Raw genomic sequence first — 72,089 nt, 5'->3', positions numbered from 1 at the left:
ACTCTCAAATTTGAAAAGCTGAAATTCAGCAGCTTGAGCCCTTTTAAAACTAATTTTAAGATAAGTATCAATAGGCTCATACTCTATATTTTGTAATCATCAAAAAGGGGGAGATTGAGGATGATAGTGATATTTTGATGATTAATATAATAATCAAGAGTATGTTACAAGTTAATTCGATACTTCATTTATAAGTCTGTTACTCTCAGTATATTTGTATAATTATATAAAGATGCATTTCATTGTTTATATGGATGAATCTAACCTTGAGTTGCAGCAAAGTGTGGTTTGAGTCGACCCCAAGGTTGATTGGGTCGACCCCGGCACATCAAGAAAGCATCTGGCACACTTCTGCAAAAATGGCACGGATGAACAGTAGTTGGGTCGACCCAAGGAAAGCATGAGTCGACCCAAACCTCAAGCCTCTCAAGCCTCAAGAAAACAGTTCTCTGGAAACACTGAGAGGGTCGACCCAAGAGGAAGTTGAGTCGACCCAAGCTTGAGTCGACCCAAACACTGAGAGGGTCGACCCAAAGGCAGTGACAGAATACATTGACAGAATAGGTTCTCTGGAAACCCTGAGAGGGTCGACCCAAGTAGAAGTTGAGTCGACCCGACTGAACCTTGAGTCGACCCAAAGAAATGTTGAGTCGACCCAAGTGAAGGAAGGCTGAATTGCAAGTTTCTATGGTTCTGAGAGAGTCGACCCAAGGAAAGGTTGAGTCGACCTAAGTGAAAGTTGGGTCGACCCAAGGAAAGGTTGAGTCGACCCAAGCACGGGCAGAAGCATAACGGCTAGTTCTGCAAAAGTACTTTTTGTCCTTCCAACAGTGAGTAACGGCTAGTTTTTGAATTCTAACCATTGGGGCTTGTCCAATGGATGAAGGAAACTATTTAAAGTGGCACTATTCATCAGAGAAAACATCCTTTTGCAAAATATCAAAGAGTACACAAGAAAGACAAAGTGCCCTAATCTTCTTCATCCAAGTGCTTCATTCAAGAGTCAAAAAAAAGTGGTTGAGCAGATTCCAAGAGTCATTAAGAGCTCCATCCACCCTTGAAGAGTGAAGCATCCTTGACAAAGAAGAGAGAAGTCACATCAAGCGATAACTATTCTCTAAACTCTTCTTTATAGATTATATTGTTATATTTGCTCATTTAGGAGCTTAAATCTTCTTACTTCGTTTATTAAACTCCTTGTAAAGGTTAGTTGGTAAACCCGCAAAACCAACGGTGTAGGTTGATTGGTGAACCCGTAAAACCAATTGTAAAGGTTCGTTGGTGAGCCCGGAAAACCAACATAGGTTCGTTGGTGAGCCCGTAAAACCAACATAGGTTTTTGGTGAACCCGAAAAACCAAAGTGTAAAGGTTTTTGGATTGTGAGCCCGGAAAACAATCCAACTGTAATCCGCGGGATTATAGTGAATTCCCAAGGGGTCGTAGATGCTTAGGAGAGCACCGAACCACTATACATCTTGTTGTTTGTATTGTGCTTTGTTTAATTCCACTAACTCATCAATTGACATAAGTAAGATAGTTAAAATTAAGAGAAACCAATTCACCCCCCCCCCCTCCTGGCTTGTCACCTTGGGCAACAACTTCCTACTTAAAGCATCTGCAATAATGTTAGCTTTTCCGGGTGATAATTAATCGTTAGATCATAGTCCTTTAATAATTCTAGTCATCTTCTTTGCCTCAAATTCAGTTCCTTTCAAACTCTTGTGATCTGTAAACACCTCGCATCGTACTCCATAAAGATAATGTCTCCAAATCTTGAGAGCAAAAATCATAGCCGCTAACTCCAAATCATGAGTAGGATAATTTTGCTCATAAGATTTTAATTGTCTGAAGGCATAGGCTACTACCTGACCATACTGCATCAAAACACAGCTGAGTCCCTTCCTTGAAGCATCATTATAAATTGTGAATCCATCGTCACCTGTAGGTATAGTAAGAATAGGTGTTGTAACTAATCGCCTCTTTAATTCCTAAAAACCTCGTTCACAATCTTCAGTCCATTCATACTTAACTCCTTTTTGAGTTAGGCGAGTCAAAGGTATAGCTATCGAGGAAAATCCTTCCATTAAATCGTCTGTAATAGCCTGCCATTCCCAGAAAGCTACGAACCTCAGAAACATTAGTTGGCCTGTTCCATTGCACTACAGCTTCCACTTTTGTTGGATCCACAGAAATCCCATCTCTAGATATGACATGCCCCAAAAACGATATTTTATTCAACCAAAACTCACACTTCTTTAATTTAGCATAGAGCTTCTCCTTCCTTAAGAGTTGAAGTACGCTTCGCAAATGTTCCTCATGTTCTTCTTTTCCTTTTGAATAAATTAAAATATCATCAATAAATACCACCACAAATTGATCTAGGAAGGATTTAAATATTATGTTCATTAAGTCCATAAAGGCTGCTGGGGCATTCATCAATCCGAGAGGCATCACCAAGAATTCATAATGTCCATAATGAGTTCTGAATGCAGTCTTGGGTACATCTTCTGCTTTGATCTTTAGCTGATGATATCCTGTGCGGAGATCAATCTTAGAGAAGACATGTGCACCTTGCAACTGGTCAAATAAATCATCTATTCGGGGCAAAGGGTACTTGTTCTTTATAGTGACTTTATTCAATTCTCTATAGTCAATGCAGAGTCTCATGCTTCCATCTTTCTTTTTCACAAAGAGCACTGGAGCACCCCAAGGTGACACATTGGGTCGTATAAAACCTTGTCCAGTAAATCTTGCAACTGATCTTTCAATTCTTTCAATTCAGCTGGGGCCATTCGATAAGGAGCTTTAGAAATCGGACCTGAACCAGTACAAGATCAATAGTGAATTCAATTTTTCTGTCCGATGGCAATCCTGATAACTCATCAGAAAAGATGTCCGAAAATTCATTCACTATAGGAATATCCTCTATCTTTAGTTCATCTTGTTGTATATCAATTACTGAGGCCAGATAACCTGTGCATCCTTTCCTTAACATTCGTCCAGCTTGCAAAGCCGAGATAATATGAGGAAATGTAGTTACCTGGTTCCCACAGAAACTAAATTTTGGTTCCCCCAGAATTTGGAAGTTTACACTCTTGCCATGATAGTCTACTGAAGCATGATAGGTAGCAATCCAATTCATCCCTAGAATGACATCAAAATCCCGCATATCAAGTACAATAAAATCCACAGGCAGTTCCTATCTATTATTTCAATTTTACATAACTTGCATATAACATCAGTGCTCAACATACTGCCTACTGTTATCTTCACATAGAACTTAGTGGTCATAGTTTCACACAATATTCATGTGTTTTGACAAAGTTTGAGGACATGAATGAATGTGTGGCACTAGGATCAAATAAGACATTAGCATAAATATCTGAAAGTGCATCCTAGGTTCTTCGGTGTTTAGCATGCTGAATTTTTTTTTTTTTTTGAAAACCATGGCTGAACCTGATCGGGTTGCCTACGTACCCCTTCACAAGGGGGATCAAGCCATATGTAGTTCCTTTTAAGTTTCAAAAATACAGCGGAAAAATGAACCAAACAATTTAATTCATGCATGCTTACAAGATCAAATCTAGAAATCAGTATATTAAGAACACATAGGATTATGCCGGAATCGTTTAAACAATTATGCTAAAACTTTTATGCATAATTAACTATTAAATCTGAAACTTAAGAACTCTATTCCAATTAATCTTCGAATATCCATCGAATGGATTCTGGAGATATCTCCGTGAGGTGCCCCAAAAGAGGGTAAAACCTCGGGGAATCCGACCTAGACCTTGACACCATAATAAATGATTAATGCTAGATTAATACCTTTTATGATGGATAAAAGTTGTGGATCTGATTCTTGACTTCGCAGCCACGCACACGAATGGCCTCTACGAGAAGTACACGCGAAGCCCTGAAGGATCTTCTTCCGCAATAATGCTAGCAGCTGCAGAACACTTGAAAGCTGAAATCTGCTCGCCGGGATTCAATCAACTCTTGATCAATCATCTTGAAGCAAATGGAGATGAGGTTTATAAGAAAAGTAAAAGACTCAGATCTGATCTTGAATCTTCTAGATATTCACCCTGAAAACCCTATCTAAAATGGAGAAGAAGAGGAGGAGGAGGCGTGTGAGGAAGAAGGCTGCAATGGATATTTTCAGTGCCCATGTTTGACCCCTTTTAATGGCCTCCGAATTTTCATTCAAAATTCGAAATTTATCTTCAGAAAACCTCCTTTAGTTGGTGCATGCAAAGGAATAGGAACAACCCGAATCAGATCTCAACCAAATCTGATTTAAATTCAAATTTTAAACACATGTGCAAGAGGGGAGGAATTTGAAATCCATGCAGCAGAATTTTCCTTCCTCTTCTCGCATATTTTTCATTTGAAATTCGAATTTAAATAATTCAGAGGTTCACAAGACTGCTAAGGAAGTTATTTGATGGATGAAATTATTTAATATATTGCTTAATGTTTGAATTCAAATTCAAACAACAAACAATATCGCCATATGTCAAGCAATGGGTCCATGCGCCATGCAATAATTTTGGTTTATTTAAAATTCATGAAATCCAATTCCATGTCACCACTAATTGCCACATCATCTAAGCCTAATCCTCTTGGGTTGCACCTAATCAAATTTGGTCAAATCCGGATTAAAACAAAGCAATTTGGTTGAACCCAATCTAATCAGGTCAGACCCTGATTGAGTTCAAATTGAATCCAATTCAATTTTTGGCTCATCCAAACTCAATCAAATTGAATTAATTACTTTGTGTTGGACCTAATCCAATTAGGTCAATCCCCAAGCACAAATTAATTTAACATTAATTTGATCAGCTTAAGTCCTTTTTGGTTCCGACCTAATTCAATCAGGTCAAAACCTTGATTGAGCCCAAAGTTGAATCCAATTCAATTTGGCTCAACCTTAGCACAATTACTCAATCAAATTAAGTTTATTAGTAATTTAATTACTAATTAATTCTTCAATAATTATTTTAATTATTTTATAAGATAATTTGCCAATCAAATTGACTAAATTATCCCTGAATGGTTCTTAATCATCAATCAGCCATTTAATCAACCTAGAAACTTCTATGCATGTGACCTCATAGGTTCGAACCTAAGCCGGTAGTATAGGAACGACTTCCTACACTAATCGATGTAACCATCTAGCAATGGTATCCGACGTCCGGATAGGCCGAATATATGCGAACCAAATATTCCAAAATCCTAGACTATGGTTACTGTATAATTCAATCCCTTTGACTCCTAATGCCAGGATGACTTAGAGCTCACTGTCAATCCTATAATTAGTATATCCATTATGTGATTAACTTTAGATATCTCGTGACTCCTCACTAGAATTACCTTGGCCAAAGTTTTGCTAAATTAATCGCAAGACATTATCTCCTATTTTCAGAATGGGTCAATTCCTTCTTGACTCACAACTGACTACGCAAGTACTTGACTGCACCCAGTGACCTTCCGTCACTGAATTAGAAATTCAGGTAGTCCGGTACCAAAGTACAATGAGTTGCTTGCTAGTCACAGATTGCAGTCTCAGGTCAGAGGGCCAAACTTATATCCATATCTACTTGGAACATCTCTTGACAGTAGAGCATTCCGGAATTGGTCACGTTCAGTGAAATGTACTCCTACACTTCACCTGTGTGGCATACTAGTGTCTCCACACTCCTTGGTTAAGAGGACAACCAACGTATATGTCACACAACGACCTAATCTCGATAATGTTGTCGTCCTAGTAACAATATATCATTTGGTCGCGAACAAGTTTAAGGACTCAAAGATAAATCCTTCTTTATCATAACATAAGTTCTAAGGACTTCATCATATAAGAGTTCATTTGAAGATGAAATGATGAATAATGCCAAATAACACTTTATTAATTTGTCAATTCATTTACAAAATTCAATCATCAATATGTTGACGATTGACATTTAGGATACAAAGCCCAACAACTCCCACTTAGCCTAATGCCAATCGGCACATTATTTAATACCCAACTTCGACTTGTGTTCGTCGAACTCTTTGATGCCGAGGACTTTGGTAAATGGGTCAGCCAGATTTTCTTTTGTGTCAATCTTCTGAAGATCAATATCACCTCGATCGACGATCTCTCGAAGCAGGTGGTAGCGACGTAGAATATGTTTGGTCCGTTGATGTGCTTTGGGTTCTCTTGCTTGAGCTATGGCCCCAGTATTGTCACAAAATATAGGCACTAGACCATCAATGGAGGGTGTTACTCCAAGCTCGGTGATGAACTTCCGCAACCAACAGCTTTCTTGGCGGCATCAAATACTGCGATATATTCTGCTTCACATGTAGAATCTGCTACTGTATGCTGCTTGGAACTCTTCCAACAGATGGCCCCACCCTTAAGAGTGAAGATATATCCTGACACGCTCTTGTTATCATCTTGATCTGACTGAAAACTTGAATCAGTATATTCCTCAAGTTTTAAGTCAGAATCACCATAGACAAGCCACTGATCTTTAGTATTTCTCAAATACCTAAGGATGATTTTTACAACCTTCCAATGGTTGCTACTTGGATTAGACTGGTATATGCTCACTACTCCTAGTGAGTATGCCACATCTGGTCTAGTACATGTCATGGCATATATTATAGATCCTACTGCCGAAGCATATGAAAATCTATCCATACTCTCTCTTTCTTGAGGGGTTGTCGGACAATCCCTTTTAGAGAGGTTAATTCCATGACCCATCGGAAGATAACCTTTCTTGGAATTAATCATACTGAACCTTTTCAGTATAGTATCAATGTATGTGGATTGGGATAATCCAAGCAATCTTCTAGATCTATCTCTATAGATCTTCATCCCTAGGATGTAAGATGCTTCTTCCAAATCCTTCATGGTAAATTGAGATGATAGCCATACCTTTATTCCTTGTAATGCAGGAATGTCATTCCCGATTAAAAGAATGTCATCCACATACAAAATAAGGAATATAATAACTGAACCATTTGTCCATTTATAAATACAAGGTTTCTCTTCATTCTTAATGAAGCCATATATTTTGATTACCTTATCAAAACGTATATTCCAACTCCGTGAAGCTTGCTTTAATCCATAAATGGATTTTTGAAGCTTGCACACTTTAGACTCATCTGCACATGTAAAACCTTCAAGTTGTATCATATACACTTTCTCTTCTAAATCTCCATTTAGAAATGCAGTCTTTACATCCATTTGCCAGATTTTATAGTTTAAATGTGCTGCTACCGCAAGCACAATCCGAATGAACTTGAGCATTGCCACAGGAGAAAACGTCTCGTCATAGTCAATACCATAACGTTGACGATATTCCTTGGCAACCAAATGGATTTTATAGGTCTCTACCTTTCCGTCTGCGGCCCGTTTTCTTTTAAATATCCACTTACACCTTATAGGTTTAATTCCTTCGGGTGGGTCAACTAATGTCCATACATCATTGACCTTCATGGATTTCATTTCAGATTGCATGGCTCCAAGCCATTTATCAGAGTCATACATCTGCATTGCATCCATATATGTGATCGGATCCTCATCGTTTTCGTCAAGTTCGATAGGATCCCCGTTCCGGACTAAGAAATCGTAGTATTTGTCCGGCTGACGTGGTACTCTACCCGATCGCCTTAGTGGTGCATCTAATATAGGTTCTGGATCTGATCTAATCAAATCCGACTCAACTGGTTCAGTAGATGGTATTGGGTCTTCTATATGTTGAACTTCTCTAAGCTCAACATTAGAGCTTTTTGTTCCTTCACCAAGGAATTCCTTTTCTAAGAAAATTGCCCTATTGCTTACGAACAACTTTTGTTCTTCAGCAAAGTAGAAGTAATATCCTTTAGTTTCTTTAGGATAACCAACAAAGAAATATTTGTCAGACTTAGGTTCAAGTTTGTCTGTCTTCAAATGTTTGACGTACGCCGGACACCCTCAAATCCTAAGGTGAGAGAGCATCGGCTTACATCCAGTCCACATCTCATGTGGTGTTTTATTCACAGATTTACTTGGAACCTTATTAAGTATATAACAGGCTGACTCAAGTGCATATCCCCAAAAGGATATGGGCAGATCAGCAAACCCCATCATGGCTCAAACCATGTCTAACAGAGTTCGATTTCTTCTTTTAGACACACCATTATATTGTGGTGTACCAGAAGAAGTCCATTGGGAGAGAATCCTATTTTCTCCTAGATATGTCAAAAATTCACTAGAGAGGTATTCACCTCCTCGATCTGATCAAAGAGTTTTAATACTCTTTACAGTTTATTTTTCTACTTCATTACGATATAATTTGAACATTTCAAATGATTTAGATTTATGTCTCATTAAATAGACATAACCATACCTAGAAAAGTCGTCTGTAAACGTAATGAAATATGAATACCCATCTCTAGCATTTGTACTCATTGGCCCATGATGAGAGCACAAAAGTGCGACCTACATGTCACTAAAATTAGTGTTATTGCCAACCGATAATAATAAATTTACTAGACTAATATTATATTTGGGTTTGACACAGATTATCATAAATTAGAGATAAATGCACATTGAGTACAAATTTGATTTCAGAAGGATCCCTTCCCAGATTCGACCCGGTTGAAGATCGAGTCGGGTCCGAGTCGGGTTCGGGTCCGAGTCGGGCTCGGGTCCAATTTTTCTGTTCTTTTGGGAAAGAATTTTGGGCAAATCTAATTTGGCCATATCATAACTATGAGGTGCTGGGTGACCCATAACTTGAAAGACTTGCACTTGACCTCCAGTCAGAACAGATGATCTGTGACGAACTCAGTCCGTCCGTCTACAAGCCAAATTACATATCACACTATTTTTTTTAGATGACTGATTGGACGGAACTTGGTGTCTCCCAGTTCCCATCTCAGAACATCTTCCATCTTCGTCGATCCCACAGCATCTCGTGGCCTCGCATCCAAGCACCCGTGCCAGCTCCCGTCGGATCCCCAGCATCACGCATCAATCTTCCTCTTCCGCTTCATCATCGGCATCCTCCGCGTCTCCCTCTTCCTCCCGCAATGCCCCAGCCACGGACCACTTTCTGGATCAGCGCCACCATCCCGTGATCCACGTCTCAACATCTTCCACGGCGCCCTCCAAGTCACCCCAGCTCATTCCGCGGCCAGCCCCTCTCCACCGTGTCCGTGATCAACGCTCACAGCAGCCTCCTCCGCCTCAGCCCGCGGTAGCCTTCATTGTCATCCATCGCACCATCCCGCGATCCGCCCAACCGATTCAAGGAGCGTCCTCAGCTGTCCAAGTCCGGATCCACCTCCTGCGATGCAGTCTGAAAATGCCTCTTCTCAGCCCCCGCCTCCTTCATTCCGTGATCGATCCCGGAGCTCCAGCGATCCCGCCAATGCATCCTCCGCGTCCGGACATCCCGCGATAGCATACCCCGGCTCCTCCAGTGATCCAAGCCATCCGGATTCGAGGCGTACTCAGCGGCTGCCCTCCCCCTCTACCGCGTCCGCCCTCTCCTTCCGCCCATAATCCAGCCATCCACGCAAGCTCGAGCGATCTATAAGAAGAGGGGAGGAAGGGGAGGAACGGGGAGAGCTGGGCAGTGGTGGTGGCCGGCTGGTCCAAGGAGGAGGGGGAGGAGAGCTCGATTTGGGTGGTGGCCGGCGGGTCCAAGGAGGACGAGGTGAGCTCGGTTGAGAATGAAAACAGAGCATTGCTCTGTTCTTGGGGGGAAGAAAAGAATAAAAAAATATATTTTATGTTCTAACGGAAGGGAGAAGCTTTTTGTTTTATTTTTTATGGTATTTGTAAAAGAGAAGAAACATTAGGTTTCCAATCTCTGTTGCCCAGATAGACAACCCAAGAGGGGGGGTGAATTGGGTTTTAAAATAATTTGGCTATTAAAACTTTTGTGGATAACTAATTAATGCTTTTGCGAGATGATTAATTAGTTTCTATGTGCGGTGAATGAAATGCGAGAGATAGAGAGAGACAAACAATCACAAACACAATGTTTTATAGTGGTTCGGAGCTAACCCTTGCTCCTACGTCCACTCCCCAAGTCTCACTTGGAAATTCACTATAATTCCTTGGATTACAGCCGGTTGTTTTTCAAGCTCACAACCAAACTTGTTGTTTTACGAGCTCACAACGAACTCGGTCGGTTTTCCCAGGCTCACCGACTAGAACCAACCCGATTGTTTTTCCGGGATCACAATCGAACCCTTACACGTTGGTTTTACACTCGGCTCACCAACCAACCTCAATACCCTTGATTCAATCCTCCGATTGAACCAAGCAAAGACAAGATGGAAGTAAAAAGGAGTAACAGAAAAACAGAGCTTCTCAAAAGCAGATAAATAACAATATAAACAAAAGAGAAGTTAGAAGCCCTCAAACACGTTTGAGTTGGAGTAGAGTAGGGCTTCTTGAACTTCGGGTCTCCTCTTGAATGTCTGGTCGACTTGAATGCAGGAGGAGATCTCTTTCAATGTTGGGAAGAAGTAGGTGGATGCAGTTAATGTTGCTCTTCCCTCTTTTCCGTTGAAAATCAGGTTGCAGAGATTGAAAGCTTGATTACTTTGAGTGGAATAGTTGTTCTCTTCCTTGCTACAGTCTTCTGTGGCTATTTAAGCCATCCCCCACGGAAACTAGCCGTTAGAGACCTTTTTCTGCCCGTTCTGCACACTCTGCACAGCCTGACAATATGTCCGTTGGTGGGTTGGAGTCGACTCGCGCGATCAGGAGTTGACTCGGCTGTAGCGGGAGTCGACTCATGCTTTTCTGGAGTCGACTCGGCAACTGTTCCAGATTTGAATTAAAGTCGCCTCTTCGATTGGGAGTCGACTCGACTTGACCCGGAGTCGACTCGCCAACTTCTGGAGCTGACTTGGCATTTTCGGAGTCGGCTCATCCCATGGAGTCCGTGGATCTATTTTTGAACTTGGTCCACTCGAGTCGACTCAACAATCCTGGGAGTCGACTCGGCGCTCAGAGCCCGAACTCTCGATCTACTGTCTTTTGGCTCGTCCAGTCTTGGAGTCGACTCGAACTGTTCCGGAGTCAACTCGGCTCTCAGTTTCCGAAACTTAGTCTTCTGTGTTTTTAGTGAAGCGCTGCCTTGGAGTCGACTCGAGCTGTCTGGGAGTCGACTCGAATCTCAGAGACAGCAAATTGGTCTTCTGTCTTCTTTGGGGTCGCGGTGTCTCGGAGTTGACTCGTGCAATGCGGGAGTCGACTCGAAACTCAGAGTCCGAAAAACGCTCTCTGACTTTTGCCTTGTGTACTGCTGAGAGTCGACTCTCACTATCTTTGGAGTCGACCTGCCAACCATCGGAGTCGACTCGCGTTCCACAGGAGTCGACTCGAATCTCAGGGTCGAAAACCGCTCTCTGACTTTGCTGCCTGTAACTCCTTGGAGTCGACTCATACTTCTCTGGAGTCGACTCGGTAAACATCGGAGTCGACTCGCGCACTTCAGGAGTCGACTCGCTGACAGATTTTGAGTTGATGCTTTCTGTTTGTCTGTCCGTTCTCAGTTGGAGTCGACTCGTAATGGTCAGGAGTCGACTCGAGCCCGTGCCAGTGATCCTGATACGCTTGGAGTCGACTCGTAATACTCTGGAGTCGACTCGAGTCTCAGACTTTGGTTCAAACTGACTTCTTAACTTATCCAAAATATTATGAACCAAGTCTTGAGACACTTAGACAAGATTTTCACTGAAACACTCAATTGAATTCATTAGTAAACAACATATATACTCTAATGCTTTGAGCTCATCAAAATCAAATAGGGTTTTAATCAATCACTCCACAATCTCTCCCTTTTTGATGATGACAAAACTTTGAGTATATGTAAAGTGAATTGCTCAATAAACAAGGAAATAAAATCCATAAATGAATTCATATGTCTGGTAATTTAATATATCCAAGCTTGAAAGGTGTGAAACAATAAATTTTGGAGTTAAAGCTCCCCCTTTCATTTAGAATTATATAAGCCTTCATATCATGCAATCAATTGTTTGGCTTATATATATTTAATGATTTGGCTTTCTTAAAAATTCAGATTCTCCCCCTCAACATATACATTCTACTATGTTTTGATTCTCTGAATTTTCTTTTAGTATATTGAAGTTTTTGAATTTTAAATTTTGGTATTTAGAGGAAAAATCTGTCAATTTGTTCTTGAGTTGGATTCAGCTAATCTCCGAATATCCCTTGAATAGATTCTGGAGATTACTCCATTAGGAGCCCCAAAAGAGAGATAATGAGCCTCGAGGTACCAAATCCACTAAGAACAAATTATGTTTTAATTTTTGATTCTCATTTTGATTTCTTTTATGTTGATTCCATTTACATATCTATTCAATATTTCTCCCCCTTTTTGTCATCGTATCAAAAAAAAGGAGGTAAGTAGAACACACAATCAATCATAGATCAAATTGCACAGAAATGAAGATAAGATGTCTACTCATTGTATTGATGTGTATGTGAATACATTTGAGAATACAATAAGTAAAGCAAAACAGTACATGTCAAAATAAAACACAAAAGCAGCTACGATCTCCTCGAGGATGTAGCTCCTCCTCTCGAGGATGTGGCTCCCCCTTTCGAGGATGTATCTCCTCCTCTCGAGGATGTATCTCCTCCTCTCGAGGATGTGGCTCTCCGAGGCATGCGCTCAACCAGTGCTTGGACCGCATTGGTGACGTTCTCGAGCTGTCGGATAACGGCCTGAATGGCCCTGCTCTGTGTCGTATCGAGCTCGAGGACCGACTTCTGCAGTGCGTCCAGCTTGTCGATGAGCACATTCGACAAGCGCTCGGCCCCCTGGGTAGTGGTGCTCATGTCCTTCCGGATGTCATCGCGCATCTTCCGAGTGATGCCCGTGACCTCACTCATACTGGAGAACTGAGCCTGAATCAAACTCCTCACGTTGTAGATCTCTTCCCGTACATGGGCCGTCATGTCAGTCACGGCTGTCAAGGAAGGGACCAACTCAGAAGATGTGGGTGCAGGAGTGGGAGCTGGCACTGAACCTCGGAGCTCCCGAAGTAGCTCATCTCGCAGGTCTCTAACAATCTCCTGCCGCAACTCCAGGAGCTGTTCAGGAGCAATCCGGACCTCCATAGGTGGTGGAGCTGAGGAGGAAGGTCCGGCTGAGGTGGTAGGAGCAGAAGTGGAGGGAAAGTCAGGATAGTCAGAATCTGGCTCAGGGCTAGGAGAGTGTCTGGAGGTATGTGTGGAGGTGGATGACTTCCTAACCCATGTTCCCTCTACCTTCCGAAACCCCATCCTGTGTAGGGTCCCCGGACGCATGCGATCAGTCCATCGCAACGCCTTAGAGGGTTCCCCCTCAGGAATGGGAATCTCGTACTCCCTAAACAACAGAGTGAACATCATACCGTAGGGGAGGGTGAGCCTAGGTCTATCTAGGGGCTCACATAGATATCTATAAATGAGTTTGGAGAAGTTGATTGGGGTGTCCTGAAGAATATAAAACATAAGGGCGAGGTCCCTCTCAGACACAAAATCGAAGCGGCCAGTCTTCGGGAAAATGGACCTAGACAAAATACTCAGGAGGATCCGCACCTCAACAGGAAGTGAGCTAGCGGATACCTCGTCTAAAGGGGACTGAGGAGGATATCCTAGTATGGCCGTAAGGGCCTCAGTCCTGTCCTCGGGGTGTGTGGGAGCCACCCCCACTTGTGGAAGGTGGAGGATGTGGGCAATAAGATCCTCCGTAACGAACAGAGGGACACCGGCTACCGTGCCCTCGATACCCCCATCTCCCCGATGGACAGTACCGTAAAACTCTCTAACTAATCCAGGGTAAGTGGGGAGATCTAATGTAAGGAAATACTCTAAGCCCTGGACACGCAATCTCTCACCTATGGTAAAGCCCTCCCGGGAGAGATAGTCGAAATCGACGTATCTCCCGGTGGAGACCGCCTTCCCGGCGCACGGCCTCGCGGGAACCGCCCTCGGCGGGGAACGAGCCGGAGGTTGTGACCTCGCGGGATCGTGCCGAGCCTTGGAGCGCCTCTCGGGACCGGCCTCGGGTTGGGGCCTCTTCCGGACGACGGCTTTACGAGGCATAGTGACCTAGAATGGGAGGAAAAGCCCTAATGGACGGTGAAAAGTCGACGGAAAAAGCTTGGGGACGACCGGGGACGACCTAGGAGTCGGCTCTAGGGCTTGTGAACAGTGGCGGCGGAGAATAGAAATGTTTTGAAAACGATGGAGCTAGGGTTAAAAAGTCGGATCCCGACTGCGAGTCGACTCCTCTGAGTCGCGAGTCGACTCGACCTCGAGTCGACTCCAAAGTATGCGCGAGTCGACTCTCCTTATGCGCCTATTGACCCCGACTCTTCTTATGCGCGAGTCGACTCCCGACTGTATGCGAGTCGACTCCACCTCTGCTGCCATCGACCTCGAGTCGACTCCCGACTAAGCGCGAGTCGACTCCCCTTACGAGCCGACTCTGAAACTTACTCGAGTCGTCTCGAACTTTGGCACGCACCTAAAAATCATGCTATGTTCGTGTCGAATGAGGGAAAATCACTAAATTATGATCTGATTTGATGATCATTGAAAAGAAACTCTATTTTAACCACAATCTAATCATCAAAATCAATGAATCTAGTGGAAACTACCACTAGGATGGATCAATCACTCCTAATCCCCTCCTAAGCACACTAAATCTCTCTTCACTTAGGGGTTTTGTAAAAATGTCAGCTAATTGATCATCAGTACAAACAAATTGGAGTGTCACATCACCATTCAGTACATGATCTCTTATGAAGTGATGTCTTATCTCAATATGTTTAGTTCTTGAATGCTGAATTGGATTTTTAGTTAGATTAATGGCACTTGTATTATCACAATTAATGGGTATTTTATCTTGTTTAATGCCATAATCTTCTAATTGTTGTTTGATCCATAAGATTTGAGCACAACAACTCCCGACTGCAACATATTCAGCTTCAGCAGTAGATAATGCAACCGAGTTTTGTTTCTTGCTAAACCATGATATTAAGTTTTCTCCTAGGAATTGACATGACCCGCTGGTGCTTTTTCTATCAAGTTTACATCCAGCAATGTCTGAATCTGTATAACCTATTAAGTTCAGGCTAGATTCTTTAAAATACCATAACCCTATATTCTTTGTTCCTATTAGGTATTTAAAGATTCTCTTTACTGCAATTAGATGTGATTCCTTAGGATTAGCCTGATATCTAGCACACATGCAAACACTAAACATGATATCAGGTCTACTTGCAGTAAGATACAATAAAGATCCTATCATACCTCTATATAGTTTCTGATCTACAGATTTACCTGATTCATCTTGGTCTAATTTGCATGATGAGCTCATGGGGGTGCTGATTGATTTGTTTCCCTCCATATCAAACTTCTTGAGCATCTCCTTGATGTATTTGGCTTGATTGATGAAGATGCCTCCTTCAGATTGTTTGATTTGAAGTCCAAGAAAGTAATTCAGCTCTCCCATCATGCTCATCTCAAATTCACTCTGCATCAAGTTAGCAAATTCTTCGCAGAGACGATTGTTTGTAGCACCGAAAATAATATCATCAACATAAATCTGTACTAACAACATATCTTTGCTTTTCTTCTTTAGAAACAATGTAGTATCTACATTACCCCTAGAGAACTCATGTTCTAATAGAAATTTGCTAAGCCTCTCATACCATGCTCTAGGTGCTTGTTTTAAACCATAAAGTGCTTTGTTCAATTTATAAACATGATTAGAGTATTGATGATTTTCAAAACCAGGAGGTTGTTCTACATATACCTCCTCATTAATATACCCATTTAAAAATGCACTTTTTACATCCATTTGAAATAACTTAAAGTCCTTAGAGCATGCAAAAGCTAGTAAAAGTCTAATTGCTTCAAGTCTAGCTACCGGAGCAAAGGTTTCATCAAAATCTATACCTTCTTCTTGATTATAACCCTTGGCTACTAATCTAGCCTTATTCCTTATTACAGTACCATTTTCATCAAGTTTATTTTTATAAATCCATTTGGTACCTATAATTGAATATTCAGTAGGTCTTTCAACTAGATTCCATACTTTGTTTCTAGTAAATTGGTTTAATTCTTCTTGCATTGCATTTATCCAATTTACATCTTTTTCAGCTTCTTCATGTGTTTGGGCTCAAAATGAGAAACAAAGGCTAGATGATTATTTAAGTTCCTAAGGGATTCCCTAGTCCTAATAGGTTGAGATGGATCATCTAGAATTAATTCCTTAGGATGCCCGTGAGCATACCTCCAAGCTTTAGTTAGTCCATGATCCACAATAGCCTCTTGGCTTGATGATGCACCTTCAATTAATTTTTGATTATCATCTTGTAATGTCATCTCATCTATCTTTTCTTCAAGAATTTCAGCATCATCAAAATTAACTCTCTTGCTAGAAGAGATGTCACTAGAATCATCAAATACAACATGTATAGATTCTTCTATAACTAGGGTTCTTTTATTAAAGACTCTATAGGCTTTGCTAGTTGTAGAGTACCCCAAGAATATAGCCTCATCAGATTTTGAGTCAAATTTTTCTAGATTATCTTTCCCATTATTATGAACAAAACACCTACATCCAAAAACATGAAAGTAGTTTACCTTTGGTTTTCTGTTTTTCCAAAGTTCATAAGGTGTTTTCTTTATAATGGGTCTCAATAAAACTCTATTTAATATATGACAAGAAGTATTAATGGCTTCTCCCCAAAAGTACTTAGGGAGGTTACTTTCACATAACATAGTTCTAGCCATTTCCTCTAGAGTTCTATTTTTTCTCTCCACAACTCCATTTTGTTGTGGTGTCCTAGGTGCAGAAAAATTGTGAGTTATTCCCTTTTTACTACAAAACTCATCAAATAAATGATTTTCAAATTCGGTACCATGGTCACTTCTAATAGCTATTACTGTAGTATCTCTAGCATTGGTTACTTCCTTATGAAACTTTTTAAATACTGAAAAAGCTTGATCTTTATGTGCTAAGAACATAACCCAAGTGTATCTAAAATAATCATCTACAATGACTAGACCATATTTATTTCTACCTAGGCTTGTTGTTCTAGTTGGTCTGAATAGGTCCATGTATAATAATTCTAGAGGTCTAGAGGTAGAGACACATTTTATGGATTTAAAGGAGTTCCTAGATTGTTTGCCATATTGACAAGCTTCACATATTTTATTCTTTTCAAATCTTAGTTTTGGCAAACCTATCACAGAATCTCTTTTAACTAGTTTAGATATTGTGTCCATGCTTGCATGACCTAACTTACGGTGCCATAACCAACTAGCATCATTGTCCTTAGTTTCATTAACAACTAAGCATGGGTTGTGTTTGGCAAGATCCTCAAGATCTATAACATACACATTCCCACGTCTTATTCCTTTAAAAACTAAACTATTATCATTTGGATTTGTTATGATGCATAGTGATGGTTTAAACATAACATTATAGCCTCTATCACATAATTGACTAATGCTTAATAAATTATGCTTAAGACCATCAACATATCGAACATTATCAATAAAAGTAGAAGGGGTAATTTGAACTTTACCTATACCAATGATGTGACCTTGGTTATTGTCTCCAAAAGTCACAGCACCTCCCTTCTTAGCTTCAAGGGTGAAGAATTGATCCTTGTCACCCGTCATGTGTCTTGAGCAGCCACTATCCAAGTACCAGCAATTTTTGTTGACCTTGGCTGCAAGACACTCCTACACAAGCAAATCATGTAATCTTAGGTACCCAAGTTTTCTTGGGTCCTTCATGGTTAGTCATGTTGGTTCCTTTTGGAACCCATACCCTTTTAATTTTTTCTTTTATTTTTTCTTTTCTATAATTACACACATTTGCCTTATGTCCTAATTTTCCACAACAAAAACAGGTTATTTTCTTAGTTTTACTTTCTCCTGCTTTAACAAAGAAGTTACTAAGAAGTTTTTGCTTATTTTTAGGTTTATATCCTAAACCTGCTCTATTGAATACTGCATGTTGACTATTAAGTATCATATTTAATTTTTCAGAACTATAAGTAAATTTCTCAATCAAAGGTTTGTATTTTCCAAGTTCTTTAGTTAGAGTTTGTTTTTCCGTTTTTAGAGTATTCAAGTCTTTTATGAGATTTTCGTTTAAGATTTGTTTATTGTTTTTAAGTTCTGAAATTTCCTTAGTTAGTTTTTCATTATCTTTACTTAAGGTGTTATTTTTTTAATTAAGAGTTGGTTGCTTGTCTTAAGTTCTAGATTTTCTTTGGTGATACAGTCCTTATCCTTAACTAGTTTATCATATTTATGTATGTAAGTTTGATTAGCTAGTTTTAGCTCTTTATTCTTAATGTTTATAGCCTTATATTCAATCATTAGTTTATTAAATGCATCATAAAGTTCATCAAAAGTAAAATCTAGATGCGTTTCGGATGTTACCTCATTTTCGTTGGCCATGAAGCAGAAATTGGCCTTTTCTTCTTGTTCCTCATCCGATGATGAAGATGATGCGTCGGAGTCCGATAAGGTGGTGACAAGGGCTTTCTTCTTCTTGTACTTGCTGCCCTTCTTAAGTAAGGGACACTCAGCTCTGATGTGTCCCGGCTTCTTGCACTCATAGCATCCAATCCCCTCATTTTTCCTTTCCTTACCTTTATCCTTGCGATAGAAATTTGAGGGGCCTCTCCTTTGATGATAGGACTTCTTGTGGTTGATGAATTTTCTGAACTTGCGCACAAGAAGAGCCTCATCATCATCTCCCTCATGATCTTCTTCTTCACTGCTGCTACTGCAGGACAAATCTTTGTTAGATGATGTGGATTTAAGAGCTATTACCTTTTTCTTATGTGAGGACTCTTCTTCGCTGTGTTGCTTCATGGTTAGCTCGTGAGTCATTAGGGATCCAAGGAGCTCTTCAAGTGGAAGCTTGTTCAAGTCCTTAGCTTCTTGGATTGCCGTCACCTTGGCTTCCCATGACCTTGGTAGACATCGAAGAATCTTCCTGACAAGCTCACTGTTAGTACAGTTTTTGCCAAGGCTTTTTAGGCCATTGACAATGTCAGTGAATCTAGTGAACATGCAAGTGATTGTTTCATTAGAATCCATTTTAAATAGTTTATACTTATGAACCAATATATTTATTTTGGATTCTTTGATTTGATTCGTGCCCTCATGGGTCACTTCAAGTCTATCCCAAATCTCTTTTGCAGAATTGCAAGTAGAGACTCTATTGAATTCATTCCTATCTAGTGCACAGTAAAGCACATTCATTGCTTTAGAATTGAGTTGTGCCTTTCTCATGTCGTGTTCATCCCAATCCTTTTCGAGTTTGGGTATAGTGACCCCCTCTACATAAATGGATGGGATGTATGGCCCATTTGCTACAATGGTCCACATCTCATAGTCTTGGGCTTGGATGAATATTCTCATCCTAGCCTTCCAATATGAGTAGTCAGATCCATTAAAGAATGGGGGTCTTTAGGTGGACTGACCCTCAATGTGGGAAGATCAAAATGGGGTTGTCATTTTGATCTTTGACTCTTAGGGTAGAAGAGTTTAGGCTCTGATACCACTTGTTGCCCAGATAGACAACCCAAGAGGGGGGGGTGAATTGGGTTTTAAAATAATTTGGCTATTAAAACTTTTGTGGATAACTAATTAATGCTTTTGCGAGATGATTAATTAGTTTCTATGTGCGGTGAATGAAATGCGAGAGATAGAGAGAGACAAACAATCACAAACACAATGTTTTATAGTGGTTCGGAGCTAACCCTTACTCCTACGTCCACACCCCAAGTCTCACTTGGGAATTCACTATAACCCCTTGGATTACAGCCGGTTGTTTTCCAAGCTCACAACCAAACTTGTTGTTTTACGAGCTCACAACGAACTCGGTCGGTTTTCCCAGGCTCACCGACTAGAACCAACCCGATTGTTTTCTCGGGATCACAATCGAACCCTTACACGTTGGTTTTACACTCGACTCACCAACCAACCTCAATACCCTTGATTCAATCCCCCGATTGAACCAAGCAAAGACAAGATGGAAGTAAAAAGGAGTAACAGAAAAACAGAGCTTCTCAAAAGCAGATAAATAACAATATAAACAAAAGAGAAGTTAGAAGCCCTCAAACACGTTTGAGTTGGAGTAGAGTAGGGCTTCTTGAACTTCGGGTCTCCTCTTGAATGTCTGGTCGACTTGAATGCAGGAGGAGATCTCTTTCAATGTTGGGAAGAAGTAGGTGGATGCAGTTAATGTTGCTCTTCACTCTTTTCCGTTGAAAACCAGGTTGCAGAGATTGAAAGCTTGATTACTTTGAGTGGAATAGTTGTTCTCTTCCTTGCTACAGTCTTCTGTGGCTATTTAAGCCATCCCCCACGGAAACTAGCCGTTAGAGACCTTTTTCTGCCCGTTCTGCACACTCTGCACAGCCTGACAATATGTCCGTTGGTGGGTTGGAGTCGACTCGCGCGATCAGGAGTCGACTCGGCTGTAGCGGGAGTCGACTCATGCTTTTCTGAAGTCGACTCGGCAACTGTTCCGGATTTGAATTAAAGTCGCCTCTTCGACGGGGAGTCGACTCGACTTGACCCGGAGTCGACTCGCCAACTTCTGGAGCTGACTTGGCATTTTCGGAGTCGGCTCATCCCATGGAGTCCGTGGATCTATTTTTGAACTTGGTCCACTCGAGTCGACTCGACAATCCTGGGAGTCGACTCGGCGCTCAGAGCCCGAACTCTCGATCTACTGTCTTTTGGCTCGTCCAGTCTTGGAGTCGACTCGAACTGTTCCGGAGTCGACTCGGCTCTCAGTTTCCGAAACTTAGTCTTCTGTGTTTTTAGTGAAGCGCTGCCTTGGAGTCGACTCGAGCTGTCTGGGAGTCGACTCGAATCTCAGAGACAGCAAATTGGTCTTCTGTCTTCTTTGGGGTCGCGGTGTCTCGGAGTCGACTCGTGCAATGCGGGAGTCGACTCGAATCTTAGAGTCCGAAAAACGCTCTCTGACTTTTGCCTTGTGTACTGCTGAGAGTCGACTCTCACTATCTTTGGAGTCGACCTGCCAACCATCGGAGTCGACTCGCATTCTACAGGAGTCGACTCGAATCTCAGGGTCGAAAACCGCTCTCTGACTTTTCTGCCTGTAACTCCTTGGAGTCGACTCATACTTCTCCGGAGTCGACTCGGTAAACATCGGAGTCGACTCGCGCACTTCAGGAGTCGACTCGCTGACAGATTTTGAGTTGATGCTTTCTGTTTGTCTGTCCGTTCTCAGTTGGAGTCGACTCGTAATGGTCAGGAGTCGACTCGAGCCCGTGCCAGTGATCCTGATACGCTTAGAGTCGACTCGTAATACTCTGGAGTCGACTCGAGTCTCAGACTTTGGTTCAAACTGACTTCTTAACTTATCCAAAATATTATGAACCAAGTCTTGAGACACTTAGACAAGATTTTCACTGAAACACTCAATTGAATTCATTAGTAAACAACATATATACTCTAATGCTTTGAGCTCATCAAAATCAAATAGGGTTTTAATCAATCACTCCACAATATCCACTTTTATTTGTAATGAATTTTTTTTTTATCAAATCTATCATTTCTTTTTCATGCAATTCTTGTTCTAGGTTCAAGTTAATTTCTTTTTTTTTAATGCAATCTTTTAATTCTTCTTTGATGCAATACATTAAATTTTCTTTTATGCAATTTATGTTCTAGGCTTTTGATCTTCTTAGCACTTGTTTTCATCCATTTTAATTTATGCCAAAATTTTTCTTTGAATAGTTAAACATTTCATGAATTTATAAATGCTCTTCAATTTCTAAGTACTTGTCTTTTTATTATTTTTAAATAAAGAAGATTCTATGGTAGACCAGAAAATCAGTCAATATCCTCAAAATAATATTTTTCTTCTATCATTCAAAAGTCTATTTCGAATCAGAGTAAACGTTTTAATTTTTATGCAACTCCAATCACCTTCCTGTGGATCGACCTCTTACAACCACTATTCTTCGAGTAGAAAAGATAAGAGTAAAATTAAATTAAACTTTGTTTGTCGGTTCTAACAACGATCTATTTAGCATATTTTTAGTTAGACAGAAATTGGATGAACAGAATTTTGGCGCCGTTGTCGGGGAGGCAATTCGAGAAGCAAGAACGATCACGAAGATCAAATCAAATTTTGGATGCTCGGAGGGAACGCACTCCGGTAGTAAGTTTTATTTTTATTTTTATTAATTTTTTTTATTTTGATAATTTCTAGTTAATAATTTTATTAAATTCTAAAATTTGAAATTCGAAATTTAAATTTTTTTAAAAAATAAAATAAAAAAAAGTTCAAAAAAAAATTTGAAAAAAAAAATTTGAAAAAAATTCTAAAATTTAAAAATTTGAATTCAAAATTTGAATTCTGAAATTCAAAATTTGAAATTTAAAAAAAAAATTAAAAAAATTATTATTTTTGCTAGTAATTGATAGGGTGTAATCCCCCGAGGTTATCATACCTCTTTTGGGGCTTGATAGAGACGCAACCAGCCCATCTAAAGATCCTTTGCATGGAATTGAAGGTCCTATGACTAGGGCCAAGACTAAGAGGATGAAACAAGCTTTGAAAAGCCTGATGATCAAAGGAAAAGAAGACCAACGTGAGGATGATAGTGTTATTTTGATGATTAACAAGTAATTATCTAGAGTATGTTATAAGTTAAATTGATACTTCATTTATAAGTTCATTACTCTCAGTATATTTGTGTGATTGATAATAGATACATGCTTTGTTCATTTGAATGAATCTAACCTTGAGAATGCAGCAAAGTGTGGTTTGAGTCGACCCAAAGATTGTTTGAGTCGACCCCGGCACATCAAGAAATCATTTGGCACACTCCTGCAAAAATGGCACAGATGAACAGTTGGTTGGGTCGACCCAAGGTAAGCATGAGTCGACCCAAACTTCAAGAACCTCAAACCGTGAAGGAAATATGTTCTCTGGATTTACTGAGAGGGTCGACCCAAACAGTGGTTGAGTCGACCCAAGCTTGAGCCGACCCAAACTCTGAGAGGGTCGACTCAAAGGCAAGACAGAAAGACAGACAGAAAATGGTTCTCTGAAATTACTGAGAGGGTCGACCCAAGAAGAAGTTGAGTCGACCCAAGTGAACTTTGAGTCGACCCAAAGAAAGGATGGGTCGACCCAAGTGAAGGAAGGCTGAAATCAAAGTTTCTGTGTTCTCTGAGAGGGTCGACCCAAGGAATGTTTGAGTCGACCCAAGGCAAAGTTGGGTCGACCCAAGGACAGGTTGAGCCGACCCAAACACGGGCTGAACAGTAACGGCTAGTTCTGCAGATGTACTTTTTGTCCTTCCCAAGGTCAGTAACGGCTAGTTTTTGAATTCTAACCATTGGGGCTTGACCAAAGAAGGTGGGAAGCTATTTAAAGGGGCACTATTCATCAGAGAGAATAACTTTTGAAAGGAATATCAAAGAGTACTCAAGAACACAAAAGTGCCCTAATCTTCTTCATCAAGAGCTTCATTCAAGAATCAAAGAAAGGGATTGAGCAGATTCAAAGAGGCATCAAGAGCTCCATCCCTCCTTGAAGAGTGAAGCATCCTTGACAAAGAAGAGCAAAGCCACTTCAAAGCGATAAATACTTTCTAACTCTTCTTTGTAGTTTATATTGTTTCATATGCTCATTTAGGAGTTTGAATCTTTTCTTTTTGTTTGTCAAACACTTTGTAAAGGTTCGTTGGTTAGCCCGCAAAACCAACAAAGGTTTTTGGTGAACCCGGAAAACCAAAGTGTAAAGGTTTGTTGGTGAGCCCACAAAACCAACAAAGGTTTTTGGTGAACCCGAAAAACCAAAGTGTATAGGTTTGTTGGTGAGCCCGTAAAACCAACAAAGGTTTTTGGATTGTGAGCCCGGAAAACAATCCAACTGTAATCCGCGGAATTATAGTGAATTCCCAAGGGGACGCTTGGGGAGTGGACGTAGGTGCTAAGGAGAGCACCGAACCACTATATATTGTTGTGTTTGTGTTGTGCTTGTGCTTACGTTTATTCTTGCATCATCTTCTATCTTTGCACTAGTTTAAATCATTCAAATAGTTTAAGGAAGCATCCACCGCACTTAATTAAGAAAACGTTTAAAGCACCAAAATTTAGAAGAAACCAATTCACCCCCCCCCCCTCTTGGCTTGTCACCTTGGGCAACAAGTGGTATCAGAGCAAGGTGCTCTAATAGTACTCATTGATCTCACAATCAAGAGTTAAAGATCATGACAACCCAAGTGGGATGTGCAATGAGTGAGGGGCAAACCACAAATAGACCACCTCTATTTAATGGCACAAACTACACATATTGGAAAGCTAGAATGAGGATATTCATTCAAGCTTCGGACTATGAACTGTGGCAAATCATCACTAGAGGACCTCACACACCCACACTTAACATAGAGGGCACTATCATACCCAAACCAGAAATGGATTGGAATGAAAATGATAGAAGATTAGCACAGTTAAATGCAAAAGCTGTAAATATACTTTACTGCTCTTTAGATGTAAGTGAATTTAATAGAATATCCACTTGCACCACTGCCAAAGAAATTTGGGATAGACTTGAGGTCACACATGAAGGGACCAATCAAGTTAAGGAGTCTAAGATAAACATATTAGTACACAAGTATGAACTGTTTAAAATGGAATCTACTGAGTCAATAACTGATATGTTTACTCGTTTCACTGACATTATAAATGGGCTTAAGAGTTTAGGAAAGTCTTATTCTAACTCTGATTTGGTGCGAAAAATTCTCAGGTCTCTACCAAGGAATTGGGAGGCCAAGGTAACCGCTATTCAAGAAGCAAAGGACCTCAACATACTGCAGTTAGAGGAGCTTCTAGGATCTCTCATGACCCATGAGTTGACAATGAGGCAAAACTCAGAAGATGAGGTCAAAAGAAGAAAGCCCATTGCCCTAAAGACTACCACCCCTAAACAACTAACTGAATCGGAAGATTCAGATGATGATGAAGAAATCGATGAAGAAGGGATGGCTGTGCTTGGGAGAAGGTTCAGAAAATTCATGAGAGGTAAGAATAGGTATCATAAAAAGAAACCCTTTCTTAAAGGTAATTCAAGCAAAGAAAAGGGTAAGGACAAGGAAAAGGAAAAAGAGACTCCCATTTGCTATGAGTGTAACAAACCCGGGCATTATAAGATAGATTGCCCAGATTTGAAATGGATGGCAAAAAGTTGAAAAAGAAGAATTTCATGGCCGATTGGAGTGAAAGTGAGGAATCAAGTTCGGAGGAGGAAGATCATCAAGAGACGGCCCAAATGTGTCATATGGCCAATGACGATGAGGTAGATTCTGAACTTGACTGTGATTTTACTGTGGATGAATTACATGATGCATTCTTAGAACTCATGGAAGAACATAAGAAAGTAATTAATAAAAATAAAGCTCTAAAAGAAGAAAATCAATCTCTCATTAAAGATAAGTTAAAATTGTCTCATAACTGTGAAACATTAAGTAGGAAACTTGCAAATGAAACCAAGAATCTAATTGCTGAAAATATCAAGCTAAAAGAAGATGCTGAAAAATATAAAACTTTGGTAGATAAATTTACTCTTAGTTCTACCAAATTAAATTTGATTCTTGATAGCCAAAAAGCTGTATATGATAAGGCCGGTTTAGGATATAGAACAAATAGGAAACAAAAATTATTAAAGAATATTTTTGTAAAAGCTAAAAGTGAAAATATTACTTGTTATTGTTGCAATAAGTTAGGACATAGAGCATATGAATGTAACTTTAGAAAATCTAATCAAAACAAATTAAGTAATAATCAAAAGATTAAATTCAAGAAAGTTTGGGTTCCAAAAGGAACATGGAGCACTAACCCTAAAGGACCCAACTTAGTTTGGGTACCTAAAGTTTCTTCTTGATCTTGATTGCAGGTGTGTCTTGCAGCTGATAAAATGGAAAAACGATGGTATCTAGATAGCGGCTGCTCAAGACACATGACCGGTGACGAAGATCAATTTGTCACCTTGGAACCAAAGAAAGGTGGAGTAGTAACCTATGGAGACAATGGTAAAGGGTATATCATTGGAAAGGGTAAAATTTTCATTGCTCCATCTATTTTTATAGAAAATGTCTTATTAGTTAAGGGTTTGAAACATAACCTTCTTAGCATAAGTCAATTTTGTGATAAAGGGTTTAAAGTTACATTTGAAGCATCTGTATGCATAATCACTAATCCTAAAGATAATAGTATTGTACTTGTAGGACAAAGGCAAAGAAATATTTACTTAGTAGATCTTCATGAGTTAGGCAAGAAAAATGGTTTATGCTTAATTACTAATGAATAAAAGAAAATTGAAACTAGTTGGCTTTGGCATCGAAGATTAGGACATGCTAGTATGGAATTAATATCAAAACTAGTTAAGAAGGAATTAATAAAGGATGTGCCAAAACTGATCTTTGAAAAGGACAAAATATGTGGACCATGTTCATTGGAAAAACAAACTAAGTCATCTTTCAAATCAAAGAATGTAGTATCAACAACTAGACCATTTGAACTCATACACATGGATTTATTTGGACCTACTAGAACTACAAGTCTAGGAGAAAAGAAATATGGACTAGTTATTGTTGATGACTTTTCGAGGTATACATTGGTTTCATTTTTGGCACATAAGAATGAAGCATTTTCAGAATTTTTGAAACTATATAATAATATCATAAATGAAAAGAAACTCACCTTAGTAGCAATTCGAAGTGATCATGGTACGGAATTTGAAAATCAACACTTTGAAGAATTTTGCACTAAAAATGGAATATCACATCAATTTTCAGCACCTAGAACGCCTCAACAAAATGGGGTTGTTGAAAGGAAAAATAGGACATTGGCAGAAATGGCACGCACAATGTTGTGTGAGTCAAGTCTTCCAAAGTACTTTTGGGCTGAAGCTATAAACACCTCTTGCCATATTCTGAATCGAGTTTTAATACGACCAATAACTAAGAAAACTCCTTATGAACTTTGGAAGAATAAGAAACCAACTGCTAAATATCTTAAAGTTTTTGGATGTAGATGTTTTATCTTAAACAATGGCAAGGAGGATCTAAGTAAATTTGATGCCAAGTCAGATGAAGGTATCTTCTTAGGATACTCCACATCTAGCAGGGCATACAGAGTATTCAATAAAAGAACCTTAGTAGTGGAAGAGTCAGTCAATATTATATTTGATGAGTCTGATAGTGAGTCTACTAGGAAAAAAATTTTGTTGATGATGATACAGAAATTATCGAATTTGAAAAGTTGAATATTGATGACGTGCCAAATCAAGATAAGGGAGATGATTACGTGCCACCACAACCCCAAGACGTGCCAAAAGAATGGAGGTATGCACATGGACATCCTAAAGACTTAATCATTGGTGATCCATCTCAAGGGGTAAGAACTCGATCATCTCTTAGAAATTTAAATGATTATCTTGCTTTTGTTTCACAATTAGAACCTAAGACTTATGAAGAAGCTGAAAAAGATACTAATTGGATAAATGCCATGCAAGAAGAATTAAATCAATTCAAAAGAAGTAATGTATGGACATTAACTGAAAGACCAAAGCATAATTCAGTAATTGGAACAAAATGGATATTTAGAAATAAATTAGATGAAAATGGATTAGTTATAAGAAATAAGGCTAGACTTGTAGCTAAGGGATACAATCAAGAAGAAGGAATAGATTTTGATGAAACATTTGCTCCCGTAGCTAGATTAGAGGCTATTAGATTACTTCTAGCATTTGCATGTTTCATGGATTTCAAATTATATCAAATGGATGTGAAGAGTGCATTCTTAAATGGTATTATTGAGGAGGAAGTATATGTAGAACAACCTCTAGGATTTGAGAATCATGAATTGCCAAATCATGTGTTTAAACTGCATAAGGCATTATATGGATTAAAGCAAGCACCTAGGGCTTGGTATGATCGTTTAAGTAAATTTCTGCTTGATAATGACTTTAGTAGAGGAAATGTAGATAAAACTCTATTTCTCAAAAGAAAGGACAAGAATCTGTTAGTGGTACAAATATATGTAGATGACATAATCTTTGGTGCCACTAATGATACTCTGTGCAAAGAATTTGCTGATTTAATGCATGGAGAATTTGAAATGAGTCTAATGGGAGAACTAAGCTTCTTTCTAGGTTTACAAATCAAACAAACTAAAGAAGGCATTTTCATTCATCAAACTAAGTATACAAAGGAAATACTAAAGAAGTTTGGGAATGAAATGTTGGGAACCCGCCCATGCCGCTGATATTTCAAAAATTTTTCAGATGGCAGCGGAATCGGCATGCACGGGTTCGACGTTCATCGCATGAACGTTGTTTCGAGACCTTTCGTAATTAGGTAAGAATTAAAACTTTTAAAACTATTAGGAAGATCAAATCTTCACCTTGCACGGGTAGATGATCACCGCAAATCTGAATTCGTGGTTTTGGAAGAGGGTTCGCTTGAAGCCGTTCAAACGTCCGGCCTCTACGGGTATCCACACGAAGCAGGATCCGATCCAAGCTCTCTATCTCACCGGGGTGCTAGTTCCCTTGCAAAGATAGCTTTGATGGCTGATGTCCTCTCTTTCAATCAACTCTTGATTGCACTTGAGAGGAGGAAGAAGAAGGATCTTGAAGAAGAAGAAGAAGATCAAATCCCTTCGCAGCCTTCTTCTCTTCACACGCGCTGAAGCCAAGGAAGAAGACCAAGAGGAGGGAGACGCCTCCTCTTCTTTTCTTTTGCTGATGGCGGCTGAACCAAGGGTGGAGAGGGAGAGGGTGGCCACGGCTTGGAGGAAGAGGGCTCTTCTACCTTGGGGCCGGCCCTAGTCCTCCTTTTATAAGGAGTGGAGCTCCTAACAATTAGGAGCTCCAAGACAATCTTCCAAAGAGGGAAGGGGGGCGCCGGCCCCTCTCTTCATGCCACACACAAGGAGAGGAGGAGGGGCGTGATCCCTCCTTCTTGTGTTGCCCTAATCCTCTTCCAAAGAGGATTGGGTGCCTCTCTTATGGTTAAGTCCTAATCTAATTAGGATTGACCATATTGGGTTCAATCTACGCTAGTCCTAATCCAATTAGGACTTGAATGAACCATGACTCAATTGAACTCTTCAATCCTAATCCAATTAGGAGTCATGTTGATTCATTAGATTATTAATTAATTTAGACTTAAGGAATCCTAATCCAATTAGGATTTGTTTAATTTTAGTCCTAATCCAATTAGGACTCCATTTGAATCCGAAGTCCTAATCCAATTAGGATTTTTAGGAATCCTACTCCAAGTAGGAATCCAATTCAAAATTCCTAATCTCATTAGGATTGTAGGAATCCTATTCCAAATAGGAATTCCAGTCCTACTCCAACTAGGATTCCTAGTCCTAATCCAATTAGGACTCTAGGAATCCTACCCGAAGTAGGATTTGTGTTTAAGTCCAATTAATTAATTCCCTTTGTTCCTTCTTCAACTTCTTATCAATCAAATTGATTTCTTGTGATTCCTAATCACGATTTCAACCATCGGATCGGTCAATACTTCTAGTGTGTGTGACCCCATAGGTTCTATTCTGACTGGTAGTGAGATATATTGTGATCTCTATCACTATATCATTGAAAACTCCTTTCAATGGGTTGGAACGATTCCAACTCAACTCATTAGGGTTTATCGATCATCAAGATAATCCCTATGAGTCCCACCATCCACCAGTGACACCTAGCAGCATGTAGTGGCTACCCAGCAGAATGGAATGATGAACCTCTAGGTGCAGTTAACATGTGATACAGTCCTACTATCGTGGATCCCTACAGGACGGAGGTCATGGACAACTCGTCAAACCCCATCGTCTGTCATATGTCAAGATTTGTTCGACTTGAGTTCGATAGTGGAAAACTCTTTTTCACTTTATATTACTGCCCTGGCCAAGGTCTTAGAACTCAGTCTAACAAATCACATAGGATCACTCCTTTTCTATCAAGGTCGATAGATTCCTTATAGGTGCATACCCTACTCCTACAGTGAACCTACTGCAGCCAATCTACACTGCATGGACCCATATGGCTAGAGACCATGTATGTGTGCAGTCAAACTACAATAACCTCACTGTGAGTAGCCGAAGCACCGCAGGTCAAAGGACCAGTCACACTACTGCAACATCAAGCAAGTCACTGACGAGTGGATAGACATCCAAGTGACTTCTTGTCTTGGTCACGCTCAGTACCCTTGTTCTCTAACAAGCACCTGCACTATCACTTCAGTGTCCCTACACTGTGGACTCAAGTCTCGTCCATCTAGAAGGAAAGTGATCTGTGCACTGATCGGATCGATCACCGTCCTCGTGATGATCCATTGATCAGGAGCATTTAGAAATTAATCACCAATGATACATGGCTCAAATTCTCAACTCTTGAGAATATGTATCATCATCTTATTAATTTCTTGGACGATTCATAGACACATAAACAATATGAATGAAAAGATGCCTTTTATTTATTCAATAATAAATAGTCAAGTACAAAATTATGTCCCTAGAATCAACAATGTGTCAGCCAAATTGGCTTCTAGGGCATACATCTAACATGAAAATCATAAGGGAGTAGGTACTCCAATGAATCCTACTAGTAAGCTAGACAAAGATGAAAAAGGGAAGAGCATTGATATTAAGCTCTATAGAGGACTAATTGGATCTTTGCTCTACCTTACTGCTAGTAGATCCGACATCGTATTTAGTGTAGGGATATGTGCTAGATACCAATCGGATCCTAAGGAGTCACATTTAAGTGCTGTTAAGAGAATCCTTAGATATTTAAGAGGAACTACCACTATTGGATTATGGTACTCGAGAGACTCTTGTCTAGATTTGCTTGCATATTCAGATGCTGATTTTGCCGGATGCAAATTAGATAGGAAGAGCACAAGTGGCACATGTCAATTCTTAGGAAATAACTTAGTATCATGGTTTAGTAAAAAGCAGAATTCAGTGGCACTGTCCACAGCTGAAGCTGAATATATAGCTGCTGGTAGTTGTTGTGCTCAAGTATTATGGCTTAAACAACAACTAGAGGACTATGGAGTTAAACTAGATAATATTCCTATTAAGTGTGATAATACTAGTGCTATCAATCTTACTAAAAATCCAGTTCAGCACTCTAAAGCCAAACACATAGAAATAAGGTACCATTTTATTAGGGATCATGTGCAAAATGGAAATGTATGTATTGAGCATATATGCACTGAAAAACAATTAGCCGACATATTTACAAAACCATTGAGTGAAGATAGATTCTGCATGCTAAGGAGGGAATTAGGCATATGTGATCCTTTTTATTGAAGAGATATAAAAGGGAGCTAGTAGTCTCATGATACTTTCCTCTAATTTCAAAAATCCCATGAAACATGAATCAAATTTGTTATCTATAGATTTCCTACTCATGTATCATTGTCCCAGAGAGAATTTATAAGGATTGGAAGCAAGGAAAATTTTTAGAAGCAAAAAGGAAGAGAAAAGAAAATTTCTGCACTTGGGTCGACCCAACCCAGAACATGGGTCGACCCAACGTTGAGTCGACCCAAGAAAAATCTTGAGTCGACCCAACGTCGGGACCCCACTGTTATAAGGGGGCCCGAGAGCATTTCTAGGGCACTATTTGGCCTTTGTCTTCTTCCGAAAAACCTACTCCCCACTCTCCAATCTCCACTAAACTCCTCCAAACAGTAGATTTCCTAAAGATCTTGGAGAAATGGGACCCAAACGAGCCGTGGCCAAGAGATCCGGAAGAGTGACTCGGATCCAACGCGAGGAAAGGCAACCTACCGAGCCATCTCCCATGTCTCCACGACGTGAGGCACGTGCGGAGGCCCCTCCTCCTCCTTCCCCCTCAGTGATTCTTGCTAGATTTGCGGGGAGGCCGGTTACAACGGGGAGAAGGATCCATTCCGAGTTTTTCAATCAAGAAGGGTTTCGGATTTGGGAATGGATCCAAAGACAAGGTTGGGAGTATCATTGCTCCCTAGATGTGGTAATCTACCCCGGCTTGGTACAAGAGTTCTATGCCTTCCTCAAGACTGGATTGGGAGGGCTTGTTTCAGAAGTTAGAGGGGTTCGAATCAGAGTATCCGAGGAGAGCTTGAGTGAGCTACTTCATCTACCCTGCATAGGAGCCACTCCGGAAAGGCCAGAAAACAAAATGAGAGCTCTACAATTGATTATGGAAAATGAGAACTTCGATTTCTCCACAAAGGTAATAGCTAGTTCTCTTTCCGCAGAAATGAGATTACTGCTCAATATGATCAATAGGATTTTGTTTCCAAAGACCGGGAGATTCGATCTCATCACTGAGCGAGATCTAGCAGTGATGGAGTGTATGATTCGAGGGATGCCCCTAAATCTTCCGGCTATGATATTGAGACAGATGAGGAAGGTAATGTGCAGCAACAGGGTATCACTATCTTATGGTATGATACTCACCTTGATATTTAGACAGCACGGTTTACCTCTCGAGGAGGAGGCATCCAAGAGTCTGCATCACACTGACACGTACACTGCACGGACACTTATACGCATGGAATATGAGAAAGTGAACGGGCAGTGGATTCACACAGGTGCAGGCATTCAGGGTGAGGCACCAGAGGGAGATGCACCAGAGGATGAGGATGAGGAGCATATGGATCATCCTACTGCACCCTCCGAGGCTGGACCATCGTCATCCGTTCCTTCGACAGATACGGATGACTTCTGGAGCAGGATGACTGAGCTCATGTCAGCTCAGGCGAGGACTATCACTGACGGGCTGACGAGCCGATTGGACGCCCGGTTGGATGTCATGTCTGCTGAGATCAGTGATCTGAGGCAGCAGATTGGAGCACTCCGGAGAGAGAGAGAGACACATGGACCATCTGTGCCACAGGCTGCTGAGTCAGAGATATCGGCACAGAGTCATCCAGCTCGTCGTGCTCCACGCCAGACACAGTCTCACCAGGCTCGACCTCCCCTCGCCACGTATACTAGGAGGATGAGGACTAGATCCCAGCCATTGGATTCTCCCTAGGTTGATCTTAGCATCTATGTTTAGAGCCTAGGCTAGATATCTAGTTCTCACATGTATCTTGCTTTTCTCATATGTATCTTGCTTTCTCTCATGTATCTTTAAATCTTGATTAAGGAACATTGTATCTGTTTTTGTTTTTAATGTATGAAAATGTTCCTATTTTGATCAATGAAGATTGAAGTTTATGGTATATTGCATCTTTCCCATGTATCTTTTTGATGATAACAAAAAGGGGGAGAAGAAAAGAAAGAGTATTTAATTTGAGAAGTAAAGAAAGAGTATTAATTTTGGGAGAAGTAAAGATATTGTTTAGAGAGTAAACAAAGTAACAAAAAGGAGAGAAGTAAAGATGTCTTAAGAGTAAGTAAAGCAAGCTAAAGAAAGGATTATGTAAAGAAAGAGAAATAAGAACTTATGCAAGAAAAGAGAAATAAATGGGCAAACAAATTGAAAATCATATAAGAAAGCTTATACATCTAAGGGGGAGCAATTTGTAACAATGAAATTGATTAAATCAAAAATTTCTATCAAATTTCAGAATTTGGCACATATAAATTCAGAATTTGGCACGCACCTCTTGTTGGAAATTATGTCCTAAATCCAATCAATTGTTGATTGTAAATGTATTTGAATCAATTATAAATAACATGGTATTTATTCATCACCAGAACATCTTCACAAACTCCGATGTGATGAAGTCCTTAGGACTGCTTTGTGTAATGAAATATGATTTTGTCACACAGGTCCTTAAATGTTCATGACCGTATGATATACTATTAATAGGACGATAGTATTATCGGGCGTAGGTCATTGTGTATCATATTTGTTGGTTGTCTTCCAAACCAAAGAGTATAGAGATACTAGTATGGTATACAGGTGAATGGTAGTGTACGTTCACTGAACGTGACCAATTGACGGACTCTCTCTTGTCAAGAGTTGTTCCGAGTGGATATGGGTATATGTATCCTTTAGACCTGAGATTGCAACCGGTGGCTTGCAAGCAACTCACTGTACTTTGGTGCCGGACTACCTGAATTTCTAATCCAGCGACGAAAGGTTTCTGGGTCCAGTCAAGTACTTGTGGTAGTCAGTTGCAGATCAAGATGGGATTGACCTCCCTTAGAAATAAGGGTGAATGCCTTGTGTTTTCAATTAAGTAGTACCCTGGCCAGGGAAAGTCAAATCACTATCACTTGACTTATTGAATTGAAACATATTTCCGGATGGATCGTTTCAGGGTAGACAGACTCTAAACCCATCCTGGGCATTTTCTGGTCAAGAGGATGAATTATGCAGTAACCATAGTCCATAGGTTCTAGAATGTTGCTTTGCATCTATTCGGCCTATCCGGTCGCGCGTGCCTATCAAAGCACTCATCATATGAGCCCCCGGGTGGAGAGCCACGCTTCGTCACACGATCACGCGTGAGAGTTCCCGAGAATCGGATAGTCTCCACTAATCCTTTGCTTTGACACCATATATCACAAAGCCCTCAGATCCCGAGGATTGTGTAATTCAAATCAATATGCATAAATCACAATTTCTTGTGATTTGAAGATTGAGATCATATCTCAACCATAAAAGAGATCAGATCTCTTACCTTTAGAAGGGGGTTCCTTCAAGGATGCTTCGCAGCCACACAAGCGTCCGGCCTCGATGACTCGTCCACGCGAAGCTCCGGAATGATCAGCTTCCCGGGGAGTGCTAGCTCGCAGGGAGGCAGAAGGTTGGCTGAAAGGGAGAAGGAAGAAGATGGACCTTCACAGCTCAAGAACTCCTTCTTGGGCTTTCACCTTCAGAACTACTCTCTCCTCTCACTCTCTTTCTCTGGTGCTCTCCATGTATAGGGAAGAAGGAAGAGGGGTGGCCTATTTATAGGCCAAGAAGAAGGTGAGGTGTCCCTATGAGGTGTCCTGTGAGGTGTCCTGCCAGGACACATGTCACACATGCAAGGAAGAGAGATGTCCTGCTCCGCCACGTGTCACGCATGCAAAGGGGTGAGGTGGCCTGGAGGGCGATGTCATGGATGACCTCATGAGGCAGATGAGGTCATGGATGACATCAGGAGGAGTGTGAGGTGTCCAGGCCCGCCACATGTCACACATGCAAGCAAAAGAGGTGTCCTGCTCCACCACGTGTCACGCATGCAAGCAAAAGAGGTGTCCTGCTCCGCCACGTGTCACGCATGCAAAGGGGTGAGGTGGCCGGGATGTGGGTCCCACCTAAGCAGGACATGGGTCCCACATACAGTATGTGGGTCCCACCTAGGCAGGACGTGGGTCCCACATACAGTATGTGGGTCCCACATAGGGAAGGAAGTCCTAGTCATACTAGGATCATAATTGATTTTAATCCAATTTGACTCAAGCCAAATCTGATTTGGTTGGGGCAAATTAGACATTTTCACCAAACCAATTTTGGTGTCAATTACGGTTTTACCAACTTCAAATCATATTTGAATTTGGTCAAGCCCAATCTCTATTACTCAATCAAATTGAGTCTAATCAGTGATCTAATCACCAATTAACTTCTCCAAGCAACAATTGCTTAGGGCAATCAGTCAATCACATTGACTATTTTACCTCTAGACGATTCTCAATCGTCAATCAGCCATTTGATCAATCCAGAAACTTCTAAGCGTGTGACCTCACAGGTTCGAACCTAAGCCGGTAGTACAAGAACACTTCCTGCACTAATCGAAGTAACCATCTAGCAATGGGACCCGACGACCGGATAGGCCGAATAGATGCAAAGCAACATTCTAGAACCTATGGACTATGGTTACTGCATAATTCATCCTCTTGACCAGAAAATGCCCAGGATGGGTTTAGAGTCTGTCTACCCTGAAACGATCCATCCGGAAATATGTTTCAATTCAATAAGTCAAGTGATAGTGATTTGACTTTTCCTGGCCAGGGTACTACTTAATTGAAAACACAAGGCATTCACCCTTATTTCTAAGGGAGGTCAATCCCATCTTGATCTGCAACTGACTACCACAAGTACTTGACTGGACCCAGAAACCTTTCGTCGCTGGATTAGAAATTCAGGTAGTCCGGCACCAAAGTACAGTGAGTTGCTTGCAAGCCACCGGTTGCAATCTCAGGTCTAAAGGATACATATACCCATATCCACTCGGAACAACTCTTGACAAGAGAGAGTCCGTCAATTGGTCACGTTCAGTGAACGTACACTACCATTCACCTGTATACCATACTAGTATCTCTATACTCTTTGGTTTGGAAGACAACCAACAAATATGATACACAATGACCTACGCCCGATAATACTATCGTCCTATTAATAGTATATCATACGGTCATGAACATTTAAGGACCTGTGTGACAAAATCATATTTCATTACACAAAGCAGTCCTAAGGACTTCATCACATCGGAGTTTGTGAAGATGTTCTGGTGATGAATAAATACCATGTTATTTATAATTGATTCAAATACATTTACAATCAACAATTGATTGGATTTAGGACATAATTTCCAACAACTCCCACTTGAACTAAAGCCAATCAGTACAGTATCGTATACCCATCTTCAAGTAATGATGGTCAAACTCCTTTACACTGAGGGCCTTAGTGAAGGGGTCGGCTAAGTTATCCTTCCCGTCAATCTTTTGAAGATCAACGTCACCTCGTTCTACTATCTCACGAACCAGGTGATATCTGTGCAGAATGTGCTTGGTGCGCTGGTGAGCTCTTGGTTCCTTGGCCTGAGCGATGGCACCAGTGCTATCCGAATAGACAAGGACTGGTCCACTAAGGGAGGGTGCAACTCCGAGCTCAGCAATGAACTTCCGCAGCCACACAGCTTCCTTTGCCGCATCCGATGCCGCAATGTACTCCGCCTCGCACACAGAGTCCGCTATAGTAGTCTGCTTGGAACTCTTCCAACAGACAGCCCCACCACACAGGGTAAAAACATAACCAGACACAGACTTGCTATCATCACGGTCTGATTGAAAACTTGAATCGGTATAACCGACAAGTCTCAACTCAGTATCTCCATAAACAAGCCACTTATCCTTAGTATTTCTCAAATACTTGAGGATAGTCTTTACAACTTTCCAGTGGCTTTCTCCTGGGTCAGATTGGTACCTACTCACTACTCCTAGTGAATACGCCACATCTGGTCTAGTACAAGTCATAGCATACATAATAGATCCCACAGCAGAGGCATATGAAATTCTACTCATACGCTCTCTTTCTTGGGGAGTTGTGGGGCAATCTCCTTTAGAAAGAGTAATTCCATGACCTATCGGAAGATAGCCTTTCTTGGAATTTTCCATGCTGAAATGTTTCAGCACAGTATTTATGTACATGGATTGGGACAGACCGAGCAACCTCCTAGATCTATCTCTATAGATCTTCATCCCAAGGATGTAGGATGCTTCTCCCAAATCCTTCATGGAGAATTGTGATGAAAGCCATATTTTTACTCCCTGTAGTGCAGCAATGTCATTCCCTATTAGGAGAATATCATCCACATACAGTACAAGAAATAAGACTACCGTACCATTAGCCCATTTGTATATGCAAGGTTCCTCTTCGTTCTTAACGAAGCCATAAGTTTTGATAACCCTGAAACGAATGTTCCAACTCCGAGATGCCTGCTTTAGTCCATATATGGACTTTTGCAGCCTACACACCTTAGACTCATCTGCAGAAATAAAACCTTCAGGCTGTATCATATACACCTGTTCCTTTAAATCTCCATTTAGAAAAGCGGTTTTAACATCCATCTGCCAGATCTCAAAGTTCAGATGGGCCGCAATCGCAAGCATGATCCGAATGGATTTCAGCATTGCCACAGGCGAAAACGTTTCGTCATAGTCAATACCATAACGCTGACGAAATCCCTGGGCAACCAGACGAGCTTTATAGGTTTCCACCTTTCCGTCTGCGCCTCTTTTCCGTTTGAAAATCCACTTACACCCTATGGGTTTAAATCCTTCGGGTGGGTCAACCAATGTCCATACATCATTGACCTTCATGGACTTCATTTCAGATTCCATGGCTCCAAGCCATTTATCAGAGTCAGACCTTTGCATAGCATCCATATAGGTGACGGGATCCTCATCGTTCTCATCGAGAGCAATGGGATCATCGTCCCGGACAAGAAAACCATAGTATCTATCCGGTTGATGCGGTACTCTACCGGATCGCCTAACGGGTGCAACCTTAATGGGTTCTGAGTTTGATCCAATCAAATCAGACTCTAACGGTTCAGTTCTAGTTGTCTGATCCTCTACCTGTTGAACTTCATCAAGCTCAACCTTAGAGCTGTTCGTTCTTTCACCAAGAAATTTCTTCTCCAAGAAGACAGCTCTATTGCTGACGAACAACCTTTGTTCATTAACCTGGTAGAAATAATACCCTTTGGTTTTTTTTGGGTAGCCGACAAAAAGACATTCTTCCGACCTAGCTTCCAGTTTATCTGCTTTCAAACGACGGACGTAGGCTGGAGACCCCCAAACTTTAAGGTGAGAGAGTACAGGCTTTTGACCGGTCCATATCTCATATGGAGTTTTAGTCACAGATTTACTGGGAACTCTATTAAGAATATAACAAGCGGTCTCAAGTGCATAACCCCAAAATGATAAGGGCAAAACTGTAAACCCCATCATGGATCGGACCATGTCCAACAGAGTCCGATTCCTCCTTTCAGACACACCATTATGCTGCGGTGTTCCGGGAGGGGTCCACTGAGAGAGAATCCCATTCTCCTCCAGATATGTCAAGAAATCACTGGAGAGGTATTCACCACCTCGATCAGATCGAAGTATCTTAATACACTGTCCAGTTTGTTTCTCTACTTCATTACGGTATAATTTGAACATTTCAAATGATTCATACTTGTGTTTCATAAGAAACACATACCCATACCGAGATAGGTCGTCGGTAAATGTAATGAAATAGCTGTATCCACCTCTTGCACTAGTGCTCATAGGTCCACATACATCCGAATGTACAAGACCTAATACAGCACCAGCTCGTATACCTTTTCCAGTAAAAGGCGACTTGGTCATTTTTCCAAGAAGACAAGACTCACAGGTAGGTAATGATTCACAATCATTAATATTTAAAATATCCAGTGAGGCCAACCTGTTGATCCTGTTCTTGTTAATATGACCTAGCCTACAATGCCAAAGGTAGATATCAGAGACATCATCAGATCTAGGGCGTTTACTTGTAGTGTACATTACACTAACAGGTTGTGACAATACATAAATGCCATTGTTTAATCGTCCATTGATTACTGTAACACCATTCATAATGATATCACAATAATCCTTCTTTATACAAATTTCATAACCGTTTAAGGCCAAATGACCAACGGAAATGACATTCATTAAGAAACTAGGACAATAGTGACATTCACCAAGGGCAATTATGTGAGAATTTGAAACAATTTGAATATTACCTAATGCAAGAACTGGAACAGTTCTTCCATCTCCAACATTTAGGAATTTCTCATTGTTACCGAAATTCTCAATGACTTGCAGTCCTTTCAACGTATTACAGATATTAAAAGGACTTCCGGTATCCAATACCCAAGTCATCATATCACATACAGAGAAATTATAAGGTGTTATCATATAACCACCTTGACCAGCAACTCTTTGCTGATTTCTCTCATTAGCACTCGAGTTAGCCTGATTCTTAATCAAAAGTCTAGTCGGCTCATCACTATCCAATAGTGATAGGGGGAACTTATAAGAGGACATTTCTGCATAAAGGATAAAACCATGGCCTTATTAGTAAATGAATCAATTAATCTAAAGACATGGATTTTAGTCTAAAGATCCTTCCACTATTTTATACGAATCAGGAGCCTCTACCTCTAATCCGAAGAATTACTCTTAATTCTTTAGTGGGCACTAGAATCCAATAGGCTATACCTGGGCCCGACTTTGGTCGGTATCAACCCAAATACACCTAAAGGTAAGTTCATAACAAATTGCTTCAACTAAACAACTTCTAGTGATCATTCTGCCCCAGGAAGCACTTCAGCAGGCGTATATCGACACTACTAAAAGTCCCGGTCAGGTCCAACCATTAACATGTAGCAATCAATGCAAACTATCTAATAGATGGTCAAGCCCGACTTTGGCCGGTATCCAACCGGACCACCCATTCCAATAGTTGCAACCGACTCATCATTATTGTATGACAATTCCAATGGCCGATACGCACCAGTGCGCGCACGCGCCTCCAATGTATATAGACGTATTGGACTCATTATCACACAACTAATGGGAGGCTATGACGTGGTCATCTCCATTAACCATATCATTTTATGGACCTAATAATTTAGAGAATTTTTATAATAAAAAGCTGACTCAATCCAAATCCTCCCACTGACTTCATAAGTCAGGTATCATAGGAAATAGATTCAAGTCAGCGCACCTAAATCAGTCCAACTGATTTTCTTACAGGCATGGGTCAATTAGAGTCAATCAGAGATCTGATCAAAAGAGATTCATCAAGATGGCCAGGTAAGTGAGATCAGCGGAAGGGTATGCCATTAACTTGACTGGACCGAAACCCAGCAAGTAGCTCCCAATTAAAAACCTACTGATTACAGTTGCCTTTGACACCAGCTGGTTTATCAATTTCAATTCGATCAATATCATAACTCAAGCTCAACCACGAAGCCTAAATCAACATCCATTTGGTCTAATCAAAGACATGGACTTGATCAACTACAACTATTGCAAAGATCAAGAGCAATCTTGACCCAATCTAAGAAACAACTTTAATTAGATTAGATCAACTACTCTACCAAGTTTGATTTCAACCATTGAGTCCAAATCATTTGGATTTGATTTAGCTAACCCATTACCCCATGAATTATGCAATGTCTTAGACATTCAAATCACATTTAAAGTCTAGGATCTATATCATTACTCAATTCATAATTAAGTATATTACATTATTCATGTCTTATCTTTGTTTTGCATGCTCCGTAACTTTAAATCGTTAAAACACTTTTAAGATTCAAGTTAATCATGCAAACAAACATGTTCATTCATCATATGAATAACATAATGAAATAATACAATTAGTTTACATCATATGTAAAAGATCACATCTTGCATAGATATTTGATATTACAAAGAACCTGGACGGGCTCTGATACCACTGATGGTGTGCGTGCAGAGGGCTAAGCATGAATTTCAGAAAATTTTTATGCGGAAAGAACGGGTTAAACATTTTAACCAAAAACATGCTTGATATTTTAGATATTTTAACTCTGGTACCAGTCGAAGACAGTCTTCAACTGCACATCACATGTGGCGCAGGCTCAGTCCCAATACATAGGGTGACACCCGCGCGTGCCTATCAAAGCACTCATCACCTCTCGCACCCCGATACATAAGCTGAAACTCATATTTTATCTCAAATTTTTGAAGTTTCATCACTAATGAATTATAAATGAAAGGGGGAGCAATTCAAAGAGTCAAATTGGCAACATTTAAATGATAAAGGGGGAGATTTCACTCGTATATATGAAAAGCTGAAATTCAGCAATTTAATCCCTTTTACAAACTGATTTTAAAGACAAGTATCAACAGGCTTATACTCTTTATTTTGTAATCATCAAAAAGGGGGAGATTGAGGATGATAGTGTTATTTTGATGATTAACAAGTAATTATCTAGAGTATGTTATAAGTTAAATTGATACTTCATTTATAAGTTCATTACTCTCAGTATATTTGTGTGATTGATAATAGATACATGCTTTGTTCATTTGAATGAATCTAACCTTGAGAATGCAGCAAAGTGTGGATTGAGTCGACCCAAAGATTGTTTGAGTCGACCCCGGTACATCAAGAAATCATTTGGCACACTCCTGCAAAAATGGCACAGATGAACAGTTGGTTGGGTCGACCCAAGGTAAGCATGAGTCGACCCAAACTTCAAGAACCTCAAATCGTGAAGAAAATATGTTCTCTGGATTTACTGAGAGGGTCGACCCAAACAGTGGTTGAGTCGACCCAAGCTTGAGTCGACCCAAACTCTGAGAGGGTCGACCCAAAGGCAAGACAGAAAGACAGACAAAAAATGGTTCTCTGAAATTACTGAGAGGGTCGACCCAAGAAGAAGTTGAGTCGACCGAAGTGAACTTTGAGTCGACCCAAAGAAAGGATGGGTCGACCCAAGTGAAGGAAGGCTGAAATCAAAGTTTCTGTGTTCTCTGAGAGGGTCGACCCAAGGAATGTTTGAGTCGACCCAAGGCAAAGTTGGGTCGACCCAAGGACAGGTTGAGCCGACCCAAACACGGGCTGAACAGTAACGGCTAGTTCTGCAGATGTACTTTTTGTCCTTCCCAAGGTCAGTAACGGCTAGTTTTTGAATTCTAACCATTGGGGCTTGACCAAAGAAGGTGGGAAGCTATTTAAAGGGGCACTATTCATCAGAGAGAATAACTTTTGAAAGGAATATCAAAGAGTACTCAAGAACACAAAAGTGCCCTAATCTTCTTCATCAAGAGCTTCATTCAAGAATCAAAGAAAGGGATTGAGCAGATTCAAAGAGGCATCAAGAGCTCCATCCCCCCTTGAAGAGTGAAGCATCCTTGACAAAGAAGAGCAAAGCCACTTCAAAGCGATAAATACTTTTTAACTCTTCTTTGTAGTTTATATTGTTTCATATGCTCATTTAGGAGTTTGAATCTTTTCTTTTTGTTTGTCAAACACTTTGTAAAGGTTCGTTGGTTAGCCCGCAAAACCAACAAAGATTTTTGGTGAACCCGGAAAACCAAAGTGTAAAGGTTCGTTGGTGAGCCCGCAAAACCAACAAAGGTTTTTGGTGAACCCGGAAAACCAAAGTGTATAGGTTCGTTGGTGAGCCCGTAAAACCAACAAAGGTTTTTGGATTGTGAGCCCGGAAAACAATCCAACTGTAATCCGCGGGATTATAGTGAATTCCCAAGGGGACGCTTGGGGAGTGGACGTAGGTGCTAAGGAGAGCACCGAACCACTATATATTGTTGTGTTTGTGTTGTGCTTGTGCTTACGTTTATTCTTGCATCATCTTCTATCTTTGCACTAGTTTAAATCATTCAAATAGTTTAAGGAAACATCCACCGCACTTAATTAAGAAAATGTTTAAAGCACCAAAATTTAGAAGAAACCAATTCACCCCCCCCCCCCTCTTGGCTTGTCACCTTGGGCAACACAACGTGAGATAGAGGCTGCACCTAATTGGGTCACTTTCATATAATTGGGTGAAGATGCTTCGAGTCCAACCTGAAGACAATACTTTGGAAAGTCCAAATCACATGACAAGAAGCATTCATGGGAAGGCCAACTTTCCTATTGTATTTGGATTTTCGTGCATATTTTTGGGGTTATTTTTTAGATGATATTTTGTATTCCCCAAGTCACATTCAGACTTTCTTGTAGTTCCCAAAGTCACTATAATTACTTTGGGATCTTTTTCCTAAGTTCTGGTTACTTTTCTAGGAGTAGGTGTAACATGCATTTTTTCAAGCCTTAGTAAACGCAGCCTTGGTAAATGCATGACAAGTAGTGCTATGCAATTTCCTAGGAGTTGCTTCTCTTTGAAGCCATTTCAGCCTTAAAATAGCACCTGATTGTACTTGAGAGGGGGAGGACGTTTGAATGAAATTTGAGAGTTTCTCTTATGTGAGAGCTTCACTTTTGTTCTTGGATTAGAACTTGATAGTGTTGGTTCTACCGGCAGGTCATGGTTAGGGTCACACTTCTTTTGATAACTTTGGTTCTACCGGCAGGTCGCGGATAGGGTCAAGTTTCTCTTTCTCTACCTGTTTTCAGGACGGTCTGAAGTGTGCTCTTATCATTTGGTATCAGAGCCCGGTTCCTGAAATCAGGTGTTATCTATCCTTTGTGTGTTTATCTTGTTTAATTCAAAAAAAAAAAGTGTTCCGCTATTGTTTATCTCTATATCCTTAGTGACATCTTCGTTTAATCGATTTGTGTCATCTTCCTTTGTTCTTTTCTGTTCTGCTATTTCAAAAAAAAAAAAAAAGAAGAAAGAAAGAAAAGAAAGAAGAAAGGAAGAAAGAAGAAGAAGAAAAGAAAAAAAAAAGAAAAATTCGGAGCAGATTTTGCTTCTAATTTCCTTGTTGGTTCTTTAACGCTTCCATTGAATTGTTCTTGTTGCCCAAGGTGACAACCCAAGAGGGGGGGTGAATTGGGTCTTTTAAAAACATTTCAACTACTTCTAATCTTTTAGAGTTAATTAAGCTAAGTTGTATGGATGCTTAGTGGAATTTAAACTTAGCAAGAGTATGATTCTAATCTAATCAACTATTAAGCAGCGGACTCAATAAAAGATTAGTCTATGTTTGCCCAAGTATGTGATTTAATTGAATGAGACTTGATTAAGTAAATTGAATATGCTTGCAACTAAAGGATGCACGGAGAAGAGTTAAGCAAGCATAGTATCTAAGTAAGTAAGTGAGTGAGGAAGTCAGACAACAAAGATCATCACAAACACAACAAAAGTATAGTGGTTCGGTGCATCCCAGCACCTACATCCACTCCCCAAGACCTCTTGAGAATTTCACTATAATCCCTCAGATTACAGCCGGTTGTTTTACAAGCTCACAACCCAACTTGTTGTTTTGCAAGATCACAACGAACTCGGTCAGTTTTCACAGGCTCACCGACTAGAACCTATCAATTGTTTTCACGGGCTCACAATCCAACCCAGTTGGTTTTCCCAAAGGCTCACCAACCACAACCTTACAACGATTGTTTTTCGGGTTCACAATCAACCCAGTTGGTTTTCCCCCAAAGGCTCACCAACCACAACCTTACAACGTTGGTTTTTCCTTTGGCTCACCAACAAACCTTAACACCGTTGGTTTTTTCTTTGGCTCACCAACAAACCTTAACCCCTTGATTCAATCCCTTGATTGAATCAAGTTACAAGATATTAGACAAAGAATTTAAAGCAAATACAAGCTTCTTAACTAAGCAAATATAGCAAATATAAACAAATGGAGTAAAGAGAAGCTCTCAAACGAATTTTGAAGATGAAAGAACTCAGCTTCTTCTTTACTTGACCCTCTTCTGATTTGGCACGAGGTAGAGGATCATTGAGGCAGCACACGGATGGAGAGGAAGCTTTGGGATTCACTTAGATGCTCTTCTTCTCTCTATTTTGCTTTGGATGGCCCTTTTGTGCTTATGGGAGATTTTCCTTGTAATCTCTTCGAAATCTCTTTCCTAAATGTTCTCTCCCACTTCCATACCCTCTCCCCTTGCTCTCCCCTTTATTTTATAGCTTTAGAGGGAGTGAGAACAAAAATCTAGCCGTTAGAGACAAAAATAGAGCCGTTGGAATCAAGAAAAAACTAGCCGTTATGCCTCCCAGCGTGCTGGAGTCGACTCGGCTGAAGTAGGAGTCGACTCGGCTGAAAATCAACTCTCTGTTTTTGGCTGTTTGCAGTCCTGGAGTCGATCTGCAGTCTCGGAGTCGACCTCGGAGTTGACTCGAGCAGGAGTCGACCTCGGAGTTGACTCGAGCACTGTAGCACTGAAAATCAACTCTCTATTTTTTGTCTGTTTTCAGTCGGAGTCGACTCGTAAAGTTCTGGAGTCGACTCGAGCACTGTTCCTTGAAACTCCAGAGTGCCAGAGTCGACTCTGAACTTCCAGGAGTCGACTCGAGGACTATTCTTTTGAATCTTTCTTTCAATTTGCTCCTCCAACTTAAATTCTTTGAACTTGAAACTTGGGCCAATAAATTGTAGCTTTCTTCTAACTTTTCTTGAGAGCTTTTGAGGCCTTCTTGTATTTTTCCAACTTGCTATGTTCCTTGCAAAACAAATTATCTTTCTTCTTGCAACACAAACATTAGTATTTATACTTCAAGGTTTTGTGATCATCAAAATCAATCTTTAAATCAATCTTTGGGTCATCAGTCTCCCCCTTTTTGATGATGACAAAATTTGGAGTATATGCAATATAAAATATATTGTGTTCTAGAAGTAGTGCATAGCTAAGTTGCATGAAGTAGAAAATATATATATTTAAAACATACTTCATGATAATGCTTTAGATTTAATCAGCTTAACACAATCAACATATTTCAATTTAAGCTGATTTGTATTCAATTCAAAACATAAAGCATTATGAGCATATACTTAGATATTTCTCCCCCTTTTTGACAACATCAAAAAGGTTGCAAGATAATGAAACATTAAGCACAAAGATAAGAATACTCCAATATGTCTTTTTCTTTTTGTACTCTGATTTGTATGTCAAATTATCGCAAGAATATGAATCATATAACTCAAGGCAATAATGTTAGAAAAAGATTAATGAGCATAGATCAGAGCCAATTATAATGAGAACACATCGAATGTGGTTTCAAAGATAATTTTCAAATCAAGTGTAGGTGGAAACTTTCTCAAGTTAATTCAAGAAGTACCAAGAATGATATTCAAAGAAAGCACGAATGAAAATCTAATCATTCTTTAATAATAAGTATGAAAGCTTGTTCATTTAAGATCTTTTGCCCAATATATTAAGTATTTTAGCAACATGAGAGCAATTGAACTAATTTTCTTTTTGGAGTATAATAGCAATATATTAAGTATGATTTCAAAGTTCTTTTATTTCTTTACAAATAAGTACATTTTGATACATATAATAGTGAATTGGCACAAAATTGAAGTTCTAAAGAGCAAGCCGATAAGAACTCATTAGTGAATTCCAAAATAGATTTTCTAAGAGATACTCAATGAAATTCAACATTATTCTCCCCCTTTTTCATTAAGCTAGAGGCTCTTAAGATCAACTGTTTGAATTGCAATTTGGTTCATGATTTATGCATAAGATATATTAACCAAATAACAAGCCTCAAGGTGTATCATAAAGATTTGTATATTTAAATTTCAGATGATACTTATTGGAGAGTATTAGGATCACTTCTCATTCAGTGTTCTTTCTCTCTCCTTTAGTTATGGATTTATGCGATTAAGTTCCATATGATCTCTCCCTCTAAAATTTTCTTTCTCCCCCTTAATTATTCATTCCATTTAAGAGTTTAAAATTTGAAGATAGTGTCCAATAAAATTGTCAAACTCGAAAATATATGTTCAATATATTCTATTTCCATAAAGCTCAAATTTTGAGATAAAACAACCTTTATACAACTCATCTCAAGGTACAAGCTTATTATGTATTCATGAAGTCATGCAACACAATGAGGTTCATCAAAATCAATCCATAAAGCATTCAAAATATTCATCAAATGGACGTGACATTTTGGATAAGATACAGAATGCATTTAGATTGAATATCTAAAGCTACCCCTCAAAAGATGCATTCTTCTTTAATTATTCTATAATATTAAGAATGTAGAGTGATCTAGAATTATTCAAAATTTATAGCAATCACTCTTTTTAATCTTTCAAGAACAAGTTATGCTTCCTCTTAATCTTTGAAAAAATGTACTGAAATATTAATCAGAAAATGATTCATTTGAAGCTCAAATTCTTTCAAAAGCATTTACATTTTCTTTCTTTTAAGAATCATTTGAGTGAGCTGAAATGTTTCTAGACTTAAGATCATTCACTCTCTTAATAATATATATATATATATATATATATTGATGGAAGTCTTTAATAATGTAGGAGAGAAAAACATATAGATGATCATTGAAGTATATATATTTATAGAACTCAATTTCTTAATCATAGTTTTTCAGAAATATATACATGAAGCACAATAAATCTTTTTAATATCAAAATAAAATCATATATTTAAAAATATTTGTTTACAATTAAGATCATTGAAAGATACATCATTTAGACCAATATTAGTACACTTTAAGGATAAGAAAAGATATGTTTCGGATGCGTATCGAGACAATCAACCAAGGCGTCAAAATTAATTCTGTTTTTCTTATATTAAAATTTTCATTTAGAAATCATATTGAGTTATTCTCCTGAATGACGTGATCATTGAAGCATATAACTAAGGTTACAAAGATGTAACGATATAAGTATTTTTAAGTTAAGTTTAAGCTTTTATACAAAATCAGATTTTGAATTTTCATAAGAATTTCCAAGAAGGCTTTCACAACTATAATTTGAGATATGTATCTTCTACATTGTAGCTCATCTTAAATCACTAAGATTGAAAACACATATTTCAATAATATTCGAGCACTTTCAGAATCTTTGTATTCAATATTGAGTTTCGATACAAAATAAAGGATATTTTAACAAGTATTAGGACATTATGTATCAAAGTTAGGCAAGTAGAAAGATAGAACAAGATCAATTCATTTTGCCTAAATAGAAATATCCTTCTCTTCTTCTTTTTGTAAATCTATTTAACTTTCAAAGATAATCGTGAATGATAAAACTGAAATTTCTTTTTAATATTACTTAAAAAAAACTTTATGTAGTATTTTAAACATTCAAGCATTGGAACACAAGTTAGTTTGAGGCAAGGGTGAAGCAAGGACTTGTGAGCAAAGTTAAGACATATTCCAAGTTAAGACATATTTCAACCAACTTATCCAAGCATGGAGCATTACAAAATATTGAGAACCCATAATTCAAAACATCATGCCACATGCAAAATATATTATGTGTTAAGTCATGCATTAAAATATTAAGAACAAACATGTCAAGGATCAAAATCAATTCTTTTCGAATTAACTCCCCCTATTTAAATATAATCTTCCACTAATTTCATCCTTAAGGTGTGTTTCCAAGTGATTAATACTTGACTTGATTCTTCTTATATACTTTCATTTACTTTGTCATTCATTTCCTCCTTTTTTTTGAATTTCTTTTCTTAACCAATTAACGAACATTTTGATATTGTTTTTTGTTTTTACTTTCTTATGCTCTATACTCTATTTGCTCCCTATCCGGTGGAGTTGGAAGGGGCACGAGGTACTACCACTAGCCTCCCTCTTGTGCCGTCCCTAATATACCCTACACCGAATAGTTGGGTCAAATAGTGCCGGGTACTACCACTAGCCTCCCCATTGGCACCATCCCTATGATGAGCAATACAGAAAATTTAAAAGGTTCACTTCAAACTCTCCCTATTTAAGTGTAATTAATTACGGATTTTATCCCTTCCAAATGTGCCGAATATATTATGCTTGTTTTGCTTTTCCTTAAGATTGGAGTATTTGCCTTTGCTTAGATTTTACATCTCTTGAATAATATCTATTTTCTTTTCTTTATCTCTCTCTCTTTTTGTTATTCTCAAGTAATTTATATGAAAGAGCAGAATAAAGAAATAATCTTATTTATCATATAGATATATATCATGCAAACAACATTTTCATTGTGCTCAAGGATTCATAATTTCTCACAAGTTATTTTAAATCAAAATTTTAAGCATAAACTTGTGTATTTCATGGTTATGACATAGACAAAGATATATTTTAGTTTGGGCAAACCATGAAACAATTTCTAAAAGTATAAGTCAATCAATATATATATATAGACATTGTGGAGTGATTGATTAAAACCCTATTTGATTTTGATGAGCTCAAAGCATTTGAGTATATTTCTTGTTTACTAATGAATTCAATTAAGTGTTTCAGTGAAAATCTTGTCTAAGTGTCTCAAGACTTGGTTCATAATTTTTGGATAAGTTAAGAAGTCAGCTTGAACCAAAGTCTGAGACTCGAGTCGACTCCAGAGTATCACGAGTCGACTCCAAGCGTATCAAGTTCACTGGCACGAGCTCGAGTCGACTCCGGATCAGTACGAGTCGACTCCGACTGAGAACAGACAGACGAACAGAAAGCTTCAACTCAGAACCTGTCAACGAGTCGACTCCCGAAGTGTGCGAGTCGACTCCGATGTTCACCGAGTCGACTCCAGGGTAGTAAGAGTCGACTCCAAGAGGAATACAAAGAAAAAGTCAGAGAGCAGTTTTCGGGTCTGAGATTCGAGTCGACTCCAGTGTAACGCGAGTCGACTCCGATGGTTGGCAGGTCGACTCCAAAGACAGCAAGAGTCGACTCTCAGCAGTACACAAAGAAAAAGTCAGAGGGCAGATTCTGGACTCTGAGATTCGAGTCGACTCCCGCATTACGCGAGTCGACTCCGAGACTCCGCGACCACAAAGAAGACAGAAGACCAAGTTACTGCCTCTGAGATTCGAGTCGACTCCCAGACAGCTAGAGTCGACTCCAAGGCAGCTTCACATCAAAAGGGCAGAAGACCAAGTTTCGGAAACTGAGAGCCGAGTCGACTCCGAGGAAGCTCGAGTCGACTCCAAGACTGGACGAGCCAAAAGACAGAAGATAGGGAGTTCGGGCTCTGAGCGCCGAGTCGACTCCCAGGACAGTCGAGTCGACTCGAGTGGACCAAATTCAAAAATACGTCCACGGACTTCATGGGATGAGCCGACTCCGAGAAAGCCAAGTCAGCTCCAGAAGTTGGCGAGTCGACTCTAGGTCAAGACGAGTCGACTCCCAGTCTCGAAGGCAACTTTAATTCAAATCTAGAACAGTTGCCGAGTCGACTCCGGAAAAGTATGAGTCGACTCCCTCTACAGCCGAGTCGACTCCTGATCGCGCGAGTCGACTCTAACCCACCAACGGACACATTGTCAGGCTGCGCAGAGTGTGCAGAACGGGCAGAAAAAGCTCTCTAACGGCTAGTTTCCGTGGGGGTTGGTTTAAATAGCCACAGAGGACTGTAGCAAGGTAGAGAACAACCATTCCACTCCAAGTAATCAAGCTTTCAATCTCTGCAACTTGTTCTTCAACGAAAAAGAGGGAAGAGCAGCATTAACTGCATCCACCTACTTCTTCCCAACATTGAAAGAGCCTTCTCCTGCATTCAAGTCGACTACACATTCAAGAGGAGACCCGAAGTTCAAGAAGCCCTTCCTCTTCTCCAACTTAAAAGCGTTTGAGGGCTCTTAACTTCGTTATTGTTCATATTGCCATTTATCTGCTTTTGAGAAGCTGTATTTTTCTGTTTGTCTCTTTTATCTACACCTTTGTCTTTGCTTGGTTCAATCGGGGCATTGAATCAAGAGTATTGAGGTTGGTTGGTGAGCCGAGTGTAAAACCAACGTGTAAGGGTTCGATTGTGATCCCGGAAAAACAATCGGGGTTGGTTCTAGTCGGTGAGCCTGGGAAAACCGACCGAATTCGTTGTGAGCTCGTAAAACAACAAGTTTGGTTGTGAGCTTGGAAAACAACCGGCTGTAATCCAAGGGGTTATAGTGAATTCCCAAGAGAGACTTGGGGAGTGGACGTAGGAGCAAGGGTTAGCTCCGAACCACTATAAAAGCTTTGTGTTTGTGATTGCTTGTCTCTTACCATTACTCTCATTTCATACACATCACAGCAACTAATTAATCATCTTGTAAAAAGCATTAATTAGTCACCCACAAACGCTTTAATAGTTAAAATTATCATAGACATACCTTCTTCATACCAATCTTCTATAAGAGTTTTCTTGTGGACTAACTTTGGTCAATAAAGATCCCCTTTCTTGTTTGGCTTAATTTGGAGTTCGAGAGAAAATGTTAATTCATTCATCATACATATTTCAAACTCACCTTGCATGAGCTTAGTAAAATCTTCATATAAATCTCCATTAGTAGAACCAAAAATGATGCCATCAATGTGTGCTTTGAGCAAGCAAGATATCACAGATTCATCTTTTTAATGTATAGATTTATCATTGTTACTTTTATCAAAAAGTTACTCAAGCTTTTATATATCATGCTTTTGATGCTTGTTCCAAATCACATATTGCTTTATCATATATGTAATGAGTATTTTTAAATAAGGTGGTTTTTTTACATAGATCTTTTCTAATGAAATAACTACATAGGAGTGCATTCTACACATTCATTTGACAGAATTAAAGTTCATGAAGCAAGCAAATGATAATGGTGATCTTTACTTCTAATCATGCAAGAATCTTATCAAGATCTATTTCATCTTTTCTTGATTTAGTCTTTTAGTAGTCATCAATTTTTCTTCATTAAGTGCATTTCTGAAAAATCCAATTTGGTTCTAATTATTAACAAATTTTTTTTTCAGATTGTTATATGTAAAAGATTAACCATATACATATATAATTTGATTTTAGTATTTTGATAATAAATCATTAGTCTCATAAAGAATAAAATGAATTGATACTTCTACAACTAGAATCTTTTCATGAATGTTCTATATACATTGCTTGATGAATGATATCCAAGGATAGAGATATCTTTATCAGATTTGGCATTATTTTCATAAGAACATATCAAGCATAACGTGTATGACTGAAAAATATGAAAGATATGTAATGGTTCATTTTCCATTTTTCAGAAGATCAAAAGGAGTTTTCATCAAAAATAGATCTAATAGAAATCATATGTATGACAAGCAGTGATGATAGCTTTTAAAAATCATTTAAGTAGATGACTATCATACACAATTGTCTTTTTCATTTCTTCAAGAATTCTATTAACCCTATTTTACTTAAGGTGTCCTTGGTGCTGAAATAATTAATTTCTGTATAAACTTTATCAGGATTTCGGTTTTCAACACTATGCCATGATACTCTTTATCTTCACAGTTTGGAACCTTTATCATTTGAAACACTTTTACAAGATTTAGCAAATACAGAAAATATTTCAATTTTATTTGCCAAGAACAAATCCAATGTAAGCTTTTGAAAACTTAGTGATGGAAACAACATCTTTAGATTTGGAAATTGATTTTTGTTTGTTTCCTTAGTTAGCATGCATAGCAAACTTTGACCTTTCAGAAGATAATCTAAGAAAGCCAATGGCAAGGTCTTTTGAGATTAAGTACATACTAGCATGAGTTGATTTTATATGCCAAAGATGGTTTCTTTAATCTTGGTATTCATAGTGCATATATTCAAAAGCACACCAAGTACACATTATCATATCTATGATCAATAAACAATAATGCCATGGATAAAAACTCTCAATCAAGCATATAGAGAATTCATAGAGTTATTCTTAATAAATTGATTACTCATTTAGCAACTTATCCAATAGTGAGTAAAGTATACTATAAAATGAAGTGATTTAATTATATTTCCAAAAGTATTTTATATATCACAAAATTGATCAATACTTGCAATTCATATTTTAATCAAATACTAAAGCAAAAATAATGATGAGATGCAAGGATTACTGATTTCATTATTATTATTATTATTATTATTTATTTAAAATTACTTTTCATAAGTATGTTTTAAGTTTTATTTTTTGACGTGTGTCTAGAACACCCATTTGTATGAATCTATTTGTTCCATGGGTATCTTGGCACATCTATGTCTACATCCTTATATTTTCATTTTGGGTACCCAAGTGTTGGAATCCCTCGCACGCCGCAGAAAATTTCAGAAAAATTCTGCGCGCAGCGGAAGACATGCGCGAGATTCCGTTCATCGCATGAACATATTTTAAAACCGTCGTTCGTAGATAGATTAGGATTAAATACTTTTACATAATATTAGGAAGATCAGATCTTCACCTTGTGCGGGTAGATATTCACCGCAATCTGATGATCGTGGTATTTGTTGGAAGGTTCGCTTGAAGCCGCACACGCGTCCGGCCTCTACGGGTATCCACACGAGGCAGAGAACCAATCCAAACTCTCTAATCTCCCTGGGGTGCTAGCTCCCTTGCAGAGATATGTTTTGATGGCTGAAATCCTCTCTTGATTTATCAACTCTTTGATAAATCTCAAGAGGAAGAAGAAGGACTTGAAAGGGAGGAAGAAGATCCCATCTTGCTGCCTCCTTTTCTTTTATTCTTGTGGATGGAAGGAGGTTGAAGAGAGAAAGCCATACACCACCCTATTTTATTTGATGCTCATGGCTGAAACCCCAAGAGGAAGGAGGCTTGCCCATGGCACAAAAACCAAGAGGGAGGAGGCACTCTCACGGCACAAAAGAAAAGGAGAGAGGGGAGGAGCTCTCACGTCACAAAAGAAAAGGAGAGAGGGGAGGAGCTCTCACGTCACAAAAGAACCATGATATGGGCTGCCCCTTTGTTTCCCCTTTTCTTCCCCTTTTTTTTTTTGTTTGTGTGCGGCTGAAACCATCATGGGAGAGGGGGGCTGCCGTATGCTATTTATTAGATGAGAAGAGGGGGCCACATGCTCCCCTTTTTTTTTTTGTTTGAACCCTAGGCGTGAGCTCCTACAAATTAGGAGCTCACGTCTATCTTTCGGCAAGAGGAGGGGCGTACGCCCCTCCCTCTAATCCTCTCATGTCCCACGCCCAAGCCTCATCTCATGAGGTGCGTGGGCCCCACTTTCAGCCCTTTTTAATCCCCTCATAATTGAGGTCTAATCTAATTAGATCTCAATCAATTTATGAATCAATTAGGACTTATCCATATGAGTCCTAATCCAATTATGACCCAATTGAATCTTGACTCAATTAAACTCTTCAATCCTAATCCAATTAGGAGTCATCTTAATTTATTAGATCAAAATTAATTAGGACTTTAGGAATCCTAATCCAATTAGGATTTATTTAATTTTAGTCCTAATCCAATTAGGACTCTAGGTATCCTACTCCAAGTAGGACTTTAATTAAATTTGAAGTCCTAATCTAATTAGGACTCTAGGAGTCCTACTCCAAGTAGGACTCTTATTTAATAAGATCAAGCCCAATTAATTAAGTCCAATTGATTCAATTGAATTGCAATCCAATTGCAATTACTCCTTCTTCAACTCACTAACTCTTAGTGGGTTAATTAATTATCAATCAAATTGATAATCATGAACTATTGTGATTCCAAATCACAACTCAACCATCGGATCGGTCAATACCTCTATTGTGTGTGACCCCATAGGTTCTATTCTGTCTGGTAGTGAGATATATTGTGATCCCTATCACAATATCATTGAAACTCCTTCTTATGGGTTGGAACAATTCCAACTCTTCTCATTTGGGTTCACTAATCACCAAGTGAATGCCTCTGAGTCTCACAATCCACCAGTGACACCTAGCAGCATGTAGTGGCAACCCAGCAGAATGAAATGATGAACCTCTAGGTGCAGTTATCATATGATACAGTCCTTCTATCGTGGATCCCTACAGGACGGAGGTCTTGGATAACTCGTCAAACCCCATCGTCTGTCATATGTCAAGATTTATTCGACTTAAGTTCGAGAATGGAAAACTCCTTTTCCACTGTACATACTACCCCGGCCGAGGATTTACGAACTCAGTCTCATAAATCACATAGGATCTCTCTTAACCTATCAAGATCGATAGATTCCATCTAGATGCACCCCTACTCCTACAATGAACCTACTGCAGCCAATCTGCACCACAAGAACCCAATTGGCTAGGGCTCATGTTTATGTGCTCGTCAAACTACAGCAACCTCACTGTGAATAGCCGAGGCATCGCAGGTCAAAGGACCAGTCATACAACTACAGCATCAAGTAAGTCACTGACGAGTGGATAGACATCCAAGTGACTACTTGCTATGGTCACGCTCAGTACCCTTGTTCTCTAACAAGCACTTGCACAATTGCTCCAGTGTCGCCACACTGTGGACTCAAGACTCGTCCATCAAAGAAAGCGATCTGTGCACTAATCTCAGCGGATCGATCACCGTCCTCGTGATGATCCATCGATCAGGAGCAATTCAGAAATTAATCACCAATGACACATGCCTCAAATTCTTAACTCTTGAGAATATGCGTCATCATCTTATTAATTTCTTGGACTCATAAGAACATGAATGAAAAGAATGCCCATTCTAATAAATTCATTATTAGGTCAAGTATAAATTTATGTCCCAGAATAAAATAATGCGTCAGCCAAATTGGCTTCTAGGGCATACTTCTAACAATCTCCCACTTGCACTAAAGCCAATCAGCTATAAACCTAAGCCCCATCTTCTCAAGATGCGCTTCAGTTTTTTGCTGACTTATCTGCTTAGTGAATGGGTCCACCACATTTTCTGTGGAGTCTACTCTCTGATCCTTTACTTATTTCTTTTCAAGGTAGTCGCTTATTAGGTTAAACCACCGCTCTATGTGCTTCGGCTTCTGGTGAGACCTTGGCTCTTTAGCTAGTGCTATGGTGCCTTTGTTATCGCAGTAGCGTGTTATGGCATCTGGTGACATTACACCTAACTCCGCAATGAACTTCTTAAACCAGAAGGTTTCCATTGCACCCTTAGATACGGCTTAACATTCAGCTTCTAAGGTAGAATCTACAATAATTGGTTGTTTGGAACTCTTCCAATTTACTGAACCATCATTGCATATAATCTGATGTAGACTTTCTATCATCAATATGTGTGCATCCTTCTACCTTCAACTCTGATCTTCTTCCAAAGACCAAGAACATGTCCGTAGTTCTTCTCAAGTACTTAAGACTGTTCTTCACAGCTATCCAGTGCTTCTTGCCTGGATTTGACTGATATATGCTCGTGACACTCACAGCATGTACTATATCAAGTCATGTACATAGCATGGTATACAGCTCCCTATAGCCGAAGTATAAGGGATCTTGCTCATCCACTGAATCTCTTCAGATGTGTTGGTGCACATCTTCTTGAAGAGATTTACCCCATGCCTAAGGGGTAATAATCCCCTTTTAGAGGTTTCCATGCCGAACCTCTTCAACACTCCCTTTATGTAATATTCTGTGACAGGACAAGCATCCTCTTAGATCTATCTCTATAGACCTTAATTCCCAAAATATAGGATGCTTTTCCAAAGTCTATCATGGAGAATTCCTTAGACAACCAAACCTTGACTTAGGATATCATCCACGTACAATACGAGGAATGCAATAGCCCTCCCACTAACCTTCTTATAAACACATGGTTCCTCCTCGTTTCTTGAAGAAATCAAACGATTTGATTATATCGTTGAAACGAGTGTTCCAACTCCGAGATACTTGTTTTGTCCATAGATGGACCTTTGCAGCTTACAGACCTTGTGATCACCATCACAATATCATGATATGCTACAACAACAAGCAATATTCGAATGGACTTCACATGGCTACAGGTGAAAAAGTATCCTGATAATCAGTGCCTTCGCACTGACTATAACCTTTCGCCATTAGCCTTGCCTTATAGGTCTCTACCTAGCCATCCGAACTTAATTTTCTCTTGTAGATCCATTTACACCCAATAGGTACTATACCTTCCGGTGAATCTACTAAGGTCCAGACTTGGTTGGAATGCATGGAGTCTATCTCTAACTTCATGGCTTCCAGCCATCTCTCGGAATCGATGTCTAACATCGCCTCGTTGTAGGTATTGGGATCCTTACCTTGATCCCTATCTCCCATGAGGAACACTTCCTCTACATCCTCTGTAAGTATACCTAAGTACCTTTCAGGAGGATGGAAGATCCTACTAAATCTACGAGGTGGAGGAGGTACAACATGTACTGGCTCAATATGAATAGGTTCTATAGGCACAATGGCTCGTTGCTCTTTAGAGACTTTCTCTTCGAGCTCAATTTTTCTCCCACTGCCTCTATCAAGGATAAACTATTTTCCACGAAGATAGCATGTCGGCTCACAAACACTTTGTGATTCTCTTGGACGTAAAATTGTATCCTAATTACTTTTTAGGATATTCTATAAAACGAGCACTAATTATCCTATCCTCTAACTTGTCCGCCTGTTGTCATTTGACTTGGGCCGAACATCCCCAAATCTTGAAATAACCAAGACTCAGCTTCTTACCATGTCATATCTCATATAGTGTGGTAGGAACAAACTTAGAGGAAACACTATTCAATATGTAAATAGCTGAAAATAGGGCATCTCTCTAAAGAAACAAGGGTTGATCAGTGAAGCTCATCATGGACCTGACAATATCCAATAGGATCTGATTTCTCCTCTCCGACACTCCGTTAAGCTGAGGTGTACCAGGAGGGATCCATTATGAAACTATACCATTCTCCTTGAGATAATCACGGAACTCTCCACTAAGGTATTCACCTCCTCGATCTGATCGAAGAACCTTAATGAGTTTTTCTGTTTGTTTTTCTACTTCATATCTGAACTCTTTGAACCTTTCAAAAATTTCAGATTTGTGTCTCATACACATATCCATACCGTGAGTAATCATCGGTAAATGAAGTAAAAAATTACAACCCCTAGCCTGCGCATCGAATGGGCCACACACATAAGTGTGTACTAGGGTAAGTATCGCAGTGGACCTCTCCCATGTCCTAAAAAAGATAATTTGGTCATCTTTTCTTGAAGGCAGAATTCACAAATCGGATATGACTCGAAAGTCAATGAGCTCAGAAGCCCATATTTCTTCAATTTGTTTATTCTGTCTTCTCCTATATGACCAAGCCTGAGGTGCCACAAATACTTTAGATTTATCTCATCTCTAGATCCTTTTGGATCCTATGGTACTCACTGTTTGCTCAGATACATTCACAGGTACATCCAAATGTAAGTGATAGAGACGGTCAATCATAAAACCATATGCATCCAATTTATTTCTCAAACAAATTAAACAATAGTCTTATAAAAATCTTTCTGTGCTAAACAAGATACAGAAATCAAATTTCTGTTTGCAACAGGTAACAGTCTCTAAGTATCCTTTTAATAATGAGCATATCTGGCATACCTTCTGAAGGTCTGTCACCCTTCTTACTCTTTATGCTTTCCATGTATGTAGGACAGTTCCTCTTCCAATGGCCGTCTTATGATGCAATGGAAACACTTTTCTTGCAATCGGCCTTTTTCTTGGAACTTCCTTACTTGGCCTTTTCTCGGTCTTCTGCCTTTTCACAGGTTTCTTCTTCTTCCAAGTAGACTCTCTCTTGGAAGTAGAAACCAACTTGACAGCGAGAACGATGCCCCTTGAACTCTTCAAGGTCCCTAAGGTAGTTACCAATTTTATTTAACAATTCTATTTTGGTGCATACAATCTTGTTCATATGGTAATTTACTATAAACTGTTCATATGAAGCTAGAAGGGATTGCGGGATCAAATCCGTTTGCAATTCCTTGTGCATGGTCATGCCGAGCTTCTCAAGCTCCTCTAAGTTCTTTATCATGGTCAAACCATGATCATGGACAGACTGCCCATCACACATCTTGGCCTTGAAGAGCCTCTTGGACACTTCAAAACATGCTGCGTGACTCTGTTCACCATACAACTCTTGTAAGTGATATAATATGTCCCTGGCAATCTTCATGTTCTCATGCTGGCATTGTAATTCATTGGACATGGATGCCATTATGCAGCACCTAACTTTATTGTTATTGCTCGTCCACTTAGCATGCGTCTTACGCTGATGAGTGATCGGACGGATTGGTAACACGGGGATTCCATGGTCTAGCACATACCCTAATTTCTCACAATTCAAAACTATTTTTAAAATTTGCTGAGCCAGTCTTTATAATTGGGTTTGGTCAAACGGTTGTTCTATAGGATATGAGTTAAGAGTCTAGAAGCTGAATTTCTAATCCTCAGAGAGTAAAGATTCTAATTAGAATTTTGTACTTGATCTCTATTTATTTTAGGGCCTTTTAAAACAAATATACCTCCCACTATTTTCTCGAATCTCTCACACTCCTCTAGTAGAGAAACAGAAACCTTGCGACTCTAGGTTTCAAGTGGGGTGCTACGGTCCCACCAATTTACATACCACCTCACCTAACAGTTATTGGTGACAAATAAACGATGAGTGTACAACTCTTGTACAATGCTTCTCAAGCAAGTTGTAGCGTTATCAGGTCTCTAAGTAATGAAGACCTCACCTAACAGTTATTGGCCCCATTCCTTAGTTAAGTCGGACCCACCGTATAACCGCAGAAGTAAAGCCGTCATTGGGTCCCTCACCTAACAGTTATTGGGCCCAACCCTATCTTTATCCCTACAACATCTCATGCCTAATAGAGAGGTCCAGTCCCCCGATGCAACTTGCCCACTGTATCCAGCCGAGACAAATCAACGCCGGAAAGACCTTAGCAGCTCTACTACGGTGGAAGACCGCTAGACTTAATATTTTCGAGGAGATTTAATTTAGGTCTCTTTCATTTAATTATCTACATCTCATGCAAATAATTATCTACCCGCTATGCATAAACATAAACATAAACATCCAGGCATAATAACAAAAATTAAACTGGTGATGATCATGGATCCAGGAGGGGGTCATAGTACAAGCACATGCACGTCAATTGGTTAGATCGTCTTCAACTCTTGACTCGATCTTGAGCACCCTTGGTCCAATTGCGATCAACTCCTTGATCCATCTCCAATCAACCGTTGATCTCGATCCGCGCAAATCATGCTTGTAGAGGCATGCACCGATCAACCATTGACATGCAAACACATCACAGCTTACATCCCAGATAACTTTAAAAATAAATAAAATTAAATAATAGTTACAACCCTTTTTCATGAGACACGCAGGTCTCTAATACATCAATATAAGATGCACGCAGGCATCTGAAAATCTGATTTACATGCATCACATAACATCACAAACATCTCAGACATTGCAGAACATTTCAGCACAATTAAAGGGTCCATCCATGATCATCACCATACGCATCTCATGCATTAAATAAAATTTACAGATCTAAATATTTAACAGATTATGTCATCTTATGAGTTGCTGATCATGCAAGATATGATTCTAAATATTTTTAATCTCATTAACAAATCAATAGAATCATTAATCTAATTGCATAGAAAATCAGCATGCAGAAAAATCAGCAAGCTGAAAATTCTGCATGCAGAAAAATTCAGCAAACATAATCTTTAAATTTTCAGATCTATTATGCCTTAATCATTTAATTCTAATCTTAATCTACGCAACCATGGCTCTGATACCACTGTTGGAATCCCTCGCACGCCGCAGAAAATTTCAGAAAAATTCTGCGCGCAGCGGAAGACATGCGCGAGATTCCGTTCATCGCATGAACATATTTTAAAACCGTCGTTCGTAGATAGATTAGGATTAAATACTTTTACATAATATTAGGAAGATCAGATCTTCACCTTGTGCGGGTAGATATTCACCGCAATCTGATGATCGTGGTATTTGTTGGAAGGTTCGCTTGAAGCCGCACACGCGTCCGGCCTCTACGGGTATCCACACGAGGCAGAGAACCAATCCAAACTCTCTAATCTCCCTAGGGTGCTAGCTCCCTTGCAGAGATATATTTTGATGGCTGAAATCCTCTCTTGATTTATCAACTCTTTGATAAATCTCAAGAGGAAGAAGAAGGACTTGAAAGGGAGGAAGAAGATCCCATCTTGCTGCCTCCTTTTCTTTTATTCTTGTGGATGGAAGGAGGTTGAAGAGAGAAAGCCATACACCACCCTATTTTATTTGATGCTCATGGCTGAAACCCCAACAGGAAGGAGGCTTGCCCATGGCACAAAAACCAAGAGGGAGGAGGCACTCTCACGGCACAAAAGAAAAGGAGAGAGGGGAGGAGCTCTCACGTCACAAAAGAAAAGGAGAGAGGGGAGGAGCTCTCACGTCACAAAAGAACCATGATATGGGCTGCCCCTTTGTTTCCCCTTTTCTTCCCCTTTTTTTTTTTGTTTGTGTGCGGCTGAAACCATCATGGGAGAGGGGGGCTGCCGTATGCTATTTATTAGATGAGAAGAGGAGGCCACATGCTCCCCTTTTTTTTTTTGTTTGAACCCTAGGCGTGAGCTCCTACAAATTAGGAGCTCACGTCTATCTTTTGGCAAGAGGAGGGGCGTACGCCCCTCCCTCTAATCCTCTCATGTCCCACGCCCAAGCCTCATCTCATGAGGTGCGTGGGCCCCACTTTCAGCCCCTTTTTAATCCCCTCATAATTGAGGTCTAATCTAATTAGATCTCAATCAATTTATGAATCAATTAGGACTTATCCATATGAGTCCTAATCCAATTATGACCCAATTGAATCTTGACTCAATTAAATTCTTCAATCCTAATCCAATTAGGAGTCATCTTAATTTATTAGATCAAAATTAATTAGGACTTTAGGAATCCTAATCCAATTAGGATTTATTTAATTTTAGTCCTAATCCAATTAGGACTCTAGGTATCCTACTTCAAGTAGGACTTTAATTAAATTTGAAGTCCTAATCTAATTAGGACTCTAGGAGTCCTACTCCAAGTAGGACTCTTATTTAATAAGATCAAGCCCAATTAATTAAGTCCAATTGATTCAATTGAATTGCAATCCAATTGCAATTACTCCTTCTTCAACTCACTAACTCTTAGTGGGTTAATTAATTATCAATCAAATTGATAATCATGAACTATTGTGATTCCAAATCACAACTCAACCATCGGATCGGTCAATACCTCTATTGTGTGTGACCCCATAGGTTCTATTCTGTCTGGTAGTGAGATATATTGTGATCCCTATCACAATATCATTGAAAACTCCTTCTATGGGTTGGAACAATTCCAACTCTTCTCATTTGGGTTCACTAATCACTAAGTGAATGCCTCTGAGTCTCACAATCCACCAGTGACACCTAGCAGCATGTAGTGGCAACCCAGCAGAATGGAATGATGAACCTCTAGGTGCAGTTATCATATGATACAGTCCTTCTATCGTGGATCCCTACAGGACGGAGGTCTTGGATAACTCGTCAAACCCCATCGTCTGTCATATGTCAAGATTTATTCGACTTAAGTTCGAGAATGGAAAACTCCTTTTCCACTGTACATACTACCCCGGCCGAGGATTTACGAACTCAGTCTCATAAATCACATAGGATCTCTCTTAACCTATCAAGATCGATAGATTCCATCTAGATGCACCCCTACTCCTACAATGAACCTACTGCAGCCAATCTGCACCACAAGAACCCAATTGGCTAGGGCTCATGTTTATGTGCTCGTCAAACTACAGCAACCTCACTGTGAATAGCCGAGGCATCGCAGGTCAAAGGACCAGTCATACAACTACAGCATCAAGTAAGTCACTGACGAGTGGATAGACATCCAAGTGACTACTTGCTATGGTCACGCTCAGTACCCTTGTTCTCTAACAAGCACTTGCACAATTGCTCCAGTGTCGCCACACTGTGGACTCAAGACTCGTCCATCAAAGAAAGCGATCTGTGCACTAATCTCAGCGGATCGATCACCGTCCTCGTGATGATCCATCGATCAGGAGCAATTCAGAAATTAATCACCAATGACACATGCCTCAAATTCTCAACTCTTGAGAATATGCGTCATCATCTTATTAATTTCTTGGACTCATAAGAACATGAATGAAAAGAATGCCCATTCTAATAAATTTATTATTAGGTCAAGTACAAATTTATGTCCCAGAATAAAATAATGCGTCAGCCAAATTGGCTTCTAGGGCATACTTCTAACAATCTCCCACTTGCACTAAAGCCAATCAGCTATAAACCTAAGCCCCATCTTCTCAAGATGCGCTTCAGTTTTTTGCTGACTTATCTGCTTAGTGAATGGGTCCACCACATTTTCTGTGGAGTCTACTCTCTGATCCTTTACTTATTTCTTTTCAAGGTAGTCGCTTATTAGGTTAAACCACCGCTCTATGTGCTTCGGCTTCTGGTGAGACCTTGGCTCTTTAGCTAGTGCTATGGTGCCTTTGTTATCGCAGTAGCGTGTTATGGCATCTGATGACATTACACCTAACTCCGCAATGAACTTCTTAAACCAGAAGGTTTCCACTGCACCCTTAGATACGGCTTAACATTCAGCTTCTAAGGTAGAATCTACAATAATTGGTTGTTTGGAACTCTTCCAATTTACTGAACCATCATTGCATATAATCTGATGTAGACTTTCTATCATCAATATGTGTGCATCCTTCTACCTTCAACTCTGATCTTCTTCCAAAGACCAAGAACATGTCCGTAGTTCTTCTCAAGTACTTAAGACTGTTCTTCACAGCTATCCAGTGCTTCTTGCCTGGATTTGACTGATATATGCTCGTGACACTCACAGCATGTACTATATCAAGTCATGTACATAGCATGGTATACATGAGGCTCCCTATAGCCGAAGTATAAGGGATCTTGCTCATCCACTGAATCTCTTCAGATGTGTTGGGGCACATCTTCTTGAAGAGGTTTACCCCATGCCTAAGGGGTAATAATCCCCTTTTAGAGGTTTCCATGCCGAATCTCTTCAACACTCCCTTTATGTAATATTCTGTGACAGGACAAGCATCCTCTTAGATCTATCTCTATAGACCTTAATTCCCAAAATATAGGATGCTTTTCCAAAGTCTATCATGGAGAATTCCTTAGACAACCAAACCTTGACTTAGGATATCATCCACGTACAATACGAGGAATGCAATAGCCCTCCCACTAACCTTTTTATAAACACATGGTTCCTCCTCGTTCTTGAAGAAATCAAACGATTTGATTATATCGTTGAAACGAGTGTTCCAACTCCGAGATACTTGTTTTGTCCATAGATGGACCTTTGCAGCTTACAGACCTTGTGATCACCATCACAATATCATGATATGCTACAACAACAAGCAATATTCGAATGGACTTCACATGGCTACAGGTGAAAAAGTATCCTGATAATCAGTGCCTTCGCACTGACTATAACCTTTCGCCATTAGCCTTGCCTTATAGGTCTCTACCTAGCCATCCGAACTTAATTTTCTCTTGTAGATCCATTTACACCCAATAGGTACTATACCTTCCGGTGAATCTACTAAGATCCAGACTTGGTTGGAATGCATGGAGTCTATCTCTAACTTCATGGCTTCCAGCCATCTCTCGGAATCGATGTCTAACATCGCCTCGTTGTAGGTATTGGGATCCTTACCTTGATCCCTATCTCCCATGAGGAACACTTCCTCTACATCCTCTGTAAGTATACCTAAGTACCTTTCAGGGGGATGGAAGATCCTACTAAATCTACGAGGTGGAGGAGGTACAACATGTACTGGCTCAATATGAATAGGTTCTATAGGCACAATGGCTCGTTGCTCTTTAGAGACTTTCTCTTCGAGCTCAATTTTTCTCCCACTGCCTCTATCAAGGATAAACTATTTTCCACGAAGATAGCATGTCGGCTCACAAACACTTTGTGATTCTCTTGGACGTAAATTGTATCCTAATAACTTTTTAGGATATTCTATAAAACGAGCACTAATTGTCCTATCCTCTAACTTGTCCGCCTGTTGTCATTTGACTTGGGCCGGACATCCCCAAATCTTGAAATAACCAAGACTCAGCTTCTTACCATGTCATATCTCATATAGTGTGGTAGGAACAAACTTAGAGGAAACACTATTCAATATGTAAATAGCTGAAAATAGGGCATCTCTCTAAAGAAACAAGGGTTGATCAGTGAAGCTCATCATGGACCTGACAATATCCAATAGGATCTGATTCCTCCTCTCCGACACTCCGTTAAGCTGAGGTGTACCAGGAGGGATCCATTATGAAACTATACCATTCTCCTTGAGATAATCACGGAACTCTCCACTAAGGTATTCACCTCCTCGATCTGATCGAAGAACCTTAATGAGTTTTTCTGTTTGTTTTTCTACTTCATATCTGAACTCTTTGAACCTTTCAAAAATTTCAGATTTGTGTCTCATACACATATCCATACCGTGAGTAATCATCGGTAAATGAAGTAAAAAATTACAACCCCTAGCCTGCGCATCGAATGGGCCACACACATAAGTGTGTACTAGGGTAAGTATCGCAGTGGACCTCTCCCATGTCCTAAAAAGATAATTTGGTCATCTTTCCTTGAAGGCAGAATTCACAAATCGGATATGACTCGAAAGTCAATGAGCTCAGAAGCCCATATTTCTTCAATTTGTTTATTCTGTCTTCTCCTATATGACCAAGCCTGAGGTGCCACAAATACTTTAGATTTATCTCATCTCTAGATCCTTTTGGATCCTATGGTACTCACTGTTTGCTCAGATACATTCACAGGTACATCCAAATGTAAGTGATAGAGACGGTCAATCATAAAACCATATGCATCCAATTTATTTCTCAAACAAATTGAACAATAGTCTTATAAAAATCTTTCTGTGCTAAACAAGATACAGAAATCAAATTTCTGTTTGCAACAGGTAACAGTCTCTAAGTATCCTTTTAATAATAAGCATATCTGGCATACCTTCTGAAGGTCTGTCACCCTTCTTACTCTTTATGCTTTCCATGTATGTAGGACAGTTCCTCTTCCAATGGCCGTCTTATGATGCAATGGAAACACTTTTTCCTTGCAATCGGCCTTTTTCTTGGAACTTCCTTACTTGGCCTTTTCTCGGTCTTCTGCCTTTTCACAGGTTTCTTCTTCTTCCAAGTAGACTCTCTCTTGGAAGTAGAAACCAACTTGACAGCGAGAACGATGCCCCTTGAACTCTTCAAGGTCCCTAAGGTAGTTACCAATTTTATTTAACAATTCTATTTTGGTGCATACAATCTTGTTCATATGGTAATTTACTATAAACTGTTCATATGAAGCTAGAAGGGATTGCGGGATCAAATCCGTTTGCAATTCCTTGTGCATGGTCATGCCGAGCTTCTCAAGCTCCTCTAAGTTCTTTATCATGGTCAAACCATGATCATGGACAGACTGCCCATCACACATCTTGGCCTTGAAGAGCCTCTTGGACACTTCAAAACATGCTGCGTGACTCTGTTCACCATACAACTCTTGTAAGTGATATAATATGTCCCTGGCAATCTTCATGTTCTCATGCTGGCATTGTAAATTCATTGGACATGGATGCCATTATGCAGCACCTAACTTTATTGTTATTGCTCGTCCACTTAGCATGCGTCTTACGCTGATGAGTGATCGGACGGATTGGTAACACGGAGATTCCATGGTCTAGCACATACCCGAATTTCTCACAATTCAAAACTATTTTGAAATTTGCTGAGCCAGTCTTTATAATTGGGTTTGGTCAAACGGTTGTTCTATAGGATATGAGTTAAGAGTCTAGAAGCTGAATTTCTAATCCTCAGAGAGTAAAGATTCTAATTAGAATTTTGTACTTGATCTCTATTTATTTTAGGGCCTTTTAAAACAAATATACCTCCCACTATTTTCTCGAATCTCTCACACTCCTCTAGTAGAGAAACGGAAACCTTGCGACTCTAGGTTTCAAGTGGGGTGCTACGGTCCCACCAATTTACATACCACCTCACCTAACAGTTATTGGTGACAAATAAACGATGAGTGTACAACTCTTGTACAATGCTTCTCAAGCAAGTTGTAGCGTTATCAGGTCTCTAAGTAATGAAGACCTCACCTAACAGTTATTGGCCCCATTCCTTAGTTAAGTCGGACCCACCGTATAACCGCAGAAGTAAAGCCGTCATTGGGTCCCTCACCTAACAGTTATTGGGCCCAACCCTATCTTTATCCCTACAACATCTCATGCCTAATAGAGAGGTCCAGTCCCCCGATGCAACTTGCCCACTGTATCCAGCCGAGACAAATCAACGCCGGAAAGACCTTAGCAGCTCTACTACGGTGGAAGACCGCTAGACTTAATATTTTCGAGGAGATTTAATTTAGGTCTCTTTCATTTAATTATCTACATCTCATGCAAATAATTATGTACCCGCTATGCATAAACATAAACATAAACATCCAGGCATAATAACAAAAATTAAACTGGTGATGATCATGGATCCAGGATGGGGTCATAGTACAAGCACATGCACGTCAATTGGTTAGATCGTCTTCAACTCTTGACTCGATCTTGAGCACCCTTGGTCCAATTGCGATCAACTCCTTGATCCATCTCCAATCAACCGTTGATCTCGATCCGCGCAAATCGTGCTTGTAGAGGCATGCACCGATCAACCATTGACATGCAAACACATCACAGCTTACATCCCAGATAACTTTAAAAATAAATAAAATTAAATAATAGTTACAATCCTTTTTCATGAGACACGCAGGTCTCTAATACATCAATATAAGATGCACGCAGGCATCTGAAAATCTGATTTACATGCATCACATAACATCACAAAACATCTCAGACATGCAGAATATTCAGCACATTAAAGGGTCCATCCATGATCATCACCATACGCATCTCATGCATTAAATAAAATTTACAGATCTGAATATTTAACAGATTATGTCATCTTATGAGTTGCTGATCATGCAAGATATGATTCTAAATATTTTTAATCTCATTAACAAATCAATAGAATCATTAATCTAATTGCATAGAAAATCAGCATGCAGAAAAATCAGCAAGCTGAAAATTCTGCATGCAGAAAAATTCAGCAAGCATAATCTTTAAATTTTCAGATCTATTATGCCTTAATCATTTAATTCTAATCTTAATCTACGCAACCATGGCTCTGATACTACTGTTGGAATCCCTCGCACGCCGCAGAAAATTTCAGAAAAATTCTGCGCGCAGCGGAAGACATGCGCGAGATTCCGTTCATCGCATGAACATATTTTAAAACCGTCGTTCGTAGATAGATTAGGATTAAATACTTTTACATAATATTAGGAAGATCAGATCTTCACCTTGTGCGGGTAGATATTCACCGCAATCTGATGATCGTGGTATTTGTTGGAAGGTTCGCTTGAAGCCGCACACGCGTCCGGCCTCTACGGGTATCCACACGAGGCAGAGAACCAATCCAAACTCTCTAATCTCCCTGGGGTGCTAGCTCCCTTGCAGAGATATGTTTTGATGGCTGAAATCCTCTCTTGATTTATCAACTCTTTGATAAATCTCAAGAGGAAGAAGAAGGACTTGAAAGGGAGGAAGAAGATCCCATCTTGCTGCCTCCTTTTCTTTTATTCTTGTGGATGGAAGGAGGTTGAAGAGAGAAAGCCATACACCACCCTATTTTATTTGATGCTCATGGCTGAAACCCCAAGAGGAAGGAGGCTTGCCCATGGCACAAAAACCAAGAGGGAGGAGGCACTCTCACGGCACAAAAGAAAAGGAGAGAGGGGAGGAGCTCTCACGTCACAAAAGAAAAGGAGAGAGGGGAGGAGCTCTCACGTCACAAAAGAACCATGATATGGGCTGCCCCTTTGTTTCCCCTTTTCTTCCCCTTTTTTTTTTTGTTTGTGTGCGGCTGAAACCATCATGGGAGAGGGGGGTTGCCGTATGCTATTTATTAGATGAGAAGAGGGGGCCACATGCTCCCCTTTTTTTTTTTGTTTGAACCCTAGGCGTGAGCTCCTACAAATTAGGAGCTCACGTCTATCTTTCGGCAAGAGGAGGGGCGTACGCCCCTCCCTCTAATCCTCTCATGTCCCACGCCCAAGCCTCATCTCATGAGGTGCGTGGGCCCCACTTTCAGCCCTTTTTAATCCCCTCACAATTGAGGTCTAATCTAATTAGATCTCAATCAATTTATGAATCAATTAGGACTTATCCATATGAGTCCTAATCCAATTATGACCCAATTGAATCTTGACTCAATTAAACTCTTCAATCCTAATCCAATTAGGAGTCATCTTAATTTATTAGATCAAAATTAATTAGGACTTTAGGAATCCTAATCCAATTAGGAATTTATTTAATTTTAGTCCTAATCCAATTAGGACTCTAGGTATCCTACTCCAAGTAGGACTTTAATTAAATTTGAAGTTCTAATCTAATTAGGACTCTAGGAGTCCTACTCCAAGTAGGACTCTTATTTAATAAGATCAAGCCCAATTAATTAAGTCCAATTGATTCAATTGAATTGCAATCCAATTGCAATTACTCCTTCTTCAACTCACTAACTCTTAGTGGGTTAATTAATTATCAATCAAATTGATAATCATGAACTATTGTGATTCCAAATCACAACTCAACCATCGGATCGGTCAATACCTCTATTGTGTGTGACCCCATAGGTTCTATTCTGTCTGGTAGTGAGATATATTGTGATCCCTATCACAATATCATTGAAACTCCTTCTTATGGGTTGGAACAATTCCAACTCTTCTCATTTGGGTTCACTAATCACCAAGTGAATGCCTCTGAGTCTCACAATCCACCAGTGACACCTAGCAGCATGTAGTGGCAACCCAGCAGAATGGAATGATGAACCTCTAGGTGCAGTTATCATATGATACAGTCCTTCTATCGTGGATCCCTACAGGACGGAGGTCTTGGATAACTCGTCAAACCCCATCGTCTGTCATATGTCAAGATTTATTCGACTTAAGTTCGAGAATGGAAAACTCCTTTTCCACTGTACATACTACCCCGGCCGAGGATTTACGAACTCAGTCTCATAAATCACATAGGATCTCTCTTAACCTATCAAGATCGATAGATTCCATCTAGATGCACCCCTACTCCTACAATGAACCTACTGCAGCCAATCTGCACCACAAGAACCCAATTGGCTAGGGCTCATGTTTATGTGCTCGTCAAACTACAGCAACCTTACTGTGAATAGCCGAGGCATCGCAGGTCAAAGGACCAGTCATATAACTTCAGCATCAAGTAAGTCACTGACGAGTGGATAGACATCCAAGTGACTACTTGCTATGGTCACGCTCAGTACCCTTGTTCTCTAACAAGCACTTGCACAATTGCTCCAGTGTCGCCACACTGTGGACTCAAGACTCGTCCATCAAAGAAAGCGATCTGTGCACTAATCTCAGCGGATCGATCACCGTCCTCGTGATGATCCATCGATCAGGAGCAATTCAGAAATTAATCACCAATGACACATGCCTCAAATTCTCAACTCTTGAGAATATGCGTCATCATCTTATTAATTTCTTGGACGATTCATGGACTCATAAGAACATGAATGAAAAGAATGCCCATTCTAATAAATTCATTATTAGGTCAAGTACAAATTTATGTCCCAGAATAAAATAATGCGTCAGCCAAATTGGCTTCTAGGGCATACTTCTAACACCAAGCTTGCTTGGGTCCTTGAGAGTTAGGACATATGGTTCCTTTTGGAACCCAGATTTGTTTAATTGTAATAACTTTACCACTTGATTTAATTATGTTAGAACGATAAGTAAAGTTGTTATGCCCATTCTTTTCATGTTTGAAATAAGTTATCTTATTTAATGGTTTGCTTGGTGAATTGATAACCTTTTTCTCTAGAGATTTATTATTAAGTAAAGGAGTCAAGCCAACTTTTGATTTATCATAAGCAACATATTGGCTTTCAAACATTATTTTTAATCTTTCTGAACTTACAGTGAATTTGTTAATAAAAGATTTTAATTGGTTAATTTCTTCACTTAAGTTTTGATTTTCTTTAATTAAATTCTGATTTTTCTGAATCAATTGATCTGAATTTAACCTTAAGCTTTCATTTTCAGAATTTAGTTTGTCATATATTTCAGCAATAGAATTTTTTTTCTTTTGAGATTTCGAGATTTAGCTTTTTAAAATTTTTATTTTTGATAGCTAATTTTCTACATTCACTATACAAATCATGAAAAGCATTTAATAGTTCATCATAAGAATATTCTTCATGAAATTCATTAGATTCAGATTCTACTTTATCTTCTAGTGCCATAAAACATAAGTTAGTTACCTCTTGTAGTTCATTGTTGCTTCTAGCTTTCAATTTCTTGCTTGACTCTTCCTTGGTCAAGACTTTCTTGCTTTTTACCTTTTTCTTCCCTTCTTCTTGCTTCCTCTTCTTCCTTATCTTTAGGAAGCTTTTGAATCTTTCGGTGTTTGGGAATGGATCCTTGTTTCCATCACCGGACTCTTTATTTTTTGAACTAATCTGCCTCAGAGTCGACTCGGGCTTTGTTGGAGTCGACTCGGCTAACTTGGGAGTCGACTCGGAAATACTTGGAGTCGACTCGTTCACAGAATTTTCAAGACTGTGTCTCTGCCTTTCAGACTGTTCTTCTCTAGGAGTTGACTCGGACAAACTGGGAGTCGACTCGGCTACTGTGGAGGATTCTGCAATCTCATTGTTAGTATGCAATTGAAGCACATGTGAGCTAATATGAGATTTATCATAAATAATTGTTAAAGTATCCC

Source organism: Phoenix dactylifera, unplaced genomic scaffold, assembly GCF_009389715.1.
Source record: "Phoenix dactylifera cultivar Barhee BC4 unplaced genomic scaffold, palm_55x_up_171113_PBpolish2nd_filt_p 000216F, whole genome shotgun sequence".
NCBI lineage: Eukaryota > Viridiplantae > Streptophyta > Magnoliopsida > Arecales > Arecaceae > Phoenix > Phoenix dactylifera.
The sequence above is the reverse complement of the archived record's forward strand: the minus strand, read 5'-3'. Positions refer to the sequence as shown.